Below are 72089 nucleotides of genomic sequence, written 5' to 3' on the forward strand. Positions count from 1 at the left end.
CACTTTAGTGTACAGTCTTTTGTTGCATTGTGGCTCACTATAGATACCCCAGAACTCTGCTTAACCAATCTTAACTTAACACAATCACAAGAATATACAAAAGAATATTATTTTGCTTTTTAAAAAAAGGCACTCCTACCATTAGTGGCAACATGCGTGAACTTGAAGGACATTATGCTAAGTGTAATGATATCACTTATATGTAGAATTTAAAAAAGAATAAAAAGTTGAATTAACAGAAGAAGAGAATAGAATGGTGATTATCAGGGTCTAGATGGGTAGAGAAAATGTAGAGATGTTGGTGTGAAGTTAGAATTATGTAGCATCAATAAGTCTAGAGATCTAATGTACCACATGATGGCTATCGCTAATAATACTCTATTGATTACTGTAAGTATGCAAGTCAAGTAAATTCAGATGCTCTCATCACACACACATAAATGATAACTATGAAGGAAATGATATGTCAGTTAGCTTTACAGTACTAATCATGCCGAAACCGGTTTGGCTCAATGGTAGAGGGTCGGTCTGCGGACTGAAAGGTCCCAGGTTCGATTCCTGTCAGGGGCATGTACGTTGGTTGTGGGCACATCCCTGATAGGGGGTGTGTAAGAGGCAGCTGGTCGATGTTTCTCTCTCATTGATGTTTCTAGCTCTCTATCTCTCTCCCTTTCTCTCTGTGGAAAATCAATAAAATATATTAAAAAAACAAAAATAACAACAACAAAAAAAACAGTACTAATCATTCCACTGTATACATGTATATGAAGTCATCATGTTGTACAACTAAGATATGTGTGTTTTTTTTAAAAAAAAGGATTGACAAAAAAGAGAAAAGCATGCTTTTGGCAACAATTTCCTATTGATGGCGCGAATGGTTATAATTTTTATGATGATAACTGATATGAGAAAATAATCTACTTTCTATAACATCAGTACATTATTATAAGTTTATATTTCAAATTATATTTTGGGTGATAATTCTGGAAGTTACCTAGCAAGAATTTATCCATCAAACTTAATATGACACATCTTGAAATTTAGCCTTAATTTCTTGATTCTAATATAATAAAGCAACTCCAACACCTTGCATTTGCCTACTTTGTATTAAACTGGCCCTCATAGGAAATAATCCTGAACCAGTTAATAATAAAAATCTTTTTCCCTAAAGAAATTAATACACTATTTTAACTACAATTTATTATTACATATTCATTTTAGACAGAACAACAGGCATCTTCAAGTAGAGATATTATACTGGTAATAGTGTCCTCAGAGTCCCTATATACTGTTGCTAATCAGAAATCTACATACTTGATTGTTATTACACATCAATTATCCACATATTTGGAAATAGCATCAGTTAAGTACATTTAATATCAAAATATGTGACTAAAATTTTATTTAAATTTTTACTTACAGTTGTCTTCTTTATTTGATGTGCTAAATTGTTGTGGATGAAAATAAATTAGTATCCTCATAAGAATCTTCAATTCTTAACTGATTCCATCAATTATCAAAACTGAAATAACACTCATTGGTATACTTGACCTGGCCAAAAAGCCAATTTTCTCTCTACTATCCTAATTAAATAAGAATGCGGTGAGCTGCTGGTAAGAATGTTTAAAAATTATAGTGGAATTTTGGTCTGGTTTTGAGCAAGGAGGCTATCAAGAGATACCCTAATATTCATCAGAGTAGCACCCCCATGAATGAACAGGCATTGAACCAGCCTGTGATGGAGCAAAACCAGGCACTGACGATATTCCCAAAACAATCCCAGCTGTGGGACCCAATGATTTCTTAGAGTGAGACCACTAGAGTTTTTTCTCTGATACAGTCCTAGGCAGTGGTCGGCAAACTCATTAGTCAACAGAGCCAAATATCAACAGTACAACACTTGAGATTTCTTTTTAGAGCCAAATTTTTTAAACTTAAACTTTTTCTAATGCCACTTCTTCAAAATAGACTCGCCTAGGCCGTGGCATTTTGTGGAAGAGCCACACTCAAGGGGCCAAAGAGCCGCATGTGGCTCACAAGCTGCACCACAGTCCTAGGGAATGCTTCCTCAGATCCAAGAGAAAAGGCACATAATAAAGAAAACTGATGTGTGTCTCCTCATGTGGGAATCGAATAAGAACGTGATAGCACCTGAGGTTGTGAGGTGAGTTAGATTGATGACCAACAAAAATAAGTATCAGGTGCTTTCCTTTAAAGAAAATTTAGAGGGAAAATGCATCATTTTCATTGTCCAGACCTACTTCTTCCATCAGGGTTCATCCTTGATTATACGGGGTGGGTCAAAAGTAGGTTTATGGTGGTTTGTATGACAAATAACAGAATAAACAATAAAAAATGGATAAACCCTGTTTCATGTATTCACAACTATAAACCTACCTTTGTCCTTCCCTGTATTCCTCATTCCCAGTCACAGTGGGATGAAAAAGAACTTGGCAGCCTCCGTGTTGATGGTAACATGCAGATAAGTCACATAAGCTCTAAATATCTATCTACCAGAGACCTACCGTATTTTTCGGACCATAAGACGCACTTTTTCCCCCCCAGAAGTGGGAGGAAAAAGTCCCTGCGTCTTATGGTCCAAATATAGCCTACACATATACTGTAAAAAAAAAGTTTTTTTACTTGCCCGGCTCTGTGTGGTCTCTGTGTGCTTGCCCGGCTCTAAAATGGTTCTAAATGCTGCTGTTTGCTTTACAGGGTTGATTACATGTGTTTATGACTGTGATGTTGGGTTTTAATGCACATAAAATATTTTAGGACACTATTTGTTTCAGAATCTTTTTTTCTTCATTTCCCTTCTCTAAAAACTGGTGCGTCTTATGGTCCGGTGCGTCTTATGGTCCGAAAAATACGGTATATACAGAGGAAACAGAGCCCTTTCAGAGAATGCTATTCAGAGGATCAGTAATTTTTTTGGTTTTCAAATTTAATGTATATATCCTAAATTCATGTCAGTCATTTGGTTGAATTCATATTTTAAATGTGCATTTAGTGTTGGAATTATATAAACATTGTGTAAGTAAATTTTATAGGAAATCAGAATAATATTTGTGTAGGTTTATTGAACAGAGATTCCCAATTTAGGAATACATCCTGTATATAAAATCTCTAATCAATCAGTCTTGGTTATATATAAAATTCATGTATAAAACATATTGTGTAAGTATAATTTGTGGCATGCTCAAATAGCCTTTAAAATAATTTCATGCTTTTTTTTTCTACTTTTTTTTTTTCAAATACACTGAGCACCCAATTTGTTTTCCATAAAATTCCTCTCCAGACTCTTCAAATGTATTCCTATCAGAGCTGTTCTCTTGGAACATTCATTTAGCTCTGAAAGCAGCATTTATCTGATTTGTCTCTGCAATCATTGTTTCAGATGAGTGTATTCCCAAGGACAAATTTGAAAGCATTAATGCAACTTACCTGTTTGAAGTATCCTCTCTGTCACCGGCATTTGTGGAGCTTCCCGGTCCAGCTCGTGTCCTCAGTAAGTACCTCCAAGTTCTTTTCAGCGTTCACAAGAGCACTGCACTCTGCTCTCAGTGTATTACATAAGGTGCTTCTCCTAGGAGGGAGGAGAGGGGATCCAAGAAAGGGAAATAGTTACAGCTGGAGGAGAGGAGAAAGCTGCGCAGTCTCTAGCCCAGGTGAAACTATTGTTTCATGGAACTGACTGTGAATCTTACTGTTTATAAAGCTGAAAACATTTAATTTGGGGCTGCATGGAGTTAAGTTGATATGGACTTTATATCTTTATTGATGAGTGTGGAGTGTGTGTGCATAAGTGTGGCATGTATGTGTAAACATGTGACTTTTATTTCAAAATCAAGTGATTCCCAGTTAAAAGTGATGCAGTTGTATAATGTATTGCAACCTATAAAAAGTAAGGCATGGTAAGTCAGCATTTGCTAAGAAGTGCTTCTTACCAACTTCGAGAGACATCATCTTGACTATAAATTTCAGGCAGCCCCAGCTTGTTCACATTGTGTTTCCTAAAAGAATTATTTCTACTCAAGATTTTACAACAACAAAAAATGTCAAGAATGATAGAGCCCACTCGATGGAATGAATTCCAGTGCTTACTAAATATTTAACTTAATGTCAAGCAGCAACTGGTATTTATAGAGACACTGTCAGGTGCCTGAGGTTAAGGGATATGTGTGTCTTTTATCCACAAAACTTCTCCTTTGGCTGTGTCATTTATTGGAACCTTTTTCTATTTACCGTGTAGACCCATGACTTAAAAAAAGAACAAAAGCAATGTTAAAAAGTATGGCATTTGAAACCAATGACTTGCTCTATCCCTTAGCACTTGTTAGAATTGGGCAAGCTACTTTGGTTTATTCCTCTAAAAAGCAGGAATAGAAACATAACAGTTATGTAAAACTTACAACAGTGTTAGGCCATCAGGGTAGCAGATAGATAGTCTTACTGAACATAATGTTTCTAGCGCTATATAGGATGCTGCAGTGCTGGAACAGAAGATGTTTACTCCTCTCTAGCACATGATTGCAAACTCTCCTGAACTGATGTAACCAAGTAGTCCTGCTCAACTCTAAGCTTCTTTTAATAGAAAAAGATGAAAACTGTGATGCGAATAGTGTTTGTTGCTCCTTCATAACTTTGTTATCAGTTGTAATAAAAATAGGCCTCAAGTCAAATTCTATTTTTATAAACACATACATACATTAAACATGTATTAGTGGGGTGACATAAAACAATTAGTGCAAAGTAACTGAAATTTGATAAAGACCCAGCTCACTGTGTTTTTAACACATAATATACCTTACATGAACCATTCACCAGAAACAGACACAATAGCATTTCAGAGGCACATCTTATTATCTTTATAAATTAGTATCATTAGGAATAAGAAATTCTATTACCTAAACACATAGCAATCTGGTTTTAGATTCCATCCTATTATAGGCTGAGTTTGTGTCCTCTTCCCCAAATTTTTAGCTTGAAGCCCCAATCCCCAGGGTGATGGTCTTTGGAGATGGAATATTTGGGAGTTAAATAGGTTTGGATTAGGTCATGAGGATGTGACCCTCATTATAGGGTTAGTGCCTTAAAAGAAAATGAATACAGAGATATTTCTTTCCATGCACAGCCACTCAGGAAGGGCTGTATAAGGACATAGAAGGCAACTGTCTACAAGCCAGGAAAAGAGCCCTCACCAAGAACCTAATCAGACAGCACCTTGATCTTGGACTTTCCAGCCTTCAGAAATGTGACAATGCCTGTTATTTTAGCACTCAATATATGGTATTTTGTTATAACAAGTACTGCTGATAAGACACATCCCAAAGGGTACAGGTGACAGATCTCATAGATTCTAATTCCGCATTTCATGCAAGTGTTCCAAAATAGTTCAACCAGTCTACAGATCTTGAGTTCTACTAACTTCACAATTGAGAACCCATTTCTAATATCCATTATGCTAATTAACAAACCACTAAATTCACCGATGAAAATCCATTTCTGACATTAATTATGCAAATTAGTCACTCATCTGGTGTTTCATTAAATATAAAGATAGATGAAGCTCATGTAGAGGCCTCTGAAGTATGGCTTTTCTGATATAACACTGACTGACCCCATAGACGTATGGACTTTTTTTTTAATCTGAACCAATAACAATTTGACAATACTAAAGTGAAGTAAAAACCATTAATGCACACAAATTTATGCTACTTTACGATGAAGAATTTTGAAAGTTACCAACATCACAACACCTGGTATCTCATATTTTCTCTCTGTCTCTTTCTGTTTTTGTTTCATTATAACTTAGGCTTTCTATTTTTCTGTTCTACTAAAGGTAATCTGGAGGGTTTTCAACAAACGTCATAGATTTTGGCAGGTTGATTGATTCCTCCTTGAATCTGCATTAGCATGTTATCCCCTTCTCTGCCTCCATATAAACTAAGCAGAAAGCATCACACTCTACTTCCTGTCACCAAGTATAGCCCTCTGGATTCAGTCAGCTGAGGTTTTCACAGTTTCAACAATTCCATGTGTGGCCTATATTGACCAGGCATTGGCTTACACTGCCTTAATTTTTAGGAAAATAAAAGCAAATATATGGGAGAGTTATACTGGAGCAAAACTTCCTAGGTCAATGCTACACACAGGCCACATTATCATTCTATCAATTTCCCAATTTCTTCTTTGTTTCCCCTCCCCTCCCCATATTGGATGTATACTCCTTTGGCCCATTTGCAGAAACCATAGCTCTGCACTGGAACAACCAGAAAAATCAACAAGTGGTGGGGACTGTGTTTGCAGAGAGAGCTTACATTATAAAAAGCCAGGTTTAATATAATCCAAACACACATACTGTGCCTGTTCTGTAGCTTCACATGGAAATGTAAATTTGGAACAGTTAGCAATGTATGCCAATGGATTAGATATCTTTGCTGTTGCCAACAAGAAATGTGTAGGCCTTTTAATTTGTGTCTGTGAGTAAGGGTTTAAGGAAATATGTATGGATGATATATGCCTCCTTCAGACTCCCTCACCCCCTATACTTTTGGCAAGACTCATAGATTTTGGCTGAAGAATTAGTCCTTTCTTGGCTTTTGTTTCTCTTTTCCTCACCTTACAATTTATGTAGAAACTGTTTCCTTTGAATTTATTCTTACACCTTAATTCAGTGGCCAATTTTAGTTTATTTATTCCAGATGTCTCCTACGTACAGTATCAAATACATAATGTATGACATACTTGTGGGTAGCCATGCTTTTTCATTGGTCCTTATATTGAGTTTATTGGTATCCTAAAAAATTATTTTGGGTGGTAAGATTTCATGTAACACAATAACAATGTTTTGCATTTCAGAAAACTTCAATTATTTTACAAAAGCACACTCATTCATTTTGTGTGGCTAGAGAGGGTGAAATTTCAGATAGCTATTTTAAAAATATTTTAAATTGATTTTTAGAGAGACAGGAGAGGCAGACAGAGAGAGAAAAATCTATCAGCTGCCTACCTGGAATTGAGCCCACAACCTTTTCAGAATAATGTGCAACCAAATGAGCACACTGGCCAGGACTAGATGTCTATTTCTTTAAAGTGAGCTTTAGAAAAGAAAATTTTCTGTGGCCAGAAAAAAAAAAAAAGACTCATTCTTTTAAAGTATTAGGCTATGAATGTATTGAAAGAAATGTTAAGAACCAGAAAATGGTTGGAGTTTGACTAAATTAAAATCTTACACACATAAAAGTAATAAAATCTTATTGAAATTCTAAAATAAAAAAAATTAACTTATTTAACAAATACACACACACACACACACACACACACACACACACACACACATTTTTATCACAGAGCCACATAGAGATAACTGGAACTTCATCTTTTTTTTTCTTTTTTTTTAAGAATCCTTTATTGATTTTTAGAGAGAGAGGAAGGGAGAAGATAGAAAAATCGAAGTGAGAGCTCTATATCGATCTGCTGCCTTCTGCACGCTTCCTATCTGAGATTGAGCCCACAACAGGGCATGGGCACCCTGACCAGCACCAGCAAACTTTCAGTGCATGGGATGATGACCAACTACTGAGCCACACCAGCCAGTGCTGAAATCATCATTCTTATCTTTACAATAAGAAAATGCTAAACAAATTGAAAATTAATTATTTTTTAATTCAATCAGAGAGCTAAGGTTACAAAACAAACCACTACTCTAAAATCTGGAGAGAATGATGGGTATAGAGTTGAAACTAAGATTTGCTTATCTGCAGCAGAGGCCACTGGAGCCATAACTTGTAGAAACACATAATAATTTTGGTGACTTGCTGGAGGATCAGTGTGAAATAGTGTGAGGAGGATAAATTCCTGAAATAGTGTGAGGATGATCCAGTCTTTCATGAGTGTTACCTCTGGGAACCTCACCAAGTTTTCACAGTGAAGAACTCAGAAATATCCCTCGGGGGTCTGGGAGGGGCTTTGTGGGGCTGCTCCGTTTCCAGGATAAGTCCTTTCCGGTTTTTGTTTCCATTGTGCTGAATTGCACTTTTTAAAATCTAACGAAGTTCCACTTTCCATTTGTTTAGCATATATGAAATAACCAAATGCTTTTGTTTTGAGATTGAGTATTTGAATCTCTTTATCATTACATTTACTCTTGTCTGCTTGATGGTAGACATGAGGATCAATGCTGTTTTAGTGAGGGTTAGACAATCACACGGTGAAAGAAAAATAAATATCAGATAATCATGCTTTCACTGTGATCTTCACTGATTCTACACATTAAGAACAAATGGAAAATGAAATTAATTGTGCCAGATTTTTCCCAGAATAAAGCACTTTTTTGAAGAGTAAATTAAAGGTCTCAGAAACTGCATTAACTCTTCGGATTGCTTGACTGTTATTTACTACTTCAGTCATTTTTTAAGCATTAGACAAATCCAGCCCTTCTCTTTGTAATTCTTCTGATGCTGCAATGAATCTTTTTGTTTCTACTTTCTCTGGAAGTATGAGTTCCATTAAAATATACACATTACTTCATTTAATAATTTCAAGTGCTCTGTTGAATTTTGCTAAAAACTAACATTCTTTCTAACAGGAAAAACAAATGCAAGGAGAAATGGTAAAATGCCGTTGAGGGTATAATGGCAAGGTATTTTAGGGTTTATGAGTTAATGACATAACTATTTTAAAAATTAGTGAAATATAGAAATCAGAAATATTCTTTGAAAGAGCTTCTTAAATACTTGCCTCCAAAATAACTATGTGTATGTCAGTTGTTGTATTGTTCAGAATAGTCTTAAATCAAAAGACTATTTTCCCATCAACTTTATAAAATAACCTAAAGTCTACCACGTGATGAGTGTCACTGTTTAGTGTAATAAGGCAAATTAATAAGGACAATGAGTAATGTATTGGGCTAGATTCATCCTTATGTCTGAAAGTCTACCATTCTAGGGCACTGATTTGAGAATTAAATGTCCTTTCCTGTCTATAAAGGTATTATTTTTCTCATTGTGCTTGACTGTAGTGATTCCAACAATCATATGTGAGAGATATTTTTTTAGAGAGAGGAAGGGAGAGGGAGAGAGAAAGGGAGAAACATTGATGCTGAGACAGAAACATCAATTGGTTGCCTCCAAACCCACAACCTAGGCAAGTATCCTGAGACTTTATGGTGCATAGAATGATACTCAACCAACTGAACCACACCAGCCAGGGCAAGCACATGCATTTTCAATGCCATTGGGTCTCAGTTTTCTGCCTCATGAAATACAGTGATGTAGGCAGCAGGAAGAAGATGACTCATATTACACACACACACACACACACACACACACACACACACACAGTAGTTATTACACTCCTGGATGACAAAATTTGATATTTGCCTTGGCCAAATCACATTCAGAAGCCATTTAAAACATTTGGAAAGGAAGACTATGAATATAGTATAATTTTTTCCAAAGTAAGGCTTACTTTTGGATAATAAATATTTGGCTATATTAGTAACACAAGCCCTTTCAGTGGCTTTATATGTTTGACTCAGGAATCACTTGAAAGAAGTAAATAGTCCTGTTAAACACAGAGAGATCACACACCTATACACACTTTTCTTTCTGTATTCTATTGTGAGCCAATTTTCCTGGGAAGTTGAATTCTTTAACCTAAATAGTAATTATTTTATAATTATCCTGTAAATTGGTTTTAAAAACCACATTTCTTTAAATTTTAGCATTTTGCTCTTAGTTGTCAAAAATATTTCACAAGTTGTTAGGTCATCTTTTGGAATTATTTGAATATGCATGTAGCTCTCGATTCTTTAATAGGTCATAATTCAAACGTTTATTGTAAGCTGCCTACCGAGCCCAGAGTTAACTTTCCATCAAAAGGTGTTATGTATTAATACAGAAAAAAATAACAATCTCCCATACAGAGAAATTCTTCATGAAATATTATATAAACAAAACTACCAAAATTTCAGAAATCTCAAAATTGACATCCACACATTTGAGAAATGGAAGAGTGATGTTAAGAGTTGGAGCAGTGAGGAAAAGCTGACACAGACCATTCCAGGGGAAACGGAGCATATGTAAGCCTTCAAAACAAGGGACTTGGAAGAGAATCAATACAGTCTGCCTGGGAAGCTAGACACCAGGCTCTACCAAAGAGCCAAGGTTCAGACATGACCTACACAATTATGCAGAAGACCAGGACTTGCTTTGATGGCTCAGGAGTGCAAAGTACTGTTGTTGTTGGATTTTTTTTGCTGAATATGAAGGAGAAACATGTAGCCCAAGAACCCCTGGCAGGCAGCATGAGATCACAGGAAGAGAAAGTTGATCCAAAATGAGCTAATACCAAAAAAGTCAGAAATAAGAAAAAAGAAATGTGCCCTATTCACATGTTTGAGCTACCAGATCAGGTCAGAGGATACTAAATCCTTCTCTTTCTCCTCTTCTTCTAGTGCTGTCAAGGTTAGAGGATTTCATTAAGAATATCCCACAGTTCAGGGTACATTCTCATCATCTGCCTATGGAAGAGCCCTTCCTTGAATTTTTCCCTTCCATGATGATTCCCATTCACTTTCCTCTCCATTCTGTAAAAACCTTTGCTATGTGTCTGCTCATGGGTTTATCTATGTAAAATTATGTTTTCTTTCTGTATGTATTTTTAAATTATATTAATGGCATTGTGCTATAAATTGTATTCTATTCCTTTCCTTTATACTCAATACACTGCCTTTGAGGTCTATTAATGAAAGTGTGTACATCTAGTAGTTTCAAACCGCTGTAGAGATACATACATCCCTGCTTCTACCCACATGCTGTGTTTGCAGAAACTGGGTTGGAAGCAAAATACTGTTGCTGTAGTAAAAAAAAAAAAAAAAAAAAAAAACTTATACCTGGGAACTACATAAATATTTATCATTACACACACACACACACACACACACACACACAGGAGCATATTCTTTAGATCAGAGAACATATACCATAACTACAGCCAGCTTGCTTTTCTGAATCACTTAACCAGTTTACACTTTTACGCAAAAGTTAATAAACATTTTCTCCACATCCTGGCCAACATTTTGTGTTACTTACCTCACAAATTGTTGACATACTTAGGTGTATATATTATCACATTGTTTTGGTTTGCATTTATCTAATTATTGGTTTCAGCCACCTCTTCAAATATTTGTTAGACATTTTGGCTCCCTTTTCTTTAATTGACCTATTAAAATTCTTTGAAATTTTTTCTATTTGGTTTCCCAACTATTTCTTGTATTGTTTATAGGAAAATATATGGGTTTTATTTGTCAATTGTAGACATTATAAACATTTTTTTCTCACTCTGTTATCTTTCTGTTAAATTTTATCTGTCTGCCTTTGAAGAATAAACATTATTGATTTTGTTTAAATCAAATCTATCAATGCCGCGATTAATAATTGCCAATTTGTGGGGTCTTGTTTAAAAAATGTTTCCCATCTTAAATTTATAAAGCTGTTTATCATCTATATATTAGTTTTGTTTGTTTGCTTTTCACAATAGGTCATTAATTCCCATTGAGTATATCTTTGAATATATAATAGAATAGGGATCTATTTTCATCTTTAGTAAGTCAATCGATCTGACACCATTACTGTATTCCTCTTTTCCATTGCTTTCTGTTGCCTCCTTTATCATAAATCAAGTTCCTTTATACACACAGATCAGCAGCTAATTACCTATTGTGATTCACTGGTCTATGTTTTCTAATGCCAGTCTCATAGTTTTGTTTTTATATTATTTGTTTTTCTTAATATCTGGTGGAATTAGTCATCCCTTTTAATTTTCTTTGTCAATACAAATTTTGATACTATGAACTGCAGTTCTTTATCTGAATTTCAGAATCTGTTAGTTTGCCAAAATATCCTAACTGCAATTTTATCTGCATAGCATTTAATCTACAGATAAATGTATGAGATTTGAATCATTACAAGTTGTTTTCCCATCTTTAAGCATGCAATATTTGCCCAATCATTCAAGTAGTATTTTATTTAGTATGCTAGAAATCAAAACTTTTCTCCTTAAAATCTTGAAAGTTTTTAATTAGTGTGATTCCTCAATATGTCATAAAGTCTTCTCATTTTACTTGGCCTCATCCTTCTTTAGTCTTCTTCCTTCTCCATCACTCTGGTGGTGGTTGCTCATACAATTTGTGTCAATTCTTCAGATTTTTGTACTTTCTGTTTTATTCTATGGCATCTCTAGATTTGGAATGCCAAGGGCAGGCAATCTGCAGCCTGTTGCTGGTTTATTTTCTCTGATGGTTTTGGTTACTTACAAGTGAACCTCCTAATTGAAATAGCAAATCAGTATGTGGCAATACATACTATGTTAATAGACATAGTTTTGTTGTTGGGTATCATTTTATATTTGCCATATGACCTCTCTCTTACATCATTCAGCCCTTCTCAATCCTCCAGTTCCTTCCCAGGCCTCCAATATCCAAGGTTATCATATAACTCACTAAATCCTTGCTCTTCAACATCCAAAAGAGCTGGCTCTTCCCTTTACTATTAAATCATAATTTCATTTTCTTTTTTTAAAATTTGTTTTCAGTGATCCGATCTTAAACATTTAAAAACAGCATCTTATTGCTTATGTCAGGAGAATTTACATTCTATTGGAGATAGTTTCAATCCAAATCAATTTATAATTGGTGCCAAACTCCATAGTTTGACAAATAAAGCAATTCAATAAGCACAATGGAGAACATTTCTGGATTATGCCATGAGGCTGGCTGTTCCATGGGTGGACTATTCTTCCGTTTTTCCTCCCTATCTATAGCTTGTTCCCTTATGTTAATTTTGAGTACAATCTGAGCACATAGAATTTATAAATTCTGCATTTTTTATTATTTTTTCTATGCAATGTGGTGACATTGCAGTGTGGGTCTGTAGCAGTCTGAGAGACAGAGGTTTAGTCATCAAGTTTTTTAACTGTGGGTCAATCTTAAGGCTATGCTACAAGTTATATAAATCATCAAACATAGGCCTCCAAAGTCTAGACATTAACTCCAGCAAACCTCCCAACTCTAATTAGCTTTTGCTTTAACCTTGTTTTGCTTTCTCTTTCCATTTTCATTGTGTGAAATTTCAAGCTGTTAATAGGATAAAATTGCTTCTACCTTTGTTTGTACAATACGTCATTTCAAAGTTTAATATCTGAAAAATGTCCAAAGGGGAATTTCATCAAATACACTGCATTCATTAGTAGAAAGTTTATTAAGATTCTTTATAGAGTATATGTAGAATATAAAGATCATTTTTTGTTTCCTGTTTATTTTATTTATTTTTTTCATTCTTGCCTCCTTACTGGTCCATATTTATAAATGTATAATCAACTATATTTGATATATGAAGAAGTTCACCAGCACAAAAAGAAAATTACAATTTTGAAATTTAAGTGAGTCTATGGTAATTTATACTTTTGTTCATATATCATTTGGTATGATTTTAATGAATCACAACAAAGTGGGTGAATTTACTATTTCAGTAATTTTTAAATTTTCAGATTTATAAAATATAATCACTGTTGCAATTATAGTTTTTATATCTCTAAAACAAGGTATAGTTATTTTATGATTATCAAGTATCAGGTTGTGTTGGAAACATACTTATAAGTAAAAAAAATATATCAGATTTTTGGTGTTTTTATTAGCTATCCCTCAATAGTATAAATTAAGTTATTATTTAATCAATTTGGTTATAAATAGTTATACTTACTATTGTACATAGTATTAGAGCATATAGCACTTACTATTCTACTTTTGATATTATGAGCTCAATGTAGTTGTAGAAAATGCTTTAGTAAGAGTTACAGGCAGAGAATAGACACTAGGATTTGGAAGGTGATTTTATAGTTTTAAGAGAAAAAATAATTTGGTTTTGTTTTAACTTCTGTTTGTTTTTCTCAAAAGTCTTTTCTTAACTAGTGAGCCCAAAATGTCAAATCTATAATCCCAGAAAGAGCTTTACCAGGTGTGTGTATTGGCTGGATCACATAGTTCAATGAGCTGTATTATCTGCCTCAGCACTGTCTCTTCTGAAGCCAGTACTGTTGCTGTAATCATAGCCCTTGAAATGTATGGGTCAATAAAGAGTTCCTTTACCAGAAATGTATAACTTCTCATGCACTTTTCAAGAGACTCTTAATAGTAAAACTGGTAAAATGAACAGTTTCTTTTTTCTCTCTATTTTAAAACAATAAACTGTAACCATGATTTCAAGATTTCATTCCAGTACCTCATTAAATTGGCTCCCATATTACTGAAAATCCCTTGTAAAAGCACCTTGTTTTATTAACCTCTCAGTCAAGTCCTCTCCTTGAGCCTTGCTACTTACTGCCTTTGACCCAAGAAGGGCCACAGAAATGGCCCCTGAGATCATCTAATAAATGAGCATCCATTGCCCCTATATGTAACAATTAATAACAATACATAATTAAGCCAGTAATTTTCTCTCTATTGAATGGTCTCATATGCAGGCCCTACTTTGGGTTGGCATGTATAATAGATTAGAATTTATAATACTGAACCATTGTTGCACAAAAAGCTAAATTATTTACCCAGTATGAGCCTTTGTTTTGCTTTGTTTTGTTTCCCAAAGACTGATTCACCCTAGATAAAGCATTGTTCTTCTCTACCATGAACCATAAAATTAAAGGAGATAATTGGGTTTTCTGGGGCTTACCAAGACTTGATTCAATATTACTAGAATAGAATCACAGGTTTTCAAAACTCAGGTGTTAAAGCCATTCTACAATATAAGTTCTTCCAAAGTTTTCTTTAAAATCCCTCTTTGAAATTCCACATACCCAATTTTAAAATTTCAGCCATTTGGGTTTGACCACTTCTGTGGGAAAAAACAATAAAATATTTTCCCCCATGTTCAACAATGGGTTGTTTGTCTGTTCAATGCAATTTCATTTTTCTGGTTTATCCCTTTTGGATTTTCCTAAATAATTATCCTTTAAACTAAATATGATAGGGAAAATATTAGCAAATTATAGTTTTCCAGATCCAACTTTTGGTAAAGAGTATAGCTAAAAGGCCAAGATAGAAAGACAGACAGACCCATAGATGATAGATAGATAGATAGATAGATAGATAGATAGATAGATAGATAGATAAAGTTTGAACCTCTCTACTAAAATTCTATTTTTAATAAAAATGGAATTCAAGACATTAGGAACAATTCATTAAGGGTTTGACATGCTTTTATTGTAGTTTATAGATCATTCTTTTTTAAAGTATTAAATACAAAATAGCTCACACCAAACAAACCTTTTAGGAAAGTATGACTTTTTCTGTACAACACAGAGGCAATTTTATGGTTATTTCTCATAGTAAAGCCATAATTTTCACCTCTCATTTTATTACTATTGCTTTGCCCCAATTTGCCACTCTGCTGAGGAGTACAATTTATTACAGAAGCTAAAAAAAATCATGTTAATAATCAAGTAACATTTGGTTAATAACCAAAACAACCACTAAGTGAATTTTACCCATTTACTCTCTAAAAAAAGTATTATAGAATTGGCATACAAGCATAGGTTAGGTAGAATTTATACAGGGAAATAGAACTTCAACTTTTCTTTTAACTAAATTTGAGTTTACAGTGTAACTCTGTTTTTTTCCCAGACCAAAATAATAAAACAAAAAACAAGTAAACAAATAAACAACAACAACAACAACAACAACAACAAACTAAAGGAGCTTATTGCCACCAAGTCAGCATTGCAAAAAATGTTAAAGAGACAACTGTTAGAAAAAGATGAAATGGAGAGAAGAATATAGGCATAAAGAAAAATAGGCAATAAATAAGTGCCTACCAATAATAACCTTAAATGTAAATAGATTAAATGTTCCAATCAAAAGAACACATGACTTATATATATGAAGTAAAAACTGTCATTAATGTCAAATGATGTGATACTTTACATTGAAAACCTAGACTCCACAAAAAAAATCTACTAGACTTAATAAATTAATTTGGCAAAGAAGCAGAATACAAAATACAAAATTAACATGCAGAAATTGATGGTACTTTATTTATTTATTTATTTATTTATTTATTTATTTATGGTGCCCTTGGCCAGTAATCGAACCTGTGTTATTTATTTATTTATTTATTTATTTATGGTGCCCTTGGCCAGTAATCGAACCTGTGACACTTTGGTCCATGGGCCAATGCTCTAACCACTGAGAGCAACTGGCCAGGGAAATTGAAGGCATTCTTATACATCATAATGAACTCACAAAAAGAGAAACTAAATTAACAAATTTCCATTTACCATTGCAACAAATAAAAAATATATATTCCTAGGAATAAACTTAACCAATGAGGTAAAAGTCCTGTACTCAGAAAATTATACAGCATTGCAAAAAGAAATAGAGGAAGGTACAAACAAATGGAAGCATATACTGGATTCATGTATTAGAAGAGTTAAAATTAAAATGTCCATACTATCCAAGCAATCTATATATTCAATGTAATTCCTAGTAAAATAGCAATTGCATATTTCAAAGATCTAGAACAAATATTTCAAAAATTTATATGGAACTAAAAAAGATCCCAAATAGCCATAGAAATCTTGAGAAAGAAGAACACACTTGGCAGGATCACAATACTATATATCAAACCATACTACAAAGGCACTATCATTAAAATAGCCTGGTACTAGCACAAGAATAGGCATATAGATCAATGGAATAGAGCGAAGAACCCAGAAATTGACCCATGCCATTATGCTCAATTAATATTCAACAAAGGAGGCAGGAACATACAATTGAGTAAAGACAGTCTCTTCAATAAATAGTGGTGGGAAAATCGAATGGTTACATGCAAAAAAAAAAAAAAAAAAAAAAAAAAAAAAAAAAAAAAAAAAAGAAAGAAACTAGACCACTAACTTACACCACACAAAAAATAAAATCAAAATAAATAAGAGAAATATAAGACATGAAACCATAAAGATCCTAGAAGAAACCAGAGGTAGCAAAATCACAGCTATCTCTTGTAGAAGTATGTTTACAGATTCATCTCCTAAAGCAAAGGAAACTATGGAGAATATAAACAAATGGGACTACATGAAAATAAAATGTTTCTGCACAGCAAAAGAAATCATCAACAAAATGAAAAGGAGGCCTACTGTATGGGAGAACATATTTGACAATGATATACTGATAAAGGGTTAATATTCAAGATATATAAGGAACTCATACAACTTAACAAAAGGAAGACTAACAATCCAATTAAAAAATGGAGCCAAACCGGTTTGGCTCAGTGGATAGAGCATCAGCCTGTGGACTGAAAGGTCCCAGGTTTGATTTCGATTAAGGGCATATACATTGGTTGCAAGCACATCCCTGGTAGGGGGTGTGCAGGAGCAGCTGGCCGATGTCTCTCTCTCATCGATGTTTCTAGCTCTCTCTCTCTCTCTCTCTCTCTCTCTCTCTCTCTCTCTCTCTCTCTCTCCCCCTCTCCCTCTCTGTAAAAAAGCCAATAATATATATATATATATAAAAAATGCAAGGCAGCAAAACGTTTTTTAAAAAATGGGCAAAAGGCCTAAATAGACACTTCTCTAAACTGAATATACAGATAGCCAAGAGACACATGGAAAAATTCTCAAAGTCATTAATCATCAGAGAGATGCAAATTAAAACGACAATAAGGTATCACCTCACACCTGTCAGAATGGCTACCATCCACAAATCAACAAATGACAAGTGCTGGCGAGGATGTAGAGAAAAGGGAACCCTCATGCCCTGCTGCTGGGAGTGTCGACTGGTGCAGCCATTATGAAAAACACTATGGAGTTTCTCAAAAAATTAAAAATGGAACTCCCATTTGACCCAGGGATTCTACTTCTAGGAATATATTATAAGAAAGCTGAAACACTAATCAGAAAGAATATATGTTCAGAGCAGTGCTATTTACAATAGCTAAGATCTGGAAACAGCCCAAGTGCCCATCAGTAGATGAGGGCTAAAAAAGCAGTGGTACATTTACACTGTGGAATACTATGCAGCTATAAAAAGAAGGATCTCTTACCCTTTAAGACAGCATGGAGGGACCTGGAGAGTATTATGCTAAGTGAAATAAGCTAGTCTGAGAAATACAAGTATCCCATGATCTCACTAATATATGGAATAAAATGAACATAATAAACTGATGAACAAAATAGGTTCAGAAGCTTTAATGCATGGAATAGACTGACAGATCTCAGAAGAGCAGTGAATTTTGGGGAGGGGGGGCAGGAATATGTTAGCCAGATAACTTATATGCATATATACATAGCCCATGGACACACTCAATAGTGTGGTGAAGCCCTGAGGTGGTGCATTGGCTGAGTGGAAGGGTACAAACGGGGGAAAAGAGGGACATTTGTAATACTGTCAACAATAAAATAAATAAGTAATTTTAAAAAAGAAAATATGAAAGAAATGTTAAGAGAACAGGATAATAAAATGAAGCTTTCTAATATACAGAGTTTTACAGGGAGAGACTAGACAACCCATAAAAATGCAATATATGCATCTCATATCTCAAAATTCTGTTAACTTATTTTTCCTTACACACTTTATTTTAAAATTGAAGTTAAATTTACATCACATAAGATTTACATTTGAAAGCTATCCAGTTGTCTTTATATTTATGAAGTGGTTCAATTATCATCATTATCTAATTCCAGACCTTTAATCATCCCTAACTAAATTCCATGCCCATTCTATTCTCCATTCTATTTTCTGTATCAAAGGGATTTCCTATTTTGCACATTTCATACAAATGGAGTTTTCCAATATGTGACCTTTTGCTTCTGGCTTCTTTCACTTATAACATTCATAGGTTCATCCATACTGTAGAAAGTATCAGTACTTCATTACCTTTTATGACTGAATAATACCGCATTGTATGGTTACACCACATTAATTTCTCCATTCACCAGTGGGGTCATCACTTTAGGTTGTTTCCACTTTTTGGCTACTCTGAGTAATGCTGCCATTGTTCTGTTTGCTCTCAGGGATGTTCCAGCCACTAAAGCCCTAACCCATCTTTCTCCCTGCAGCAATCTTCAGCGTTTGCATCTGCTATCCTCCACCTCAAATGCATGTTCTTGTCATACCACAAACTTTGTCCTACTTTATGTTTAGATGTAATAAAATATAGAATATATAATTCCACTTTTATAAGTGGATTTTTAGATGGCATCTCCTTGTGGGCATTTAGTCTGAATATAAGTATACTACAAATATCCATGCTTTTACCAACCCCATGTTCTTTCAAAGAAAAAAAAATTTAAAAGGTTAAATCATTTTAACTCCTACCAAAAAAAGTGTCCTGAAATAGGTTTCTTATTGATTTCTAAGGAAAAGTACTAATACGTTACCAATATTGCAATGCTTTTTTTTTATTCTTACTTAGAATTGCATGAAGATGCTTGAGCCAAAAATATAATTTTAAAAATCTCTATTAAGCAAAAGTATTTAATTAATTCTGCTTATTCTTTGTTAGACATAGCTACTTTCACTGGTCTGAGCCTCGTCTGATTGAGAAAGACATTAAGTGAAGCTACAATCAAGTAGTTTAACTGAGCAGAAAGAAGCCTAATAGAACTGAAAGACATGCTTCAGTTTCAAGTGCTGTCTCATTTCTGTCCTGGTTCACAAACCTTCAAACCAGCATTAGAGTACGCCTTCCATTCTCCTTCGCTTAACATCTGACGTGCACAACCAAAGCGCTCACAGCTGGTACTGATCAGACCAGGCCAACACACTCAACTACTTACATCAGGGAAGTGAGGCCCGGGGTCAGACATCCTTGGCAAAACTTGCTAAACATTTTTGTAAAATTACTTGCAGACTCATCAAGTTACCAGTAATTTTTCTGCATGAATGAGATCCAAAATGCATTTGTGTGCCTGTGGATGTGCTTTTAAAACTCCAACAAAAAGTAAATAATTGCCCAATTTGCATTGCTGCAATATGGGACCTGAGGGGTGGGTATAAAAGGGGCAAATTAAGGGAAAAGAAGAAAATGAGCATTCCCTGAGGGCAGCTGTTCTGGTTGTTACCAGGACAACTTTGAAAAAGAAAATGACCTTGAGAGTTGGAATTCCATGTGAGGGGGAAAATAACAGTCAAGTCTATGATCCAGAATAAAAAGGAAATAGAAATGCTTTAATTTTGCCCCTCAAGCAATAGAAGTTTATTGCCTGTATTTGGATGAAGATTTTATATTTTTTTACTGCCCTGGTGGGTAAGCTGAAAAAAAATCCATTTCACCCATTTTATGACACTCTGGCCCTTTTGGATTGTGATTCAGGCCATTGGCAAGCAACATTAGTTTGGTTGGACAAAAGGTTAGTCCAAAGTTAAAGCATCATTCTCACTTAGCTGCTTGCCAAAGGGACTCTTCAATCACAAAGCACCTTCAAACAATGGGAAGGTAGCCATTCCTAGGAAACTTAAACTTGTGATAGCTAAGTCAGACACTTTGTCACGAAATAAATAAATCTTGTTTGCTTATCTATGAAATATGCAAAAAGATATGGGGGAATGCTTGCAGATTAACTCAAGCTACATTTTGTTTGTATTGCTTCAACAGGTTTCCTGTGTTTTTCTCCTGGGAATACATTGGTTTTTTTTTGTTTTGTTTTTTGCTTTTTTGCTTTTTCAGTGAGTTGCTCCCCTTGAACAATTGTCGCTTAATTAAATTACTGTACTTGCTTACTATTTGAATCCATTATTCATTGAAAGAAGAAATCATGTCTTATTAATCTTGCATCCCCACTGTATGGCATATAGTAGCTTCCCAATAAGAATAATCTGACTCATTCATTTGCAGCAATCAAGATTATGAAAAGGACATCCTGTAAAGTATATTAGTTGAGATTTAGGTAATTATTCCTTATTTAGAATCTTTCTTTTGAAACCCTTGGGTTTAAAAAAAATGTCTGGAACAATTCAGTGGATCGGCTTTCCTTGAGAGACAGCCAAACATTTTTTTCTCTTGATCCATAATTGGAATAAAGTGAGGACAGCCATTTAGATGTTCTTTTAAAAGTTCCTAAATTAATCCAGACTCAAAAAAGAAGGGTGGGGGAGAGAAAGGGAGGGAAATGAAGTAGAAGATAGAAGCAGAAAGAAAGGGAGGCGGAGAGGGAGAGGGAAAAATTGGCTAAGAAATTTTCTGCTGTATTTGTCTTAAGATATTAGCACATTTTATGTAACTGTAATTTTGGCTCCAAATTTCATTTTTACTACATATGCCTGGTTTTAAAACTAACTCCCAGAACTGTGCCATGAAATATTCCTAGTTTAGCATCACACCTGGGTCAAGTTCAAGAACCTAACTACTTCTAGTCCTCATACTAAAAGCCTCACCCTCATATGCCAAGAAAAATAGTCTTTGTCATTAAACCATCTGGATCCAATGTACTCTTTCTATGCTTTTATATTTTAAAATTATTTTACAAAAAGAAACATAACAGTAAAAATAGAGGGATGGTGAAAACTTTTAAGAATTTTAATAAGAATTTGGACATAGTTAATTCAAATTTTCTTTTCATATTTTCTTAATTTTGATGTTATATATGCCCAAAAGGGCAAAATCCTCTGAATGCAACCAATTGCTCATAAGTCAAATACAAATCTAGCAGGATGCAGCTTATCATTAATTCTTGTCCATATTGCATTTTCATCATAAAATGCAACATTTTAAAAAATGTTTTTGAAACTTTTATATGGCATAACTTTGGTTGTAGCTTCTTTGCTCTGTAATTACAAACCATTTTCAGTTTTACATTTATAAACACCATTTAAAATGCTCAATTATTTTTTTTTGTTTCTACTATTCACTTTTCTTTTTCAATTACCTTTTTATACACACCTGTCTTCAACAATTATCTGCTTACAAACTTTATCAAGTAAACTATGGTGCCAAAATATCATTACAGGTGGAATTATACCATCATGCATCATTTTAACAAAACAGGATGGTCCAGTTTTCATCCCAAATATTTCATGGTGATAAGCTTTCTGTTAATGACTAACTGTATGAAGAAACTATTTTTTTTTCATCCTTATAAATATATTGTTCACAAATTACTAAATCTGAGAAAATTCATCTAGGATATTGTCATCTGAATATTGATTGTCTTAAATTTGCTTATGCAATAAATATTACTATCAGCATCATAATATAGAGTGCCACTATATGTGTTTGCATTTGATTACTGAATGATCTTGCAATTGTGCAATAACCTCCTTTTCCAGTTTTCTTCTGTTTGTCATTATGAGCAATTGTCATTATGAGAAATTCTGAATTCAAGATTGTGTTCAATGAAAACTTCATGGAAGCTCTGTGAATAGATATACCTGAATTATGGCTCTACCACATATTTCATGTGTCACCTGGTGCAAAGATCTCTGAGCTTGACCTTCATTTAGCATTTGTACAAACAAGATTAACAATCCTTCCCTTCCACAACTGTGTAGACAACAGGTAACTTTGCTTTGCTCAATACAAGATACTTGAAACTAAAAGTGGACTACAAAGTGATGCATCTAGTCTCCTTTCATACATTCTTTAAAGAAGATGCAATACTTTGAACTGCACAATAAGGGAACTGAAGGATGACACAGTAGTATTTATTTAAATATTTTACTATGCATATGGGCGGCATGATTATTTCTCTGTTTTCTTATTTATTTTTTACATACACCTGGGAATAACTGATAAGTAATGAGAAAATAGTTCCTAGGATGAATAGGTAGCAAAATGTTTTGAGATATAAGAAAAAAATAAAATCACTAAAAACTTGTAGCTTATAGATATAAAAGTTTTCAATGGATTCAAGCGATAGTTACAGAACAGAGTGGATTTTATTACAGTTTAATAAAGATATCTGAATCTTTCTCTTTCTTCTTTGGAAGATCTCAAAGAAAGAATAAAAATCATGTCCAACCAGTTAAGCATCAACTCATGAACCCAGAGGTTGTTGGTTTAATTTCCAGTCAGGACACACGCCTGGATTGTGGGCTCATTCCCAAGTAGTGGGCCTGCAGGAGGCAGATGATTGATGTTTCCATCTCTCTATCCTTTTCTCCTCCTCTATTTCTAAAAATTCATAAAAACATGCATAAAAATGAAATATCAATACTTACAAATATAACTATTCTAAAAAATAAATTCACAAACTAAAATTGGGTTAGATAAACCCTGATGGTATATTGATTTAATGAAATATATGACTACTTAAGAACAAAAATTAACAGCGTGAGTTGTGCTTGTGAGTGTGTTGAAACATACTATCAATATATTCATTCTTCTACATTCTATACAATACTGGAGCTAGTACTCTGGTGTTCCACTTGCATTTTATTCATTGCACCTTTCTTTATAAATGTAATTCACCATCAGTTTTGCTCTGGGTCAGTCCTGAGGATTTTGATCTAGCTCACTGCTCCCATAGGTGGAAAAGTGTGAAAATCTTGATTCAGTAAACAACTTGAGCTTTTGATCTGAAAATAAATAGCTTCTGGGGAAATAGACCAAAATATATTTTCTTTTTCTAGTGCCGTCTGTCTCTTTTTCATTCAGAAACTATAACTGCATACAAATCACCTCCCTCCATATTGTATCTGGGAGCACCTAATGGGTACCTCGCATGTGCTCAAAATAAGTTCATTCTCTTGCAGGCATAATGCTTTGTGGTGTTCCTCTGTAGGAATAGCGATGTTCCTAGCAACGGTTGCTGGTCCAAGTGCAGAGTCTTTTTCATTGATAAACCAAACCCATTCTTTCTTTATTGGTAAATTCTGTAAGTTTTCAGGGTATCAGCACTATAAAAGAATGATTAATGCCTATTTTTTTCCCCACATAACAATCCCTTCTTTTGGAGGGATCCCAAAGAAGTATTGTTGGGCCCCAAATATGTCATAGAATTCAGGGAAGCAGCTTGTCCAGATTTTACCTACAATTCTTCCTCAATGTCCTTTTTCCTTAGACATGATTCTATAGGGTTGGGCAGAGCCATCTTTGAGTTCAGGCCACCTTTAAACACTATGTTTCTCTGAGGGGTGACTACAAGAACCTAGCTCTTGCTACACTTAGTAGTTTTGTTATTCCCAGTAGGTTTTCTACAGTCTCCTTGCAAATAAACTTAAGTAGGTGGTCAGATATGTCCATATAAATTTTATTCCATGCTTTACCCCCCTTGGAAAATTTGGATAAAGTACAAAGCTAATTCATTTGGGCCTATCCAAACACTTGTCAAACATTCCCTAAATTTCTTAAATATATGGTGCAGAGTAAAAGGCAATTTCTTAAACCACAATCCCTCTGTAGTTAAATCTAAACAAAACTTATTGTTTATTTCTGTCAATAAATGCTTTATATCTTATGTCAGAATTTGGAAAACAATAAACTGTGTGAAGAAGATTATATGGACTGTATTATGTGCTCATAATTAATTATTATGCTAATAAATATTTTTCTCTATGTCTATCAGGTAGATATAGAAAAAAAGAGAGAACAGTATTTTATTCTTAAATTTGAAATTCATTTGTCTTAACTTTCTATGCTTTGATGATATTTTGGTAGACTACTTAAAGTTCATTGAATAAAATTAATTATGTGAAATGCTCAGTTTTACAAAATTGACATTACATTGTAAATTCAGTTTTATATCCTCTTTTTTACACTTAAATTTATATTTGAGTATTTTCCATGTCATTAAACATTATTTGAAAATACAGTTTTAATGGCTTCATAATAGACTATTGTTAGAAAATAGCATCATACATTTAACAATAATCTACTGTTAGACATTTAAATTGCATCCCATTTTTCACTATTATAAGAATACACGTTATAAACAGTCTTGTATGTAAGCTTTTAATTGCAATAACTGATGGTAATTTCTCTGGGATGAATTTCTTGGAATAGATTTACTACCTCAAAGTTTATGACTATTTCTAAGGCTTTTCGACATATTGCCAACTTGCCCTTCCAAATGGGTTTATAATTTGTTAAGTGCCATTCAAAGCATTGATTCTAAATTAAAAAAATAAAAATAAAAACTTTTGAAACTCTGTTCTCCTCTGCTCTAATGCCAAGATATTCAAGAGATTTCAAATCAGATTGTTCATGTATTTATTTAGCTGACTTATCTTCTCAGGGGAAGCAAAATATGTTTGTGGCCAAGGAATTCTAGTCTTTTAGCATTTCCCTTGGATTATTAAGATCATTTGGCCTAAGCAAAGGATTTTATTTAAAAATGAGAGATTATGCCTCTGCCTGAGTGACTCCACTGATGTACATATATTCTCTTCCATTTTCAAGTGTCTTGTATTGAGCAAAGCAAAGTTACCTGTTGTCTACACAGTTGTGGAAGGGAAGGATTGTTAATCCTGTTTGTGCAAATGCTGAATGAAGGTTAAGCTCAGAGGTCTTTGCATCAGGTGACACATGAAATACCTGATAGAGCCATGAGTCAGGTCCAACTATTCACAGAGCTTCCATGAAGTTCTCTATACTATTCTTGATTTCTAATTAGTAAATTTACAGACCTTTGTGATATAAACAAAGGTCCAATTATAGCTGAATCCTAAACTTTTGGCATTAAACCAGATTGAAATGGAGAGATTTATTACGCCCTCTTTCCATTCATTCATTCTTGTATTCAGCTCTGTTTATTCAGCATCATCTGTGTGACAGATCTCATGTGAAACACCGTTCTTCAAGACACCTGGAATTGTAATTTAGAATGCCCAAGTTTATCATCAAGGAATATTAAATTTCCCTACACCTACTGTGTCATAAAAGTTCAGCACACTGGCAAAGATGGGCAGGTCCAAATAAATTCTGGGATCTACTGGTGTCAAATCTTACACTTGATAGGCTCTGATGTCTCTAAATTAAGACAGTGAATACTCTGAAGAGCCTTTGCTATTGTTTTTTGTCAGGACTCAGATTTTTCCCCATTTATTTTCTCCCAAGATATTTTTGCCTACAACTATGTTGTTCAGTGTGGTTAGAAAAGGAAATAGCAAAGTGATGTGGTGTATCAGAAAAATAATACTAAGAGCAAATGGAGAAAAATGGGGCTGAATCCACAAGGAAACCACACTTCATGTGACATTGATTTGTATCCAGGAATGCCTAAAAGGCCCTGTACTGAGTCTAAATACTTAAGAGCATATTCATTTCCTTCTAGAAGAAACCAAAATTACCCAGTAATTTAATTCTTATCGAACAAGAAAGGCAGTCAGTTACATCCACACATCCACATAAACCTGCAGGTTTTGCTTTGCCTGTTTCCACGCGCTGGAGACAACAGAACTAGAAATATATTCACAAAACACGCAACGAGAAGGCAAACTTCAGCTATTGTTAGCATGGCCTTGGGCTTGATCCATCAAGAAGGGATAGCCAAATTGCCTGTGACAGAATGTTTTCTCGTAGAGAAGCAGACAAGTGCCTATCACACAAACTTGCTCTCAGCCATAGCAATACAAGTACTGGCAGTAGAATGAGTTAAATAATAAAAAAGGAGGTCAGAAAATTTTCAGAACACACTTGCATCCCTTTCTCTTCACTCTTCCTTTTTATCTGTCTTTATTCCTATTCCTGACAGAACTGTTTATTGCCTCCTGAATTGTTTTAGGTATTTTTTTAAGTACTACTTATCTGCTTGTTTTGCCTAGAAGGATAATTAATAGCGGATTAGTGTCAGGTTTGTTTTGGCAGGAGATTGCCAGCTGAAGAAGTTTCTAGTACGATGCGTTTACATGCTCTATTTTTGAAGAGCAAACACCTTTTCCATATAAAAAGAAGGTAGCATCAGACATACACCCACTGACAGAAGAGCCACCTTTGCTGGAAAATAATCATCTTTTACTCACAACGCACAGCTTTATAGCAAGAGAGAGGCCTTTCGGTTGCCACTACACCTTCTGGTATGTAGATTTTCCTCCCAGGTTAAATGCAGAAAACAACCTACCTGGTTTGTACAAAAGAATACTGCTCTCTAGTGGAATAAAGGGGGAAAAATCCATTACCTCATTCATTTGCTTTGCTCGCCTTCTTGGCTGCTGCCTACGAAAGGCGGCTGAGCTTTGTCCTGGACTTATGACATGTTATGATATATGGCTACAATTATTGTGATATTATACTGTGAAGTGGTTTTGCTCTTGTAATCAAGCAAAAATCTTTTCCCCCAAAACCTTATTTTGTAAATTGAAACCAGTATGTCTCCCCATCCCTTCCTTCTCAGCTGCTGCTTGTACAAAAAAAAAAAAAAAAAAAAAAAAAAAAGCCTGCAACTAATAATGATTTAATTTATACAGGAACTTGCAATAATTTAACTCACATCAGGTTAATTTGAAAGTGATTAATGGCAGCATTTATGGGGCTGGAAATTTTTAATAATGTGTTACTTGTGAATTTATGGCATTCATGTTTCAGACGTGGGCTGCCTTTTTTGTGTTCATCGTCTATCTCCACACTCGATGGTTAGCCCGCCCTTTTCTATCCTCCTGTGTGGCTCAGGTTGAGGGGAAAAGGATATAGGCTTTTCAATGCCCCATTTCCTACCTCGGTGGGATAAATTTGCTCAGATTGAGGCTTCTTGCCCCAGAATTGTCATTGCCATATTCATAATTTTTTTTTTGTTAGATTAGAAACTGCCATGAAATCTTCACTTATTTTATTTTTTTTAATATATTTTATTGATTTTGTACAGAGAGGAAGGGAGAGAGATAGAGAGTTAGAAACATCGATGAGAGAGAGTCATCGATCAGCTGCCTCTTGCACACGCCCCACTGGGGATATGCCTGCAACCAAGGTACATGCCCTTGACCAGAATCGAACCCGGGACCTTTCAGTCCCCAAGCCGACGCTCTATCCATTGAGCCAAACCAGTCTCGGCCTCATTTATTTTTTAAAAAATTATATTTTTATTGATTTTAGAGAGGAAGGGTGAGAAAGAGAGAGATGGAAGAGTGAGGAAGAGAGAGATGGGAACATCTGATTGGCTACCTCCTACACATCCCCCACTGGGGATTAAGCACCCAACCCAAGCATGTGCCCTGACTGGGAATCAAACCATAATATCCTGATGCTCAACCACTGAGCCATGCCGGCCCTGTGAAAATTCTCACTTATAGTAGTAGTTTTAAAGCTTGATAAGTCAAAGTGGACTTCTAAAATGTTGGACTCATTGTCTCTTTGGCAATACATCTTCTTTCACAATGTAGTAGAACTCTGATCCATTTTCCTTACAAAGAATTCCATAGTCCAATAACCCATGACAATATTGAATTTTACCTGTGGCCTCTACTCCTGAAAACCAGTGATGGCTAAGAAATCCACATATGTGTTCTGAGAAGCAATCTACTATGAAGATCTACTCTTTCCCATGTGACTCACAGATGTTTCCCCCACCCCTGCCTTGTTAATTTATGACAAGGCCTGCTATAGACCTTTTAAATTCCCATTGTCATTTCTTAATGATTAGCTAAACTGCTTGTCTATTGACCAATCTGAATAAAATGCCCTTTAACTTGACCAAACTTTACCACCTTTTATTTTTTTAATTTTATTTATTGATTTTGGAGAAAGAGAGGAAAAGAGAGAGGAATGAGAAACATCGATTTATTGTTCCATCTACTAAAGCATTCATGGGTTGCTTCTTGTATGTGCCCTGACCAGGGATCAAACCCACAACTTTTGCATATAGGGACTATGCTCTAATCAACTGAGCTACCTGATCAGGGTTTATTGATTTGACCAAACTTTAGTCAGATCCTTTTCCTTCTTTCAGGTCACTAAACTTTGTCTCACCCTTAAATGACTTGGAATATTATGATTAAGGAATCATATCTTTATGTCATAGGGAAAATGATAACCTAGTGGTAATATAAAAAACACACACACATTTAATATCACGGGCTTTAGGGTAAAAAAAAAAGAAAAAGAAAAATCTAAAGCCTAAAGGGAGATGAAGAATAGCTCTGTAAACAGTGATTACAGCCATAAACTGAAAGTAGAGGTTTACATGTAAACCATTCTGAAACTCATCAGTCATCTCCATCATTACATCTCATGAGGCTCTGCCACAGGAAGGCAACAGTGCATACTATTTGAAACACAAAAAATGAATGCATATGAGGTCCATGGTTTCTGCAGCTCCAGGTTTCTATTATTAACCTGTTTTTAATATTCACATTTGAATTAACTTTTCATTTTCTTCAAGTGGATATAAATTCCACATAACTTAACAGGGAAATTGTGCTGGGACAATAGAAGGATAAAAGGTGACCCTTCACTTTCTTTTTTTTCCCTTCCCCTAAGGGAAAAATAGAGTATATAAAATAATAAAATGTAACATCGCTAAAAAATAAAATGCAATGTTTTTATCTTGCTATTATTGGGGCCCCAAGTCCACCATAAAGAGTTTTATCACTCACAAATGCTGAAACTTCAGGAAGCATGCTAGAAAGTTTCCTTAATTCTCCTACAGTATTTTACCTTTAACTCCAAGATCAGTTGTTAAGTTTTTGAGGTAGCTCAAGGATGGGAAGATGGGTTTACTTCAGATATGGACACTATGTATTTCAGACTTTCTAATCTCACTCTTGCACTTCATTCCATAAACTAATGAAATGTCCAAAGTATTCTCACATTTAGTGCTTTTAAATCACATTATGCAGAGTTCTAGACTGTATTTGAACCCTGAAATTGACAGAAACACCCAGGAACACATCATCACATGCCCCTGCTATTTACTTCTGAAAATGTGGTTATAATATTGGCAGTATCTGGAGCCCACAAAACTTTGTACCTCTGCTTACCCTCATGATAATTAGGAAATGAGGAAATGGGAGTGCTCTCTGGGCACTGAAATCCTATAGAATAAAGATGTTCTATGTAAATGGTTACTCCACGAAGCATAACAACCGACCACATAACGACCGGATCACAGATCAGCAGGAGGGTGGGCAGCGAGCTACAAGCAGGTGGCAGAGAGCTACAGGAGGAGGCAGGGCAGCAAGCTATGATGGTGAAGCAGCAGGCAGAGAGCTACTGGAGGGTGACAAGGAGCTACTGGCGCACGGATTTGTGCACAGGGCTACTAGTAGCAATATAAACACAGATCAGATCAGACCCCATCAAAGACACAGACACCTTTATGCAACAGCCCAACTGAGTGGGTGAGTACAGACAGCCTGGTGTGAGTTCAGGCCCCGCCCCTTCTGGTGTGTGCACTTGGGCAATTTACTCTATCTGTGGCTATTTCTTAACCCCTAAGATGAAGTTGTTAATAATAGTGCCTATATCAGGTGGTTGTTTTGAGTGAGGCTACATTAGTTAAAATGCGCAACATGATTTTAGGAGTGCCAGGCAAAAAATAGGTGCTAAAACATATTTTCTCCTCATTTATTGTGGTTGTCATGTCATCTCCTCCTTCTCCTCTTCCTTTTCCTCCTCTTTCCCTCTCCTCCTCATACTTCTTCTACTACTTTTTCTCCTCCTCTTCCTCCTCCTCCTTCTCCACCCTTATTTCAGGCCAGGAAGAGCAGCTTATAACCATAGTGGATGTAGCAATACATATAAATAAATGATGCATGTGGGTGTAGGAGATGAAAGTGGTTGGTTAAAAAACAAACAAACAAACAAAAAACTTGTACTCATGGACACAGACAATAGTGTGGTGAAGGCCTGGGGTGAGCTGGGAGGGGCAGGGGCAGGCTAGGAAGGGTCAATAGTGGGCTGGAGCATGGGACATATGTAATGTTTTCAAAAATAAAGATTTAAAAATTAAAAAAAGAAAGTGGTTGCTTAAAATAAGTAGATTCCCAGGAGGAGGATCTATTCTAGGATTTAAAACAAATCTATGAAGTCTACAAAGGCAGCAGACTGTGACACATTTACTAACCTATTGTCATTACATGAGATAGTTTACAAAAGAACCTGTAGACAGTCGCCTGTGCCCCCACCCCCACAAAACTCCATCGACTCTTCTTATACCTAAGGACATTTTTTTTGCATTGGCAACAGAGAAAATCAGGTTATCTCATTGATTATTCTTAGTTTGCTTTTCATAAATAAAAACCAATTTATTTTTAGACAATAAAAAGTATATGAATTTCTTTTTCTTATAATAAAACAGTGTAGTGTGCAAGGGTTTGAAGAAACAAAAATTCTTACTGTTGCATTTTTTTATGCTGCCCTTTTAAAAACTGATTTACTATTCTCCCACTTACTGGTGGCACCAGACCTTTGTTATTGGTTTTAGAAATGCCAGTCTGGTTCAATTTATTCCCTCTTTTACATCAGAGGTGCTGAATATCTTATTGCATTTTTATTGTTGCATTGAGAAAACTTTGTATAGTGGGTGGGTGGAGATGTCCCACAGATCTTAAATCAGAATCTGCTCTTCTGTTTCTATCTGATAGGTTTTCAACAAGTTATTCGACCGCTTTGATTCTCAGTGTCTCATGTGTAAAACAGGATTGTATAATTTATAAAATCAAGAGGATAAATAAAATACTTAAGTAAAATTATTGACACATTGCCAATTCTAAATAAATATGTGCTCCATTTTGCCTCCCTTCTTGAAAACCAAATATATTAATAAATTGTTCTAGTAAGATCAGGCTAATTACATTTCTCTCCATTCACCTTGTTCTAAGTCATTTCTGCTTTTATTTCTGAACTGATCTTTAAGCAAAAACAGTAATGCCATTTAAGGAAACCAAACTGATATTGATGGAAGACTTATCTCATTCACAACATGGCATTTATAATCATAAAGTCAGTCTTGTGAGGCTTTATTATCCAAAGACAGAAGATAAGATCAAGGCTTAAAGTAACTCACCTGCCATATCTAAAAAGTGATGGAGCAGCATTTTAAACTCCTGTTTTATCTGACACCAAAGTTCATGATTTTGGTAGGCTTCCTCCATGATTTTTAAACTGTCTTTCAGAAGTAAATGGCATTTTTTTTTCTCTTTCTGTTTAACTTATATCAGGTGATGCAGTATTTGAAATGAACTTCATGTTGCTCTAAATTTCTGTGATATAACAATGAACCAAAGTCACAGAGGCCTTGCTGAAATTAGGCTTACAAGTGTTTGGGAGGAGGGGGGGAGAAGGGGGAAGATCAGACAGTAATAAAATACATTTAGTACATTTCTATGGTGTTAAGTGCTATATAAAAAGGTAAAGTACTATAGAGTAAAGATAGATGGTGGAGGGAGTGCTCTAATCCTATAGAGTGGCCAAGGAAAGCATTCTAATGAGGTGCCTTTCTGACAGACACAAGAATAAAATGTGGAGGCAGCCATGACCATAGCCAGCAGAGTTTTCCATGCAGAGCATGTGCAAAAACCCTGCAGCAGCTGTACAGCTATGATGCTTGAGAAACTGAAATGAGGCCCATGTAGTGTAAGTAGATTGCCAAACAGGGAGAGCGGTAGGTGATGAGAATAGAGTTGGCATCATCTGAGATCATTTAGAATGTGTAGATCATATTAAGGATTTTGGATTTTTCTTCAAGTCATTGGAGAACTTGATGAGAGGAGTTATATGATTTAGCTTGAGTTTTAACTGTTTTATTTGGCTAATGAGAAGAGAATAGATTTAGCTTGGCTGATGTGAAGAGGATAAGAACAAAAGCATAGAAACAAGTAAATTATTTTAATATTCTAGGTAAGATTATATTCTTCATCTCCAGATCATAATTATCTCTTTTATGGTACTCCTTAATTTATTGACATTTCCTCTGATAACTCTAGCCCCTAAACATTGGAGTAACTTATAAATATCAAGACTCTAATTATAAAGCCTGGAAATAAATAACATTGATATAAAGTTTTGCATCTGTGAGAATGCTATGTCAATTGCTCCCTACACATTGGTCTCCTTGATGATACAGAGGCAGATCCACACTTATACAAACATAAAATGTAATGGAAATAGCATCACAAATTAGTGGAAAGAAGATTATTCAGTAAATAATTCCAGGAAAATTACTTATATTCATGAGGGTGGAAAAGTGATCCCTATCTTACATTATTCACAAAGATAAATAGCAAGTAATTTAAAGAATATAAAAAGATAATAATATCCAACAATATTGAAAAATTCTTAGAAAAGTGTAGGAGAATATGTTTAAGATTGCAGGGAGAAAAATCTGCTTTAACAAAATTCTGAAAGTTATAAACCAACAAAGGGGGGAAAAAGTCCCTTTTCGCTCCTCCACCTATCAAACTTAATTCTTTCAAACTTCTCTCTCAAATTAGTAAAGAGGAGCACTTGTCCTCACACTGTAACTTAGCAGACTTATCAATTGCACAAGTAAATTATAATAATAAAATACCTAGTTATAGATAGGGTTTTTTTTTTTTCTTCTCATTGTCAATATATAAAACAGTTCAGACCGCCTTTTATTAAGGAAAAAGGACATTTCCCCCAAAGGTCTGGCAATCAGAAATACAAGTTCTAAATCTAAAATTTAACATAAAATTAAACTCTTTCAATTTTATCGATCAAATATAGATTATAATATATTTTATACCTCGTTTTTTTGTTGTTAATTTTGTTTTACTTCTTTTTTATATTGTTCTAAACTTTTCAAGTTTTGGACAATAAGCATTTTAATGTTCTTTCTTTCTTTTTTAAAAAATATATTTTATTGATTTTTCACAGAGAGGAAGAGAGAGGGATAGAGAGTTAGAAACATCAATGAGAGAGAATCATCGATCAGCTGCCTCTTGCACACCCCCTTCTGGGGATGTGCCCACAACCAAGGTACATGCCCTTGCCCGGAATCGAACCCGGGACCTTTCAGTCTGCAGGCCGACGCTCTATCCACTGAGCCAAACCTGTCATGGCTATACCTAGTTTTAAAAGTCAGAATCATATAAGATTATGAAAGTTTAACTACTTTTGGATATTTCAAGCATAAAAAAGCAACTATTTATATTATGTTTAGATATAGATAAGAAATATAGAGATCTAAGGGTGTGTTAAAAACTGCAATTATGTATATTTTTCTGATTAGTTTTGACAAAAATGAGCAGTCTTCGTTTATCAAACAAACAGGTTTCTTTCTGCATTTTATTCTACAAGAGTAGATTTGGGCAATTAGTATCTTGACAGATATGAAATCTCTCCGGATAAAATGTAACCACTATGATTATTTCCATTAAGCCTTAGATTTTGCAGGGGGGAAAAAATGAAAACCATAAGAGGGGTTTCTAAAACCTTAGACTCATGGGAGCCACAATTTTTCTCAATAGCATTTTCTTTGTTTCTAAAGTATTCAAACTGCTTTGGAGGGGATATTGTTTGGTGCAGTTGAGTAAGATAAATCACACATGTAAGCAGATGATCCCAGAATGCAGTTAGATGAACCACAAAACATCAGGGAAAACAGGTATATCCCTATGTGATGGCTATGTCTGAACAAACAAAGCAATATTATAAAGTACTGAGGCATTTAGTATGATGATTAGCAAAACACATTCCACTATTATTATCACTGATATAATATAGATAGAATTATGCGTGCTTGAATGATAATATAGAGATGGTGAGATAGTCAGAAAAGGAACAAAACGGAGAGAGGAACTATTGAATTAAATGTGGGTACCAATAATCCTATTTTATAATATAGCAAAAGCATATAAAACTCAGATTTCTTACATGCTTGCATTGTCATCTAGGTGGGAAATAATTTGGGTGAGCACATGCAAAGGATAAATCATAAATAACAACAATAATGCTGAGAGAGTTTTTGCTCTGAGAAGTAGTTTATCATGTTTCAGCTAGGTATGGAGTAGACTAAGGTGCCTTAACAACAATATACAGGTTGTAGCACCACCTCTTCTGTACATAATATTCATTCGGAGATAATATTACCCTGCTGCATCTGAAACTGTTATAAAGTAACTGTATAATTCAAACTTAGTTTAGCGTGCTGTTGTGAGCATGAATGTGAGTTTTAAAAGAGACATAATACAAATGAATAGATGAGAACAGCAGGTTTTTATAAACCTTTATTCTATATAAAAGAGCCATTTCTGAGTAAATGTGCTACTGCCAACTATTGGGATGCAGAGCCAGTTTTGAATATTTAAGCAATAACTAACACTGTCTTCAAAGCAATGGATGACTCCCATGTTGAGACCACATAGTGCTGTGTTTACATAGAATTTGAGTTGATGATAGGCTTTATATGACATTTAGGAATGAAATGAGATTCTCTGAAAGATGTTCCATACCAATGTTATTGTCAACCCTGAAGGAGACAGCAGCTTCTAACATGAACTTTGCAGGCTTTGAGCTCCTTGTGAGGAAGTAGTTTCATGAGTTTTAATTGAATAGTAAATTAACATTAATCAAACATATTTGAGAACTGATCCACAATATAGAAATTTGTGTTACAGATGAGGAGGAAGTAAAAACTATTTTTTAAAATATCAGAGGCCCAGTGTATGAATTCATGCACGGGTGGGGTCTGGCTGGCCTGACCCAATGGGGGCCAGTTGGGCTGGGTCAGCAGGGGGGTAGAGAACACAGGAGGTTGGATGGCCAGCTCCACTCCAAATTGGGGTCGGGAGCTGATTGGGGCCAGACCAGCCAGAAGGCAGGGCCATGGGTGGTTGGCCAGCCGGCCTCACTCCCTGATCAGGGGGCAGGGGGGCAATCAGGTGCCAGGCCAGCTTGGGGGAAGGGCTGCGGGAGGTTGGGGGAAGGATGCCAATTGGGCCAGCTGGCCACTGTAGTGTGTGTCATAGTGACTGGCTATTCCAGTCATTCTGTCATTCTGGTCACTTGGCTTTTATATATAGAGAAAGGGAATATCTCAACACTAAGATAGGCCTTTTCATCCTTTTGAATTATTGGGTCGGCAACTAAGTAATTGCGGGTTTCACACATATATGGCTTCAGTTGAATTTTTAGGTTTGCAGACGTAGTACAAATGTAAAACACATTTTGTATTTGATAGTTGGCTATTCAGCTGTTAATCAGTAAAAAAAGTTTTTTGATCTGTTTTGTAGTTTTCGTTTGGCGTTCGTTGAAAAATGGAAAATCAAAAGGAACATTTTCGTCATATTTTGCTTTTTTATTTCCGCAAGGGAAAAACGCATCACAAGCTCATAAAAAGTTATGTGCTGTTTATGGTGACGAAGCCTTAAAAGAACGGCAGTGTCAAAATTGGTTTGCCAAATTTCGTTCTGGTGATTTTTCACTCAAAGATGAAAGACGCTCTGGTCATCCAGTTGAAGTTGATGACGCCCTAATCAAAGCAATAATCAATTCGGACTGTCACAGTACAACACGTGAGATTGCAGAGAAGCTTCATGTATCACATACATGCATTGAAAATCACTTAAAACAACTTGGCTATGTTCAAAAACTCGATACATGGGTTCCTCACGAACTGAAAGAATCACAGTTAACGCAACGCATTAGCAGCTACGATTTGCTAAAGAAACGTAATGAAAATGATCCATTTTTAAAACGACTGATAACTGGCGATGAAAAATGGGTTGTTTACAACAATATCAAGCGGAAAAGATCGTGGAGCAGGCCAGGTGAACCAACTCAAACAACATCAAAAGCTGATATTCATCAAAAGAAGGTTTTGTTATCAGTTTGGTGGGATTACAAAGGAATTGTCTACTTTGAACTCTTACCACCCAACCGAACGATCAATTCTGATGTCTACATTGAACAACTAACGAAATTAAACAATGCAGTTGAAGAAAAGTGGCCCGAATTGACAAATCGAAAAGGTGTTGTATTCCATCATGACAATGCAAGGCCACACACATCTTTGGTCACTCGGCAAAAATTAATGGAGCTTGGTTGGGATGTTTTGCCACATCCACCATATAGTCCTGACCTTGCACCATGTGATTACTTTTTGTTTCAATCTTTACAAAACTCCTTGAATGGTAAAAATTTCAATAATGATGATGATGTCAAATCGTACCTGATTCAGTTTTTTGCTAATAAAAAACAGAAGTTTTTTGAACGTGGGATTATGATGCTGCCTGAAAGATGGCAAAAGGCCATTGATCAAAATGAGCAATACATTAAAGAATAAAGTTATTTAGTTCCATGAAAAAATTGTCTTTGATTTTCTTTAAAAAATCCGCAATTACTTAGCTGCCGACCCAATATAATATTAAAAAAATTTAATCTATAAAATAATTTGATTTTTAAAAATTTAAGTTTTATGTGCTAGGAAATATGACCAGGTCAATTATGTTTCCTATTATCTAAGTGTTTTGCTTTGGTTTGAAGATCTTGGCCCAAGAATTATGATAAACATGGCTATACAGAGAAATCTGGGAGGCTTTTCACTGAGTGTAGTAGATAGAGTTCTACATATTAAGAGAAAAGACTGGACATTCCTATTTATCTGTTGGATAGCTTTCCAACTGTCACCCAGTCTGTTCTATTTTGATTTTTAAATGCAGCTATGAAGCAGATTGAGTGCTCTGACATACCAAATTCTTAAATTTAAGCATATTAGAATCAAGGTTTGGACAATATAAGATGATCAGCTTAAATGCATAAAATTTCAATCAGTGAGTTAAAATTAACAAAATAAATTGAATGTGCTAGTAAGGCAGAGGAAAAGAGTGGTCCATGGACTCTCCAAGGTAAAAAGTTATCCCTGGAGGCCAATTGTTTTCTATATTTCATAAATGAGAATTATCAAAATATAGTGGAGAACACAAGTTTTCACTTTAAATGTTTCTATGGTGAGAATCTGAGTATGAAAATCTGGGCTTGGAATATTCTTAGAGAGCTCATTGACCCTCACTCTTCTCCTGAAGATGTAATTTATTGGGTGTTATGAATTTAATTCATCTATAACTCCCAAGTGTATCACCTATCTTTCTATAACTCAATTTGGCCAGTTCACTCTCTATGCTGAGACCATGAAGATCCTTTTAAGCCTGTCATTCTCAGAATATAAAGGTATTTCATATCTTCCTTAAAATGGCGATATCTATTTTAGGTGCAGCTTTATCTTGATACATAAGAGTTTCTTGTAGGCAAATAGAAGACAAGTGGAATTCTTTGGAATAGATTCACTTCTTAAAAAGTTTTTATCTTCATGACATTAACATGAAAATATAATTTCTATATAAAATGTTCTATACCCTAACCGGTTTGGCTAATGGATAGAGCATTGGCCTATAGACTACAGGGTCCTGAGTTTGATTCCCATGAAGGGCATGTACCTTGGTTTCAGGCTCAAACCCCAGTAGGGGGCATGTAGGAGGCAGCTGATTGATGTTTCTCTCATCAGTGTTTCTAACTATCCTTCTTTCTTTCTCTCTATAAAAATCAGTAAAATATATTTAAAAAAATAAAATGTCCTACTATTCATCTCAGATGGGATGAAAGAATAGTCTTATATTTATTTCAAGGCAGTCAAATATCAAACTGGTGACAAAGAGCAGAATAGAGTTCATACATAACCTTTGATAATCTGATAAAAAGCATCTTAACAGGGAGCTATATAGCCAAATAATTTTTAAATAATTGCCCATAAACTAAAATATTAATTAAAAAGCTCCAAGAAGGCAGTGGGGTTTTTTGTGTGTAGACTAGTTGCCTCTCTCTGTTTCTTTGCTCTCTCTTATGTTCCATACTGAGGAATCGTTACCAATAAGTGTCCATTTTCCCACTAATCCAGGAATGGTGCTTGCTACAAATAGTGTTCAGTCTTTGTCTTTTCATCCCATCCCTTTTCATTCCTTTCTCTTGATTCCTATCAGTCCCCTGCTGTCTTAAATGCTTTTAACATGAAAAAATAGGGTAGATTTTTAAGCCTTCCCCAAACTTCCCCCAAGAAGCTGGTGAATAAATGGTCTAATAGAGGCCACACTGCGACATTCATAAGCTTATTTTGCCATCTTTATAGATATGCCCATCTTCCTAGGATTGTCTTCCACTTACCATCCTGTAGGCACAGAAGCCCTTCACAAGAATTAATGTATGCACACCCACTCCCAAGGAACTAGATTTGAGAAGGCCTTATAATTTCCAATCAGATTTTCTTCTCTGGGTTCCAATGATTCAATACCTGACATTTATTTTAAACATCAAGTTTTCAAATGCCTGTTATTCTTTCATTTATCTAATTATCCCCCATAAGAATTGTGATGAAGAGGGATCTCCTGCTTCCCTACAAAATAAAAGGAACAAGAACTTGCCAATTGTAGGCAAATGACTCCAAATCAGTGATTCTCCAATGAAGCACTCACTTCACTATCCCTTTGCCAGTGTGACCTATCCTGGTTTCCCTCAACTGAAATGCCAATAAAGTGTGCATTTTCACTGCAATGCAGCCTCATATGGTTTCTGCAGGGTCTCGACAAAGCAGGGTGCACATTAGACTCTAACCTTTGCTGGCATATTTATTAGTAAAGTCTCTGAATTCAGGGTAAAACATTTTTTATTATTAACTAGAGGCCAGTGCACAAAATTCATGCACTGTGGGGGTAGGGGGGCTCTCAGGCCGGCCTGTGCCCTCTCCCAGTTTGGAAGCCCTCAGAGGATGGCCATCTGACAGAAAGTGGGCCTAAGCCATCAGTTGGACATCCTTACTGCTGCCACAGAGGCAGGGGAGATTCCCACCACCACCTTCTGGCTGAGCAGTGCTGCCCCTGTGGGAATGCACTGACTACCAGGTCATTTTGCCATTCTGTTGATTTGCATATTAGCCTTTTATTATATAGGAAGTTTTTCAAAAGATTTTAATTTTTGACATACCATCTTTTTAGGAGAAGGTAAACATTTCATGGAGTTAGTAAGATATGTTCTTCTGTTTTTAGTTTTATATACTGTAAACTCAAGAAACTGGGCCTCGAGAACAATTATCAACACTGAATAAAACAAAGAATCAGGAAGTTGATGAGTTCCAAATGCAGATACTGAGAAAAGGTAAGAAGTAATAAATAAAAGTCTGGTTGGTTTTTTTTGTGTTTTTTTTTTTGGTCTTGAAATTGATATATTATAATGATAATTTGATGTGCACTCTTAATTTGACTTTAAAGGAAGCAATAGTTTTAAAGACGGACATTTATCCTCTGAATTTATAAACATTTAAATGACATATGCCTCACAATGATAGAAAACAGGTGTGCTGGAACAAAAATGCAGTGTAATTTAGCCTAATGTCAAGTATTAAATTCATTTTCAGACCCTTGAAATTTCTTTCAGTGTAAGTTAAGTAAACACTAAAGTTATAAAACAACTGTCATTTGTCAAGAAAATAAATGCAGATTATTCTGGGTTCTTTTATTTTTAAGGATCCACATCAGCACCACCCTCTGAAAACGAGGATGTTTATGTCTAAATTGAATATTTGTTCCATTCCTCTGAGACATTATTGGCTGGTAGCCCCTGCTCTAGAGAATGGATAAATCGGTTTTAGCTCCACTCTGGTGATTAGATCCAAAACCTAGGCCAGATATTTACACTGATGTATTTCATTATGTGGTTTTTAAACATTCTGTATATGCCCTTAGATGAATTAACATAATTATTATTTAAAGGTGATTTCTTCCTTTTTATTGTTGTTGCTAAGGTCACATAAAACTATATAGAAAGAATTTTTCTAGTGCTGTATTTGACTCCTGTTTAAATATAACCTTGGACCTTTTCGTTAGCAGACAGAGTTTGACAGCAGCCATGGGGGTCGGCAGAAGAACCAGTCTTGGGTAAAGGGATCAGGCAGTTTGAATGACAGTTCTTCCACCTCTAGGCTGAGAGCCTGGGCACAAATGCTTGGGCCTATTGTGCCCTATTAACTCATTTGTTAACTGGACATAATAAAACCTTCTGTAGAGGGATGAGATCAAGTTTACATTATTTGTATGTGACCATTCCTCTTTTGTAGAAAATATCTCATGGAGCTGAAACCAGTTTGGCTCAGTGGATAGAGCGTCGGCCTGCGGACTGAAGGGTTCCAGGTTCGATTCCGGTCAAGGGCATGTGCCTTGGTTGCGGGCACATCCCCAATGGGGGGTGTGCAGGAGCTGATCGATTATTCTCTCTCATTAATGTTTCAAACTCTCTATCCCTCTCTCTTCCTCTCTGTAAAAAGTCAATAAAATATATTAAAAAAGAAAATATCTCATGGATTTAGTTTTCTTTATATGTTGGAGGAAAGGGAGGAGGGGCACAAGGCATTATTTTGCATTTCATTTTCTATTGTATGTCTGTGACTAGGTATTTGTATACCCACCTCATAATTATTGTTCAACAGTCTAAAGAAGAATAGCACATCATTTTTTTTGCACAAACCACACGCTGTGAACTGTTTTATGAATATCCTTTACATCTGAACTCCTCTGAGAGCTGTGATACAGCTATTTTGCAACTGTGAGAAGTGGGAAGGTCCTCTCCCTCCGTGCTGCCATCAAAGCAGATGTGTTTTTGCTTTTGTTGCTTCTGTCCTGGAATATTCAAAAGCCAGTCTTTCATGAACTGGCCTGCACAATGAAATGCCATTTATAATATTATTTCCTTAAAAAGCTGTATTCTAAGTTTCCATTTACTGACATAGGACACATATTGGTACAAAGCTACAATATCTATAGCCCCTAATTTCCAAAATGAATACATATATTTGTGACAAACTCAGTATATATCCAGCAATGGATTGTTATTTAAAAAAAAAAAACTTATAGGAAAAGCCTGGGAATTATGAAAGAGAAATTATGGCTGTATACTTAACAAGATACAACACTTATCAGAAAAAAAAAATAAATTCTCTTTTTACTGAAAATGTTATGCTTTGTGATTTTTTTCTTAAATATGTGTCATATTTTATAGTTAAATGTTACTCTATATTATAAGTCTTTTGTCATTGAAATAAAACACGGACCCTTGCTCTTAACATTACAGAAATTCTCTATGGAGCATGTTTACAAGGACAGATGTTTTTTAAATCACTTTTTAAAATTTCTCCTTTGTTTCTCAAATGTATTTACTCTCCAACACTTGAGTTAACTCGACGTCTCTATAAAAGTTGAAGTACTGCCTGAAAGCCTCTTTACTGCTGGTTAATTAAATACAGTAATGAGCACAAGTGGCAAAGGCAGAGAATGGAGAAATCAGGTTACTTCACAGAGTTATACTTGAAAAATATAATGTTAAAAATCAAACAAGAAGTATGCTATAGTGGGAAGCAACCTGGATGGCGGGGCACTGACATTGCAAGCTTGACCAGTGGCCTGTGCAGCAGTCCTCAGCATCTCCATCTGTGTGTGGAGAGGTGAATTAGGCAACCCAGAGTCTTCCATCTCTATAAAGCATGTGAGCAGAGAACCCCATAGAGCCATATACAATTGAGACCCTTGATGTATCTTGGACCTTTTTGTTAGCAGAGTTTGATAGCAGCCACTGGGGTTGGCAGAGGAACCAATTTTGGAATGAGTTGCTGGCACTATGTGATAATAGAGAGCTATGTCACAATGAACTCTGCAGCATATACTACACTTAGTGATTATTTAGACATGGCCTTGCTTTTGAATGGGAAACAAAGTGATTTCAACTGCTTATATTCTAGGTACATAGATAAGAGGGACAAGTGAGTGAAGGGGATCGGTTGATTTGCCTTACTAAAAAGTGAAATAAGGCACTCAGAGAAAGACAATATCACATGATCTCACTTATATGTGGAATGTAATAAACAAAATAAACTGATGGACAAAATAGATCCAGGGATATGAAAACTGATGGACAAAATAGATACAGAAATAGAAGAGACTGACAAATCTCAGAGGGAAGGGGGGCAGAGGGCAGTGGGGAGAGAGATTAACCAAAGAATTTGTATGCATATATGCATAACCCATGGACAGGGACATAGGGTGGTAAAAGCTTGGGGTGGGGCAGGAACTGAGTGAATGGGACCAAGGGAGAAAGGGGAAGGGGGGGGAGACATCTATAATACTCTCAACATAAAGATTAATAAATAAAAATTAGGTTTAGATCTAAGAATAAAAAATATTTCTCTGTTTTTAGGTATATATTTTGCTACATGATAATTAGATGACTTCACATTTTAAAAGTGAAAAGTGAAAAAGGCAAGCTTAGTGAATTGCATCAGTAACTGATTAAATAAAATGTTAACTAAAACATCACCAGCAAGCATATGGACTGATCTAATTAGTTGATTTCTAATTCAGATTTAGTGCTGAGTATCTTTATTTGAACATCAATTTCAGCTTCATAAGAAGTTCTTGATGATTCTGTGTCATCATAGAAAACAAGGCTTGGCAATTGGACAATTTAAAGAACTGAATGAATGAATGAATGAATGAATGAATGAATATTAGATGAAGGCCTTTCTTGATACCCACGTAAAGGTGCCAGAAAATGTGGTTCACAGCATATTTGTTACAGCATAGGATGAAGCCACTTCTTTGCAAACAAAATGGCACTTTTTAACCATATCAAAATCTCCCTCCATCCAAATACATATTGCCATTTTTTTTGTTGGAGCACTTGTATTATGTGCCTGACCCCATGGTGTCTTCTGTGGATCTAGGGACAAGTATAATATAGTGTGTTCCTTTATGTAGCCCAGTGAATTGGACAAGAAAGTCACATTAACAATCTCCTGTGATCAATAATGGTAGGTGAAAGTGGGTATAGGTGATTACAATGGGAAAACAGAGGAAACACACACAACCTAGTCTGAATTGGCTGGTACAGAATTCGTGAAGGCAGGTCTGTACTAAAATAAGAGGAAACAGAACAACTTCCCACTGCCTTTCTCATTTACTTCCTTCATCCAATTTTTAAAAGGCTGATGTCATTGTCTGACTCATTTCCAGGCTTTTTCCCATTTGATCAGGTTTCCTTCTCTTCCCCTAAACCCTGCCATCCTTCTTCCTCTGGAGGCCAATAATCTTATCCTTTCGGTGACAGTGGCCTGGAGATCTACTGACTAATAATCTCATTAATTCTCATGATGTTTTGTTCAGAAAAAATATATATAAGTGGAAATTATTACTTCAATTGCACATACGTAAAGCTTGAACCACAAAGGAGGAGGCACAGAAAATGAAGGAGCCAAGGTGGGAATGAATGAAACTCCAGAATTGGATGCATACTCAGTCACCTTGGGTTTCATTAATAGGCTTATTTTTATTGAAATAGAAAATGTTAGGTTTCATCCAGAAATGTCATAACTGTATACATGTTTCAGAATAATGCAGCATAAATGTAAAAATCAGCATTATAAAAATCTGAATGTATAACATGTTTGTATTTTTTTTTGTTATGTCCATTATTCAGTAAAGTTGTAATATTGTGAAATAAAAATGACAATTCTTGGGTTGAGCCTGTGAGTTAATTGTGTGTGTGTGTGTGTGTGTGTGTGTGTGTTTAGTCTGATTATAATGGCAGTTTGAATGCCTGACTAGTCTATAGAGATTGGTAGTAATTAGCATGACAGACAAAAGAAGCAAATGTAGTCCGTTTATGCCTCTGGCTGAACTTATTTTAGTGTTAAACATGAATCTAATATCCATAAATAGGGAATAGTTATTAACAAATACTGAAGTCAGAATCACATTTGTAGTTTTGCAGTAAAGGTAAGAATTGCCTAGCTTCAGTAAGATCATGGGTTTTGTTGTTAAAGATAATGTTATGAAAATATTGTCTGGATAAATCTCTGCTTAGAAAGCTAATTTCTAACAACCAATAGTCAGAAAGTTGAGCTTATCTTTTTTGATAAATGTTAATCATTTTTAGTGCACTTATCCAATCAAGAAATGATATGTTTTACAGAACAGTTAGAAATGGGATTTTTGTACAATATACATCTATATTTTTAAACTGTATCTCTTTCTTTGCAAGCATTATATTAATTTGTTTCTGGCTCTAAATAAAACAGACAGCATCTTATTCCAAACTAGAGGCCCGATGCACAAAATTTGTGCAAGGGGCTCGGCCCTCACAGCCTTGTCTGGAAGGACATCCGGAAGGTCATTCAAGTCTGGTCTAATTAGCATATTATAATGATGAAATGATTCAAATTTTGATAGTATCAGGTAAATTGGTAATTTGGGAATTTAATCTCAATGCCCTTTTATCATCTCTCTGACATTGCCACTTTTGTCATGCCACTTTTAGATTAGAAGAGAAATGTGGAAACAGCAAGAAAATGGACTCTACTATATCATATCCTATTCCTTTACTTTACAGCTTGCTTTAGGGGCCTGATATCGGTGAAGAGATAACTGAAAGGACATGTTGCTAGCTGAAAGAGAACCACATCTGCATGGCCATTTTGGCTGAACCATTTATTATACCTGAGAACTTAGATAAGCAATCTAACCTCTCAGAATTTCGTCATTACAATTGTAGAGATAACACAGAATTAACCATGTCATGAGATTAATTTGAGTATGTTGTTGGTTGATATCTATTATAATAGTTCAGGAGTACTCTGCACTAAAATACAGTATTAAATATCTCTCTCTATATATATAATCCTAATATGCAAATAGACTGAACAGCGGAACAATTGAACAACCAAACAACTGGTCAATATGATGTGCACTGACCATTAGGGGGCGCATGTAGAACATGGCAGGTGGCAGCAGGCAGCAGAGTGTGGATCATGGCAGGCAAGAGCCATGGCAGGATGGTGGAGCAGGTGAGTAGGGGCACCAGACCAAAACAAGTGCTAGCCGCTGTCATTGGGACAAGCCTCTGTGTTCTGATTGCTTGGTGTTGTCAGTGGGGGTGCAAGCAGTGGCTGCCAGTCCCAATCACCCCTGAGGACTTATTTACCTTCTCCTGCTCCTGACGGGCGATCAGGGCAGCAGCCACTGCTCACACCCACTGACGTTGCCAGCCCCGCTCTCACTCACTGCTGGCACTGGCCCCAATAGCTCCATACCATCAGAGGGTGTGAGCGGGGTCAGCACTGTCAACACCTGGGAGTGGAAGCAGACAGGGGATGGGGGCTGTAACAGGAGGGGCCAAGTGGGGGCATGGAAGATGACCAAGACCCACCCCTGTGCCCACCGCAGCCTTGTAGCCCACAGTTCCATTCAAGGTGCATGGATTCATACACCGGGCCCCTAGAAATATTAATAATGAACACATGCTAGTAAATCTATTTACAGCTAATAGACAATTGTGGCAATATTGTAGGATACCAGACCACATACGAAATCAATTTTATTGCTCTGCACTTGCAATGGATAATGCAAAAGTGAAATTAAAAAATCAGGTTCATTTATAATAGCATCAAAAAGAATAAAATATTTAAGAATAAATTTAACAAAAAGTTTTATACACTGAAAACTATAAAACATTACTAAAAGAAATTAAACAGGACCTAAATAAAAAAAAAAGACATTCTATGTTTATAGATTGGAAGGCTTAATAGTGTTAAGAAGGCAATACTCTCCCAGTTAATCTAACAATGCAACATAATCTATATCAAAATCCAAGCTGGCTTTATTGAAAAATTGATAAACTGATTCTAAAATCAGATGAAAATTAAAAAGATTCAAAATAACCAGAACGGTCTTTTAAAAAGAAAAATAAATTTGAAGGACTCACACTTCCCAGTAGCAACACTTACTACAAAGCTGTAGTAATCAAGACAATGTGGTTCTGGCATAAGAATAGTCACATAGATCAACTAAACAGAATTGAGAACTCAGAAATAAACTCTTGCACTTATAGTTAATTAATGTTTTATAAGAGTGCAAAGGTGACTTAATGGAGAAAGAAAAATCTTTTTCATAATTGGTGCTGGGACAATGTGATATCCACATATACTATAATAAAGCTGAACCTCTACCTCAACCTATATGCAAACATTAAGTCAAAATGAATTAAATACCTAAATGTAAGAGCCAAAATTATTAAAATCTTAATAGAAAACATGCGTAAATCTTCATTACTTTGGATTAGGCAATGGTTGCTTAGATACCAAAAACAAAAGCAGAAAGACAAAACAAAAGGTAAAATTAATTGGATTTCATCAAAATTAAAAACCTTGTGCTTCAAAGGTTACCGTGAAGACAGTAAAAAGACAACCCATGAAATGGGAGAATATATTTGCAAAATATATATTTAATAGACTCTAGTAACCGGAATACATATAGAACTACTATACTTAAACATAAGAAAAATGCAATCCAATTAAGAAATGGTGATAGGGTTTGAATATATATTTCTAAAAAGAAGATACACAAATGGTCAATAAGCATCTGCTCAATATCATTTGGTGAATGCAAATCAAAGCCATTACAAGATACCACTTCACACCCACTAATGCAGCTAAAGTTAAAAAATAAAAAGGACAATAAGAGGTGTCAATGAAAATAGAGATCAATTGGAAACATTATAATTTTTGCAAAAGCAGTTGGGTAGTTCCTAAAAGTTAAAGAATTTTCCAGCAATTTTACTAAGTATATGTCCCCCAAAATTGAAAACTATGTTCACAAATGAATGTGCATTGAAGCATCTTCCATTATAGCCAAAAAGTGGAAACAACCCATATGATGAACCTAACTGCTAAATAAAAAAACAAAACAACAAATGTTATAAACCTGTACAGTGGAATATTAGTCAACCATAAAAAAGAAAGAAGTAGAGAAATATGCTACAGCATAGATACACCTTAGAAACACTATGCTTGCTAAGGGAAAAGAGCCAGAAACAAAGGGTAACGTAATGTATGATTCTATTTATATGAAATGTCCAGAATTGGTAAATTCAATGAGATAGAAAGTAGATTAGTGACTGTCAAGGAATGAGGGAGGGGAGAATAGGGAGAAAATGCTAATGGGTACAAAGTTCCTTTATTTCAGTGGTTATCAACCTTTCTAATACCTTGGACCCTTTAATACAGTTCCTCATGTTGTGGTGATCCTCACCATAAAATTTTCATTGCTACTTCATAACTGTAGTTTTGCTGCTGTTGTGAATCATAATGTAAATATCTGTGTTTTCCAATGGTCTTAGGCTCTTCAGCAGCGGTTCTCAACCTGTAGGTCGTGAGAGCCTACAGGTCGTAGAGCCTAAGACCATTGGAAAACACAAATATTTACATTACGATTCATTAAGAGTAGCAGAACTACAGTTATGAAATAGCAACAAAAAATAATTTTTATGGTTGGGGGTCACCACAACATGAGGAACTGTATTAAAGGGTCATGGCATTAGAAAGGTTGAGAACTGCTGAAACCGATTTGGCTCAGTGGATAGAGCGATGGTCTGCAGACTGAAAGGTCCCAGGTTCAATTCTGGTCAAGAGCATGTACCTTGGTTGCGGGCACATACCCAATAGGGGGTGTGCAAGAGGTAGCTGATCGATGATTCTCTCTCATCGATGTTTCTAACTCTCTATTCCTCTCTGTAAAAAAATCAATAAAATATATTTTTTTTAAAAAGAAAGAAAGGTTGAGAACCACTACTTTATAGGGTGATAAAATGTTCCAGAATTAGATAGTGGTGATGCTTTTAAACCTTTGCAAATAAACTAAAATCCATTTCATTTTATATTTTAAAAATACGTATTTGTGAAATGTGAATTATATGTCAACAAGCAATAATAATATATTTAAGTATCCTAGTAGTGCATTCAAGGCAAGAAAGATTGCAACATTTGTGCAACACCTGTAATTCTCACTATTAATTGGGGTTAGACAAATGTTAACATTTAAATGTAGTAAATAAATACTCTTTAAATTAAATGATCAGTTTACTGAGACAGATAAACATTTGTGGGATTGGGAAGGAGTAAAGATACAGAGCCTAAGGTAATATCTGCTGTGGTGAGGATAGGAATGAAACACTTGTCATGTGTTACAGAGGTAAAAAAAAAAAATTGATGAAAGGAAATAGAAGGATTCTTAAAAAGGATAAAAGAAAGGAGACAGAATAAATGAGAAGATAAAATTTACCTTCATTGACATTTTCCCTAGACCTACCACTGCTCAGAAATGCAACCTTCACAAAGCCATTCCCTAGGTGCTATAAGAAGCAATGCTTTTTAAAATACTATTTTTTTTGTTATATTTTCCTTTGCATATTGCCAACATCACAGTACATTTAGATGCACTCTTTGTAAGTTTATGTCCTCTAACCTGTCTTGAGTTCTGCAAACAGATCCTTAACCTCAAGCATATTAAAATTGTGAAATAATTGCACATGTATAAAAGCTAAGGTAAAGGGAAATTCATCATAATGTCTGTTCATGAAAAATTGTTTGCTCTCCACCTACGAGGCTCAGACTATGCTTATCAGAGAAAGCTGGAAGTGCAGATTTCCCTGGGCTGTTAATTCATCATGAATTACACAAAACCATATCATATTCCTGAGTCTAATATGAAATAGTTATTTTAGAGGTATACTCTTACAGAGCAATGTCCACTTAGAGAAATGAACTTTCACGTCCTATCTGTATGACCTTTAGGGGTGTGAAATTTTTTATTGTATCCCTGGGCTGTCTTAATTAACATTTCACAAGTGGTAATACCAGGTCACTGCCCTTGGCATAGTCATAAAGGTATAACCCAGCAAGGAGAACTAACCATGTTTGGTTTTGTCTTCTTTTTCGTCCCAATAAGATTAAGCTATGTTTACATAGTCACAGCCTGACAGACCAATTCAGTCTAATAATTATTTAAGTTATCCCAAAAGAAGCTGCTGAATATTAGAAGAAGGAGTATTTTACTTGGATTCAAACAAGCTGAGTCCCAGTGTTTGTCACTAAAACTTAATGTTACTTGGAGAAAGGCCTGAGGCATAGAACGGTTCCTCTTTCCTTCCTTCCTCCTTTCTTTTCTCCCTTCTTTCCTTTCTCCTGCACCTAACTCCTTTGTATTTTTTCTATTCAATTACTCCCTAAACTGCCCTTTCATATTACTGTGTAGAACATTTTGGTGGAAGTGTCCTTACCATTATCTTGCTGTCTCCTAAACGAGGCATGGTCTATAACAATAGAAAAATTTAGTAAGTCCTCAGAGTGCAACCTCAAGAGCTATCTCATAGAATTTTCCACAATAGTAGAAATGTTTTACATATGCCCTGTCCATGAGTTGCCACTACTGAGCATCTGAAGTGAGACTGGCACAGCTTAGGGCTTAAATATTTAGCCCAGCTGGTGTAGACCTCTTCCTTCCTCTCTCTCTAAAAATCAATAAAACATATTCTAAAGAAATATTTATATATGGTTAATGGCTATCAGATTGGACAGTGCCACCTAGGAATTTTCTATGTGCTGCAGGTAGTCTTTATATTCTTGACCTGTTGATGCTGAATTTTGAATAAAGTTGTGGGGATAACCTTAGGAAGTTTGAATAATACCATTAATTTCAACTTCAGAAGGACCCACCAGGGCCAGCCCTAAATTGGGCAGGGTTTCTCAACTCAGTCTCACCAAACTTAAACCCTTTGGAGCCTATCATTGAACTAAATGCTTAGAATCACCCTAGAAACTTTGCAAATACAATTTTTTTTTAAAAAAAAGTACACTTTTAATGAACAGAAATTCTACCTTCTTCTAGTTGTTTGGAAGTGTAATTTTTATAAAATTTTATGCTGCAAAACAAAGATAAAAAAAATAGATTCTCTAAAACAGATGAAAACCAGACGGTAAATATCTAATCTCCATAGTAAGCTAAAGAACTTAATTGTAACCTAACCAAATCCTTAGATTAGATTTTACATCTATTAGGGATTTGGTAGCTTTCAGTCCAGCTCTGTCCTTCCCTCACTTGTTGCTTTCCTTTAATCAAACCATTGTGTTTCAAAATAGAACATATTATTATTTTACTAGTGTCCCAGTGCACAGATTCATGCACATTGAAAGGAAATTAATTAGAAAAAATATTTTTAATATCACTATTCACCCTTTCTCTATAATAAAAGTGTCAACCAAATTCACAATCCACAATGACATATCGAAACACATGCATGGGATTGGTGCCAGCAAGAGTTTTATATGTATCCCACATACGTGAGTCAACTTTTTTTTACCTTTGTTTTGCCACATAAAATTTTATAAAAAGTACACTTCCAAATACCTAGAAGATGGTAGAATTTCTATTAATTAAAAGTGTACTTTTTAAAAATGTACTTTTAAACTTCATTAATTAGACCTGCTTCTGATTTAGCTAAACTTTATCCAGCACAGTGAAATACCCCAACTGCTCTTTCAGGTAATTGTCAGCAACACAACAGTAAATATCAACACAAAGCAAATTATTACTGTAGATCATGCAGAGAGAACAGTGTTTGACTAAATTCCGCACAATGAGAAAACCTGAAGTCATTTTCAAGTTCCACCATTTCTTCTTTTCAGTCGGGTCAAGTTTCTAAACTTTCTAAATCTCCATTTTCTGGCTAATGAAAAGAAAATAGGATTCTACCAAGTCTCCTATCTATCAACTCCATGACTTTTATAAGGATCAAATGAGAGGAGACATGGAAAAACTCTTCACAGACATTTGGTTAAAGTGTAAAATGTTTGTACCTGGCTATAAAGCAAGTCGTGTCCCTGAGCTGAAGAAATTCCAAGGAGGTTAGTCACTAGAGAGATAATGTCAGAAGTTGCTACTTGATGTCACCTGGAGCCCACAGCAACTGTTTCTGGGCTGGGCTGGGCTGTGGGATGCATTTTGTGCCAGGGGTCTTAGCAGCATTGGCTGTGATTTGGTGGGATGTCACTTCAGAGTGGTGGTGGGGCCTGTGTCCCATTTGGGGGAAGCCAAGTGTTGCTTTGTTGGCACCAGGTCTGCAGTGCCATTTCTCTCTAAATAGCCAGTGCACATCATGGCAGCTCCTGATTGAGCATCTGCCCCTGGTGGTCAGTGCACATCATAGTGATCAGTTGGATGGTTGGAGGGACATTTAGCATAACAGTCGTGTGTGTGTGTGTGTGTGTGTGTGTGTATAAAATATATAAAATTGACTATTTTCTATTATTTTGTAATATTCCTCTAGAATGTTTTAGCTGTAATGAGAAAGTTTTCTCTCTAACCTTGCAATTAATAGAAACATTCTTTTCAGAATAATTTTCCACATAGCACTTCAAATAAAGAATCATTGATAAACAGAATTTGGCACCCAAGAGCACTATGGAAACATGACCAATCTATCTCACCCAAAATAATTGTTTAGCTATATGTTAAAAATATGAAGCTACTTGCTGTCAACATACCTCTGGAATTTAAAAAAAATCAAAATGTTTTTAAAACAGACTGTCAATTTAAAAGCCTTAGAAAGAGCAAAAATAAAGAAATAGACATTTTCTGAGATCTTTTTTGTGTCATGTCAAAAGCTTTAAATATGTTCCATTGTTAATTCTTTGAAAACACAGTTAGATTGATATTATTAACTCATGTTATGAATGAAATAAAAGTTTAAAATAGTTAAGAAATGTGCTCTAAATCAAGCAGTCATAGCCAGAGTTAGAATAGGAATACAAGTTTAGATCTAGGAATTAAAAGACAGTTTCAACCCAAAGAGAATGAATTTGTCTATAGTCAAGTATGGTACTCAACATCACTAATTACCAGAGAAATGTAACTCAAAATCATGAGCTATCACTTCCTACCTGTAAAAAATGATTGTATCCAAAAATGCAATAAACAAATGATAGTGAGAATGTGAAGAAAAGGGAACCCTTGTGCAATGTTGGTGGGACTGTAAATTGCTGCCATTATTATGAAAAAAGAAAAAACGTCCCTCAAAAAATTAAAAATAGAACTACCATATGATCCAACAATTTGACTTCTGGTTAGATATCCAAAGGGAAAGAAACCACTATTTCTAAGAGATTTTTACACCTCTATGTGCACTGAAACATTATTTACAGTGGCCAAGACATGGGAAGGCATATTGAAAAAGTAAACAAACTCTGCCCAGCCACTGTGTGGTTTACCTTTGACCCCTGCACCAAGAGGCCACTGTTTGATTCCTGGTCAGGGTACATGCCCAGGTTGCAGCTCAATGCCAGTAGGGGGCATACAGTTTGATGTTTTTATCTCTCTCTCCTTTCTCCTTCTTTCTCTCTATCTAAAAATCAATAAAAACTTATTTTTAAAAAGTAAACAATCTCAAAAATAATCTAAGTTGCTGTGAGAGTTAGCATACTATATCAGTAGATATTCACAATGATAACATTAAGTCACATTCAAGAGAAAAATATGTTATAGCTGAATGTAGCCTAAGTTTACAAATACAGGATCAGATATAATTGATTTTAAGGGAATAGAAACAAACTGTCTTAAAAAAAGATCACGTGGGATGTTATAGTCCACATCTTACTTATTTGGGTATAAATCTATTTGTTATTGGCATGGAATGAGGCAGTAGTAACAATAATTAACAATTATTGAATTATTTGTTTATGTTTCAGGGATAATTATATATAGGGTATCCCAAAAATATATACACACTTTGAATAATCATCAATTCCAATGGGTTAAATCTGAAAAGAAAGAAACATCAATTGAGTTATCAGCTGTTAAGTGTATATACATTTAGACACACACACACACACACACACACACACACACACACGTAATTGTATGTATTTCCTAACCACAATCCTGTTGAGGAAACTGAGGCTTAGCAAGATTATATAACTTGGCAAATCTTACAGCTAATTAGGAGAGATGAGATTCAAACTAGAGAGGATTTAAATTCCAGTACAGTTGCCCAAGTAGTAGCCATAATGTGTATTATTATACACATTTTAAATATATATATATTTTTGTTGATTTCAGAGAAGAAGGGAAAGCGAGATAGAAACATCAATAATGAGAATCATTGATTGGCTGCTTCTGCATGTATCCTACTAGGGATTGAGCCGATGACACCACAGAATCAAACCCAGGATTCTTCAGTCCACAGGCCAATGTTCTATCCACTGAGCTAAACAGGCTAGGGCTAAGGAATACAATCCTAGAATTAGTAGACATTAATATGACTCATATGCTTAAACAAGAATCAAGATCTCCTGATTTCTCATTCCTTTTTTTTTTTAATCTCACTATACATGGCTCTTTAGTATGGGAAATAGCCTATTTCTTATCATACAGAAACATGAAATTTTTCATTATAACTCTAGAAGGGTAATATATTTTTTAATTAATCAGATTATTTCCCCCTTAATTTCTACTACTTTGTTTTTTGGTTTTTTTTAAGTTATAAGACATTTCATGGCTCCAGAAGAGATTTATTTAGGAGAGAACTAGGATAAAAGAGTCAGATGCTTGGTTGTTGTTTTGAAAAGCAGGAGTCTAGTTATAAAATAATAATAATGAAAATTATTTAAATTGCTGATCAACAAGTATTAGCTTTTCTTATCCCTTAGAAACTAGATAAATGTGTCAGGGTCTGGGAACTATTGGAGGAGAGAAATGGTGAAGAGGAAGGAGCATGACCAGGAACTAAGGAATCCCATATCAATGGGTCAAATGGACAGGAACAATACCTGCTCAAGGAATCACCCAGCTCTTCATGATCAGCTCTGTCAGAGTGAACTAGTGGTTGCCAGAGAAGTTAGGTATTGGGGGAATGGGTGAAAGAGGTAAAGGGACCAAGAAGTGCAATGGGTAGTTACAAAATAGTCATGGGGAAGTAAGTAAGCCATAGGAATTATAGTCAATAATATTGCACTATGTATCTTAATACGGTACCAGTTGGGGTACTGGAAATATTAGGGGGAATACTATGTAAATATGTGGTTGCAAACCTGAAACCGATACAAAATAAAATTGAAAGGAAAAAAAGTCAGACCAGCATATTGCGGGCCAACCTCCATGTAAGCAGGTAAGAGGGCCCAGTAATTCAACAATACCAGAGAGCTTTTAATAGTTGTCTTTACCATTGTGGTCCAGAGGAAGCATCCCCTTGAGAACAGTTAGCACATCTCTTGCTTATCTATAGGAGGAATGCCTAAGTCCCGGGACTCTGCTCGGACCCTATTCAATTACCCCTCAGCGGCAACCCTACTTACAATGGGTTAGGATGCCGAATGCACTTTACCCAACATATACCCTCACCTGATGCAGACTAGGCAGAGGGCCCTTAGAGAAGGGATACCCAGTTCCACTCCCAACCAAACCCACTCCCAAACACACTAACACACTAGACTATGTGTTCAATCTGAGTTGTTTTTTGCTTGTTTGTTTTTTGTCAAAGCCTACCAGAAGTGAGACCTAAAAATACCATGACTTAGCTTGTTTCTCTAAAATGTTTTACCTGTACTCCTCCCTGTTACACTATTTTATTCTTGAGCAGAACCATACCCTTACTTTTTTATGCCTACTATCATTTGTTATTCTAGTGGCCCAGTGCATGAAATTTGTGCACATCGTGTGTGTGTGTGTGTGTGTGTGTGTGTGTGTGTGTGTGTGTGGAAGGGTGTCCCTCAGCCTGGCCTACACCCTCTCCAATCTGGGACCCCTCGGAGGATGTCCTACCGGTTTAGGCCCAATTCCTGTGAGAGATCACTCGCAATCCGGCTCTGCTGGCTCCTAACCGCTCACCTGCCTGCCTGCCTGATCGCCCCTAACCATTCTGCCTGCTGGCCTGATCACCCCCAACTGTGCCTTGTTCCAGTTTGATCACCCCCAATTGCCCCCCTTGCCAGCCTGCTCACACCCAACTGCCCCCCTTCTGGTCTGATCGTCCCCAACTGCCTCCTTAATCCCCACCAGCCTGCTTGCCCCTAACTGCCTCAGCCCTACCACCATGGCTTTGTCTGGAAGGACATCCTGAAGGTCTCCCAGTCTAATTAGCATATTACCCTTTTATTAGTATAGATGAGCTTAGAGGCAGTTAGGAACTCACTGAGTGTTTGACTGGCAGCTTGATAGGAGAATCCCAGCACACCAAACAATGTGCTGATTGTAAAGCAGATCTCCCCTCCCCTCTCTCTCTCTCTGTGACCCAAACACTAAAAGAAATGGGAAGTCTCCAACATTGTAACAGAAATCTCTAAAAAGGGCACTTTTGTTGAATTGCTAGTACTTTGGGTTGAGGATTACCCTCTGGCTCCTGAACTCCCGAAGTACTAGGCACTCTAGCCAGAGGGAAACAGCCATCATCTCTAGCAGGTAGTGTTTACCAAGCACCTGTCCTCAGCAGAATATGAGTGTCTCTGCTGCTTGTTTCTCCTTCTCTCCTGTCTTAGTAGTTCAAGTTTTTGTTAGTTTGCCAATTGCTGGCATTTTTTAATAGAAAATGAAAAAAAAAACTTTGAAAATTATTGCTCTCGGGCTTCTATCTCAAGGTGTTTGCTCTGTTTTATAATATTTGTACTTCACTTTTATAAAGCAATTGGAATTATGTTTTGTAACAAGACTTGTCAAGAATGACATGAACCTTATTTTAACTGCGGGAAGCTGGAGAATGTCACTGGACCTGCAAGAGGCTGCAGACATTTACAGTAAACAGTCATGCCGGCAAATTTTGTGCATAAATTCCATTTTATTCACTTTCTAAATATCCTTCCCACTCAATTCCAAGCCAGGCTCCACTCTTTGTCAGCTCTGACTCCTAAGTGTTCTATTTGTTTCCAGGCCTAAAGGGAAAGCAATCACAGAGCCTTCACACTCTCAGAAGGCTGCTCTCGCAAAACTTATTTAATTCTTGAATTTTTAAACATCCGTTGAAACTTGCAAAATGGGTTAAAGAATTGGCCAACAGGAAAACCAAGTCAGGGAGAAGTTAATATTCTTAGGCAGGATGGGAATAGTCTAGAGTCATCTTACTAGCTCTGTCTTCCAGCTTTTCTTTTGTTCTTATTCAAAACAGAGTTAAAAATGTATTTAAAATCTCTGATAACATTTTCTTCCATGAATATGTTGATGCTTCTGCTGTATGAAATTTTATTAAAAGGTTCAGGGCCGATTCAGTGCTTCTGACAAATCAGTTTGAAGGACTGTGTTCATCCTGCTTCTTATAGGTCTATTTGGAAAAATAATAATGAATAATGCAATCACTGAAATACTGATGGAAGTAGTTATAAATGCAGTATTCATGTTTGCTTCCCAAATTAACTTACAGTAAAATATTTAACACAGAATTGCTGAAAATTTTTGGTCTGTATGACAATGGCTAAGTTCACTGCCCCGAAGTCCAAAGTTTTCTTTTTATTGTTTAAATTTGAGGGCAGAGAAAATGGATGCAAAGAGATGTAGTAAAGGTTCATAGAAAATCATAGAAGAAGACTAGACATTGTTTCAGATCTTGTATCTCAAGTTAACATTCTGAATAGTTGTAAGATTCTATCAGTGATTTTTAATTCTTCAGATTTGAAGGGTTTCCTTGTCCTTGCTGTTTGTCTGATAGTTTGGTTCAGGCACCAGGCATCTTTCATACCAATTACATCATCTTGCTCCAAGCAGTGTTTCAACATAAACTCCATTTTACAAATGAGGGCACAGAGTCACCAAGAGGTCAAATGACGTATTCTCTTTCATGGAATGCCTAGGCCAAATTTAACATTTATCGTAGAAGCCCATTCTATGATATGTGAGAGATATACTGAAGCCCAGGACTCTGAAACTAAACAAAAATTATCAATAGTTTACAAAAGAGTCACTGGAATTCACTAGTATTATTACTAAAAACTTGCAAAGACTTCAGAAATTGGTTTTGCTAAGTGAATACAAGTTTTTAGGGATGTGGGAAGTATATTAGCATAAATTAATGTTTTTCATCATTAGCCCAGAATGAGGTATTAGACTTTTAAACCCTAATGTTTTGCTTTTATTTCATTTTTTTCTGATAACTTGTTCTATTTAATGAAAATCTTTACCTCTGTAAACAGATAGTGTTAACATAATTCAATTTTATCTGATGACTTAAGGTCATTGTTTTGAGAATGCTCAGTGGTTTAGTAAGGAAAAATAAAAGCAGGCTAACATTTTTAGTTAAGATTTGTCTGTGTTTATTGTGAATATTTAGGAGAATCTGGATTTCAATATGTTATTAAAAAGTTAACAATAGCTACTAGATAATTCAAAATAAAATTATGTCTTCTAAATAACTATGGGGAATTTTTATATAGAATTAAAATAAAGGCAAAGAAAGCATAAAATTCAATTTATAAACATTTTTATAGTTTACAAAACAAATACAAATGGTTTTCTCTCTGTACATATAATTTAAAAAAATAAATAAAAATAGTGAAATTGCTGTGTTAATTTAACAACAATGGTATTAGGTGAAAAGCAAAATTAAATGCTGCCTCCTAAAACAGAATGTTTCAATTTAAATGTCCAGGAATTACTTGTTTTTTTTAAAAAAAAAGTAAGTAACTAGGTTATGACAAAAATTCCATGTTATTTCTTTTAAATATAACTAATTTTTCCTCCATTTTATTCACCCCACTTCCATCTCTGGCAACCACCAGTTTTTTTTTTTTTCTGTATCTATGAACTTGTTTTGTTTATTTTTGTTTGCTGGTTTTAGATTCCACATTACAATTGAGATAATCCTGTATTTGTCTTTCTTTATCTGGCTTATTTCACTTAGCATAATTCCCTGAAGTTCAATCCATGGTGTCATGAATAGCAAGAATAAATATTATTTCTTAGATTTAGGACAGTCACAAAATATCACATATAACCAATAAAATGCTAGTATTAAGAATATGTAAATATCTCCCATAAATTAATATTAAAGGGACAAACTAATAAATATGGACAAATTGAAAAACAGATTTCACAAAAGGAGAAACAGATTTTTCATTAAATATTTGAAGAGATAGACAACCTCATTAGTAATTAAGGAAGTGCATGTTGGGAATGCCATATATATGATTTTTACATTATTTTGAATGGCAAAATTCAAGCAGTCTTATGTTCCACATGACAGACTAGAATAGATGAGAAATATTCAAATTTGTGGTGATATTGCCACATTGGAATAGTTAGATTCACATGCTCAAAACCAAAATTATTCTTCTAGAATATACACAAAAGAAGCTATCACAAATGCATATTAAGAACAATGTCCATCTTTAGTAAAGGCAACAATGTTTGCAACCATAAAAACAAAGACCTGAACATAACAAAGTACCATGGGCAGGAGAATGGATAGCTATTTATTCACATAGAGGTATATTATATACAGAAGTCAAAATAGATTAATGCAACATAAATTGGTATCATCTATAAATATAATATCGAGTTAAAAGTGTTAAGTATAACAATTTCAAACAATATGATAGCCATTAGGAAAATCTAATGTTTATCAGTGTTCTAGATAATGGGTAATGACTTTACTGACATTCGTTAGTAAACTTATTTTACATGATAATAAATACTTACTATTGAATTACTCTTAGCCTTGGTGGAGGGAATGTCCTCTGGAGTGCTCTCAATACATATATTTTAGTAGATGAGTGAGTAGGTCTCAACATAATAAGTTCATCCTATTATGCCAATCTTCCTAATTCTTTTAGCTAGCTTCTTCTTTATATACTAAGGAAGTACTGACATTTTTAAATATATGAGAGAGAGGAAAGGAGGGGGACAGAGAGAAACATCATAAATCAGCTGCCTCCTATATGACTTTACTGGGGATCAAGTCTGTAACCTGGGCATGTGCACTGACTAGAAATTGAACCAGTGATCTCTTGGTTCATGGGTTGACATTCAACCATTGACCCCTACCAACCAGGCAGTTCTGACATTTCAACTATTTTTAATGTAAGCTATATTTGGTAGGGATTTTAGTCAACCAACCAACCAACCAAACAAACAAACAAACACCTGTCAGAGTTACTCTCATTTCCCTAAGCTAACAATTGTGAATTAAAATTATCTTCTTGGTTAGCCCATATCAATGCATTTGCTCTATCCAAACTTTATATTCTTTTAACCCTAGCACCATACTCTTATGATCTATTACTACATGCATTTCCAAGTTTATGTTAATATAGACACATATTTCCATGAAAATTTCCCATGACAGCAAATACGGAGACACCCAAGAAGCCCTGTCTCCTATAAGTATTTTTTATTGTAGATGTCTGCAAGTAATAATTTGGCACCAAGTCATGCCAAAGACAATTAATATTCCTTATACAAATAGAATTAATACTTTTAAATTCAATCAGTACAAAGTCTGGCAAACAATCCAGAACTTATTAAAATAACCCATGCTTGATAAGAGATCAACCAAAGGACTTGTATACATGCATATAAGTACAACCAATGGACACAAAACTCTGGGGAGGGAGGGTATGTATAGGGAGGGGGGGCAATGTTAAAATATGTACACAGATAATAATTTAATAAAAAAAAAGAAAAAGAAAAATAAATAAATAAATAAATAAATAAAATAAAATAAAATAAAATAACCCATGCTTAAATTTCTTTCTTCTGGAAGAAATGTGAATAAATCATTGTGAATAAATCATTGCCCCTTCCATAAGGTAAGGGGTTCATTGGGTTAAAGCTTACATCACATTGACTAGTCTCAACTACAGTCTCTGTTTCTGAAAGGTTAAGCATTCAGAAGTAGCAATAGCTAGATCAGTATTAGTGAAGAGAAGACCATATTATTCTTCTCTACACTACTGTCATCCTAGTGTCCAGGACCAATTCACACATGAGCCCACTAAGTAAAATAGGAAGAGAGACATACATTCACAGACTATCTCATTTTATCTATCCAATCATTGAGAGCCTCCTTGAAAATTTATGTTCTTGGTGAGCATACACATGGTGTACAAATATCTTCACATTCTGAGTTCATTCCAAGATGTCCATCTATATGTCTTCCTCAGACATTTTTGTCACCATTTTTCAATCCTGTCCTTTTGAAGTCCTTGACTATCCAATTCAAAACTATTAACAACTGTCCATGGATGAGGGTAATTTTCTAAGTATCTCTCATTTGAGCCAAATAAAAAGCTCAATGTGCTGCTTGAAGTTCTGCCCACCTGGGAATTTCCCATCACCACTGTTACTCGGGGCCAACACCAAGTGAGGCTGAAATTCTGCAGCCACCCACTTCAAGTAAAGGCCATAAAAACATGCAAAACCATCTGTAAATCAGGTGCAAGGTTTTTATTCTTCAACTAGTAGCCCTGCGCACAAATCCATGTGCCATTAGCTCACCAATAGCTCCCTGCCGTCCTCCAGTAGTTCTCAGCCCACTGCCCTGCCGTCCTATAGCTCCCCCCATATCTTGCTGCTCTGCCCTCTCCTATAGCTCTCTTGCTGCCCACCCTCCTGCTGATCAGTGATCCGGTTGTTATATGGTCAGTCGTTACGCTTCATGGCATAACGACCATTTGCATATTATATCTTTATTGTACAGGATTAGTTGGTCAGCGGGACCAAGATGAGCACAGAGGCCCAAATCTAACAGAGATTTGAAGATGCTTCACTGTTGCCTTAAAGATGGAGGAAGGAGCCATGAACCAAGGAATGCAGGTGGCCCCTGTAGAAGCTGGAAAAGTCTAGGGAGAAGATTTTCCCCTTGATCTTCCAGTGGAATATAGAGCTCCTGATATCTTTTAAAAAAATATATTTTATTGATTTTTCACAGAGAGGAAGAGAGAGGGATAGAGAGCTAGAAACATCGATGAAAGAGAAACATTGACCAGCTGCATCCTGCACACCCCATACTGGGGGTGTTCCTGCAACCAATGTACATGCCCTTGACCGGAATCGAACCTGGGACCCTTGAGTCCGCAGTCTGACACTCTATCCACTGAGCCAAACCGGTTTCGGCAAGCTCCTGATATCTTGATCATGGCACAGTAAGAATCACATTAGACTATTAATATATATATGAGTAGTTTTTATTGATATTTTTTAGAGAGGAGGAGAGAGAAAAACATTAATGAAAGAGAAACATCATTGATCAGTTCTCTCCTACACATCCCCTATATGGGGTCTGAGCCAGAAAACTGGGCATGTTCCCTGACCAGAATCTAACTGGTAGCCTCTTGGTTCCTGTTCAATACTCAACCACTGAGCTACAACAGGCGGGCCATGTTAGACTTCTGATCTCCAGATATCTTAGATATTACATTTGTGCTGCTTTAAACTATAAAGTTAGTGGTAATTTGTTACATTGTTAGTCAGAAACTAAAACAGAGCTACCTAATATATTGAAAAATTATTAAATTATAGTAGAAAAAAACACTAGACTTGAGGTCATAAAATCTAGGTTCTGCTCTCAGTTCTGCCATATTCACTGTATGTTTATGGAAGGATCACAACACTCCTGTCAATAGGAGATAATGTTTTACCTTTTCAAATCTCAGAATTATTACTAGTCATACTAGTTTCCTGTTGCTGCTGTAATAAATTACTATAATCTTAGTGGTTTAAAACCAAACAAATTTATTTTCTTACATTTCTAGAGGTGAGATATCCAAAACTGGTCTCAAAGAACTAAAATCTAGGTGCCGACAGGGTTTTGTGCCTTTTGGAAGATCTAGGGAAGCATCTTTTTCTTTACCTCTTCCATCTTGCAAAGACCACCTGAATTCTATGGCTCAGGGTCCTCCCTCCTTTTCCAAAGCAGCATACAGAATTTTTAAATCTCTCTCTGCTTCCTTTGTCACATTGCCTTTTCTGACTCTAATTCTCTTGGCTCTTTTAAGGATCATAGTCATTGCATTGGAATCACCCAAATCATTCCTGGTAATTTTCCCATTTCTAGATTCTTAATTGAATCACACATGCAAGTCTATTTTGCTTATGAAGTAACATATTCACTGGTTTGGGGGATCAGGATGAGGACTTATTTGTAGCATTATTCTGTCTACCATAAAGGGTCAAATAAAAGAACCTATAGATAAATGCCTTGGAGCCACTAAAGCATGATTCAAATATAGGATAAAGTATTCTTATAAAGGAAAACTCTAATTTAGTTTAAATACTAAGAAGAAACATTAAAAAGTCCTATATTTAAAACTATATTTTTAGCTGTTTTATAAAAATGCTTTTTTAAAATTGATAAATTTCCTTCATTTCATTGAATTAGCCTGTCTTTTAATCATTCAACTTTATCACATATACAAATGAAAGTTATGTGCTTCTCTGAAAAAAAAATTATCTAAATAAAAACTAAAATCTAAGAACTAAACACTACATCATTTAATCTGGGGAGCCAAGATCAGCTGCAATAATTATTGCTAATGGACACTGTGCCAGTCTTACTTTGGGATATTCATATAAAAGTAGTTGTGCATATTTTCAATTGGCATCTCAACCTAGTAGCATTCTTTAATTCTGTACTGTTTTCCTGCAGGCTGTTGTAAAAGACTGATGAGATCAAACTTCTTAAGCTGTACCTCTATGTTGTTACTTGCACAAATAAATTACCCAGATTCACTTGTTTTTTAAAAAGAGTGATCCTCAAGTACAGGTCTTCATTAAAGCTTCACTGGCTGAAGATAAAACAAAACAGCTTTTTATATACAACTAGAGGCTTGGTGCACAAAATCCATGCTTGTGGGAATGGGGGGTCGCTCAGCCCAGCCTGCCCACTCTTGAAATCTGGGACCCCTTGGGGGATGTCTGAGTGCCAGTTTAGGCCTGATCCAGCAGTCAGACATTCCTCTCAGACTTCCCTCTCACAATATGGGACTGCTGGCTCCTAATCACTTGCCTGCCTGCCTGATAGTCCTTAACCACTCACTTGTCTGCCTGCCTGCGTGATCACCTCTAACTGCTCTGCCTGACTGCCTGATTGCCCCTAACTGCTCTGCCTGTATGCTTGCCCAATCACTCAAACCGTTCTGCCTGCCTTCTTGCCTGATTGCCCCTAACTGCTCGCCTGGCTGCCTGCTCAGTGCATGTTATAGTGACTGTTTGTTCCACCATTCAGTTGATTTGCATATTACCCTTTTATTATATAGTATTATATAATTTCCATCCTGGAAAGACATCATAGTCCAATGCTTACTGACTTTTTGAGTTTGCTTTTTCTTTATCAAAACTCATGAACAGTTTTAGGTCAGGTAGGAGAGTGATGATTGAACATTACTATAGCATCATTACCCAAGCATGTGGTAATTTTCTAGGTTCAGTGACTGGAAGAATACCTTTTATTGGTTCAAAAGCACCAAGACAGATGCAATTACATATTTTGAATGTTTTCCAGGGGATAATTTTTGGGTGCTAAAGTAGGAACAATTATGATCAAAATAAAGAGTTGCCCCCTTATTTTCTCAAGGGAAGCCAAAAAGTTTTTTGAGTCACCAATAAAACTTTATTAAATGCATTAAAATTGTTTAATTATCAAGATTATTTTAAAATTTTACATTTAGTCATCAGCAAACTTTTGCTTTTTTCTAAACATAACTTTGTTTATGCCCAGGAAATACGCCTCTTTCCCCTTTCCAAAATAAAAATATAGAGAAGAAACACTCCAAACTTAGCTGTAAACTACATTTTCTACCCCACATCCCAAATTCCTGCAAAGCATGTCATAAGAACGGAGGGGAAGGAGGAAAATAAAAATAAAAAAAAGAGTATAGAGTACAATTGATCTTTTTAAATTACTGTCCCTTTGTCAGGGAAAGATTAAAAAGTGTTTTGAAAGCTTGTTTGGAGGTTCTAGCAGAAGAGTTCAGCAACTGATATATCTTTGAGTGGGTGGGTGGGAAAGAGCTTGGATGCATATATGCAAAACCCATGGACACAGACAGTAGGTGGTGAAGGCCTGGGGTGGGGATGGGAGCAGGCTAGAAGGGGTCAATGGGGGGATGTAACACATTCAACAGTAAATTTTTTTTTTTAATGAGAAAGTGTTTTGACATAATTATTTATATCTAAGAATGCTTGCAATAGAATAAATAAAAAGTATTTCTTATCAAAAGTATTCAACCAGACAACATAAAAGTATCAAGAAACATTTGAAAACACTAACTTGGAAAATCTTTACATGTCAATTTTAGAGATAATTAAAACCAGCATTTTAATTTGAAGAGGACAAGAGGGATGGGGAAAGAAAGAGGAGCCAAATATGAGAGGATTTTCTTAAGGGTACTCCAACTGGTTTCTTGTTCCTTATCCTTAAAAAAGACAAAATCACATATTGAGAACATCAATATGTTGTATCATTCTGGGTTGCATCAGGAAGGTGTACTGGTTTCCAAAAAAGCCCCTCGTAATATGGAGGTATCAGAACCAGCTTCTAACATGTCTCTCTGGGAAATGAGAGAGGGAGGCATCTGTCGAAGTGATTTTACAGCCGAAGAGCTCTCAGAAGAACTCATATTTTGAGAGAAATTACTGAAGAGATGAACATCAACAAAATTATTAGAAAAAAAAATCTCAAAGATACTTGAAGATAAAGTATTTAGTCCTAAATTCATCTTCCTTCCCTTCCTTCCTTCCTTCCTTCCTTCCTTCCTTCCTTCCTTCCTTCCTTCCTTCCTTCCTTCCTTCCTTCCCTCTTTCCCTCCCTCCTTCCTTCATTCCTGGGATATAAAATATTAATAAATATGTTTAAATATTAATATATATATATATATATTAAAATAACTATTCCTCCTCTCTTTGATTAAGTGAGTACTCTCCACCATTTGAAAGATGCAAATGAATTTAGGCTCTTGTTAAAAATAAAACATTTTCTGATCATTGTGTGTGAAAGGATTCTTCATGAAGGTTTGATTTGAATGAATACTGACTAACTTGAAGCGGTAACCTCCAAATTACTTTGCCAAACAAATGTAAGTGACTGAGATTATTCTGCTATCTATGTGTAAGAGAAATATAATAATCAAGTTCAACAGTCTTTACATTGCCTGATAGTAAGGACTCTGGAGTTTCCACACAAATGTTTCTGGGCTTAGAAATGAAGGAGCTCTGACTTTCCCAAGTGACATCAAACAAACAGCTCGATTTTGTTTCTTACATATATTAGACTTCCTCATACTATTGTAGATGAAGATATGATTACCTAAAAGCATTTGGAAACACATGAAATAAATCTGCTATTATCTATAATATAATAATAAAAAGGTAATATGCTAATTAGACCAGATGCCCTTCTGGACATCCTTCCGGATGAAGCTGGAGTAAAGTGGGGTTCCTGGATGCCTGCTGGCAGCCTGAGTGAATCCTGGATCCTCGGTGCCTGTGGGTGGCCTAAGGGAAGCCAGCCCAGGTCCTGGGTGCTAGAGGGAAGCCAGTGCCAGCAGCCAGAGGAAGGAAGGCCTACACTTGCACAATTTTCGTGCATCAGACCTCTAGTAGAAAAGAAAATCAGAAAATTCGAAGAAAAAAATATATTTTTCCAAAGATTTTGGTTTTGTTTCTATTTGTAGAAGAATCTAGATAATTTTAGGAGTTTGCAAATGTATGACACGTCTTACTGTTTTCTTAACGAAGCCAGTGCACACCCCATTTTTCTTCACCTCATGGGCTATTTTCACCATGAGGTGAAGAAACCACAGGTATTCTCACCTCTCTCAACCATTTTCTGATCATTTATAAATGAAAGGCATGTGAACCCAAACCATTGTGATGGAAATGCCTTAAGGAGGCCAAGCATTGCTGTAGTACAAATGAACTCACTCAGTATTCATGAAATTATGTTTTCTCTACAATAGCTAAGGGATAGACTGGGATTAATAATCCAGAGAGTAGTTCAGCATCATGGCCAAGCATTACAGACAAAGAGACTGATCTTTGAGAAGACCAGTGGATTCTTTGGGTTTGGATTTTAATTTTCAACAGTTATACTTGTACATTGAAAATAAACAATGGAGTTGGTGACCGTACACACACTAAAAATGATCCTAGGCCATTATGCTAATAATTTAAGAAACTAATTTATTAATTGAATTATTTGGATATTTCAAAAATCTTTTTAATTCCCAATGGCTGTATTATTCCTTTAAATTTTCATTCTGGTCACTAATGCACAAAAAATAAGTCCCCTTTAAGGATTCACTGGTACCCAACCCATTTGCAAAAATTCTCCCAATTGATCAAAGACCCTTGCAAGTTCATATTTAGTGCAGGATTTTGTATCAGGCAGCATCCTCTAGTTTGAAGCCCCAGAAAACTGCTGATTTCTCTGAAATGGGCCATTTGTCAAGAAGTCCTGAGGGTGCTGTTGATAGTCTCAAGCTTTTGTTTTGCAAGGTTGTTTTTGATGTTCTTCAGAGAGAACTAAAGCCCAGTTGGGAAGGCATAATTCAGAAATACAGTTATTTTTTTAAAAGGTTTTTTCTTTTTCCTTGGAGATAAAACAATGTGAGTGTTTTTCCAGAAATATTTTCTCTAAGGTATATTCTCCTCCTCCTCCTCCTCCTCCTCCTCCTCCTCCTCCTCCTCCTCCTCCTCCTCCTCCTCCTCCTCCTTCTTTGAATGTTTAGGTCTTTTTTGAATGTGTGTGCGCACACACACAAAAACAAATAAATAAAACGTAGTCCTATTATTTCAGAAACTGCTTTTTTATAAGGAGCTGTTGTTAGTACTGGGGTTAGTCCTATCTTAAATATTTGTTCTTTTATTCTATACTTTTTATATTATCTGTTATATATTGGCACATCAAGACTTTTACACCCTTAACTTATAGAAACAATAAGACAAAATAAAAAGAAAATTTTGTGAAGGAAAAATATATTTTCTTTCATCTCATCAGAATAAAACAACAGCTTCATTTTTTCTATACTTCTCCCATTTGCACCCTTGATATATATGTTGTTATAACTGTAGCAGGAATGCAGCATTATACCAGGTCTTTGTGTTTTTATCTGGTGATTACTTCCATTTCCTATGTCTCCCTAATTATTGCCCTCGTTTCTACATAATATTTTTACAAATGCTTTTATGAATAGATGTACTATAATTTGCTTATCCATTTCCTTACTATGATAAATTTAGAGACATGGGAAGAAAGATAATCTTCATCATTTGAATTTTAATTTACTATAAATTTTCAAATGGAAAATTTCTAGAACCAAATGATATAGCATTTTTTATTCTTGATAAATATTGTCAAATTTAAATATAAGATAATTGTACTAGGTTCAACTAAAGTCAACAACTTAAGATTTTATCATACCATTTACTTATTTGTATTACAATTTAAATTTATATTATATATAAACATAATATTTCATGGGTATATAAAGTGATACTCTTATTTACTACATCTTTTATAATTAAAAAAAAAAAGATGTTTCTTATATTTTAAGTGATTGATGAAATTGAAATAAAATGGATAATATTATAATTACCTGCTTTATGTTTAGCTTTTCTTAAATTAGGCCAAAATGCCAGAATCATTTTTATCTACCACTTTAGTGACATTCTGCATAAGTCAACTAGAAAAATGTTTTTCCACTATCTGTGAAGTAGGAACAAGCCAGAATGTGTGATTTGGCAATGACTTCTGGTTTGCAAGAAACACAGACAAGTTCAAGTTGCCTTGGGTAGTCAAAATTTACTGTAAGTATACAAGGAGGCTGAAAAACACAGTAAATCCTCACTTTATCCCCACAATTAGTCTTCATGGATCGGCAGTATCCTCTATCACTGTCCAACAGAGAAAACAGCTCTAATGGCCTAACAGCAGCCCTAGTAGGTGTCTGTCAGAAGTGCCCATTTTGATAAATCAACATCCACATGCCTCAGCTTCTGTTTGGCTTACCTTACAGTTTACTCCCTCATACTGTTGATGGTAACTATTTCGTTCCCTTACACTATTTCCCAGCTGTGTTTATTCAAGCCTTCCACTGGGTAATTGCTTTCATTTAAAGTTTCCTAAAAACATCTTTATTGGGCCAGGCCGGAATGGCTCAATGGTTGAGCATCGACCTGTGAAACAGGAGGTCACAGTTTGATTTCCCAGCCAGGGCACATGACCCGGTTGCGGGCTTGATTGCCAGTGTGGGGCATGCAGGAGGCAGCCAATCCATGATTCTCTCCCATCGTTAATTTTTATATCTCTTCCTCCCTCTCCCTTCCATTCTGAAATCAATAAAAACCTATTTTTTAAAATATCTTTTTGGAATATAGTTCACATGCTGTAAAATTTAGCTATTTAAAGTATATAATTCAGTGGTTTCAATATAGTCACAGAGTGAGTATAAGAAGAAATACACCCAGTAGCTTTTCCTTTGGATACATATTCAGAAGTGGAATTGTTGGATCATCAAACAGTTCTATTTTTAATTCTTTGAGGAACCTCTATACCTTTTTTCATAATGGTTATATCAACTTACATTTCCACAACTGTGTACAAAGTTCATTTTTCTCCACATCTTTGTCTACTCTCGTTCTTTTGTCTTTTTTATAATAGCCATTCTAAAAGATGTGAAGCAATACTTCATTCTGGTTTTGATTTTAATTTTCCTGATGATCAGTGATGTTGAACATTTTTCATATACCTATTGGACATTTGTATGTCTTCTTTTGAAAAATGTCTCTTCAGGTGCTTTGCCCATTTTTTTCATTGGGATATTTGTTTTCTTGCTATGGAGTTGTGTTTCTTACCTGTTTTGGATATTAACCCCTTATCAGATATTAACCCCTTATCAAATATAAAATTATATCTATATATCTATATAATATATATATCTATATGTGTTCAGAGATCATAATAATCTCGCCACTCAATATACATATATATAATAATTTCGCCACTCAGTGTATATCCTATATAATAAAAGGCTAATATGCAAATTGTCCCCTCTACCAGGAGTTCGACCAGCAGGCAGGCCAGCCAATTGCCCATGTCCCCTCCCACTAGCCAAGTTGGCTGGACCCCTGGACCCAACCCACGCACGAATACATGTACGGGGCTTCTAATCCTCAAATATATACATATATATATATATATATATATATATATATATATATATAATTTTTTTGGATATGACCTCCAGAGCACAGGCTACAAAAATAGGCAAATCTTTGCCCAAATAAAAAGCTTCTGCACTATTTTCTTTTTCTTTTTTTTTTTTTTAATAAGTTTTTATTTTTCATATTATTACAAATGTTCCTTCCCCCCCCCCCCCCACCATTGCTCTCCTCCACCAGGTTCCCACCCCACCCTCTGTCCTTTCCCCTCTCCCCATTGTCCTCATCCATAGGTGCACAGTTTATGTTCAGTCTCTTCCCACGCCCCCCTCTCCCCTTTTCCCCAAGAATTGTCAGTTTATTCCCCTTCCATACCTCTGATTCTATTATATTCAACAGTTAATATTGTTCATCAGATTTTTTTAATTTCCTTGGTTTTTAGATTCACTTGTTGATAATTATGTATTTGTTGTTCATAATTTTTATCTTTGTTTACTTTCTCTTCTGAAAGAACCCCCTTCAGCAATTCATATAATTCTGGTTTGGTGGTGATGAACTCCTTTAGCTTTTTTTTATTAGTGAAGCTCTTTATCTGGCCTTCGATTCTGAGTGATAGCTTCGCTGGGTAGATTATTTTTGGCTGTAGGTTCTTGCTATTCATCACCTTGTATATTTCTTGCCATTCCCTTCTGGCCTGCATGGTTTCTGTTGAGAAGTCAGCTGACAATCGTATAGGTGCTCCTTTATAAGTTACTACCTTCTTTGCTCTTGCTTCTTTTAATATTCTCTCTTTATCTTTTGCTCTTGGAATTTTAATAATGATGTGTCTCGGTGTGGTCCTCTTTGGATTCCTTTTGTTTGGAGTTCTGTGCACTTCCTGGACTTGTAAGTCAAATTCTTTCACCAGGTGGGGGAAGTTTTCTGTCACTATTTCTTTCAGTATGTTTTCGATATCTTGCTCTCTCTCATCTTCTGGAACCCCCATAATTCTGATGTTGGTTCGCTTGAAGTTGTCCCAGAGGTTTCTTACATTATCTTCAATTTTCTGGATTCTCTTGCCTTCTAGCTTCTGTGGAGGAGTGTCTTCTGGCTCTTTATGTTCCAAATCTTTGACTTGATTCTTGCGATCTTCCCTTCTGTTTTTAGGACTCTGTAGAATATTTTTTATTTCAGACAATGTATTCTTTATTTCTTGTTGTTCCCTTATCATTTCTTGATGGTCTCTTTTCATATCCTCATAGGCCTTATCCATCTTTTCTAGGAAATTCTTGAAAAACCTTATAAGCGTAGATTTGAACTCTATATCCAGACGCTTTTTGTCCTCCATTTCTTTCGTTTGTGATCTATTTTGTTGTCGCATTTCGCAGTTACAGATGGAACGGGGTTTCAGGGTGGAGCCTGCAGCTTTGGCTTCCGTCAGCCCCGCCCTATGCGGGTCCTTCAGTGCTCGCTGCCGGCGCCTCTGAGAGAAAGGTGCCCTCGATTTTCGCCTGCTGCCAAACAGTCTATGCTCTCCCCCAATGAGCCCGGTATTGGGGTTCAGTTCAGTTGGAAGTGGAGTTGGAGGTGGCGTTCAGAGCAGTCTGGAGCCCCAGTCTCCTTCCCGTCAGGGCAATCCCGCGGCACAGCCGACCGTCCCTTCTCTGGGGGCAGTGTGCGCCTCCGGGACCTCCTTTCTCCGCTACCCCGGGGTTCTGACTTACAGCCCAGCTCCCTATGGCTGAGCCTGAGTCCCCGGGGTCTGGCCCAGAACTGGGGTTCAGAGCAGTCAGGGGCCCAGCACAGTCGGAGTTTTCTCTCCTTCCCGCTTGGGAACGCCCGCCAGGCACTCGGCCTCCCTCCTCTCCGGCTCCGTCCTCTCCGCGCGCGCCGCGTGTCTCCGTACCTTAGGCTTTTACAGCTCCTCCGTGCTTCCTTCTGGTTTTCTCCTTGCTTCTTGTTGTAGGATTTCCAGTCAGTCGACTTTCCTGTAGTTCTGGGTAATGTCCGTTTTATATTTTAGTTGTATTTTATTGAAATTGTTGTGTGCGGCTGCGGCTAGTTGCCTACCCGAGCAGCCATCTTGGATCTCTGAGCTGCACTATTTTCTTACAGTCCGTCTCCTAATAAACCAATACAATTAAATTTCATTTCAGATACTGTATTTCCTTTATGTCACTGAGTATAGGTATAAAACTGTTTTAAAATTCCTAACAGTTAATATTCTCATATGAAG

The sequence above is a fragment of the Pipistrellus hanaki genome (assembly GCF_964339955.1).
Source record: "Pipistrellus hanaki genome assembly, chromosome: 11".
NCBI lineage: Eukaryota > Metazoa > Chordata > Mammalia > Chiroptera > Vespertilionidae > Pipistrellus > Pipistrellus hanaki.